The following is a 70,182-nucleotide window of genomic DNA, read 5'->3' as shown; positions in this document are numbered from 1 at the left end:
ATGCTGGTGTCACCCCCCACCCAAAAAAAAAAAGCTCAGACTTAATTCTCTTTGCATGTCTTCCTTTATATCCATTTATTGGATAAAATTCATATACCACAAAATGCATCACTGGGGGAGACAGGGGACAGAGCGGTAACTGGCCGTGCTCAGGGGCTACTCCTGCCTCTGTGTTCAGGTGCCAGAGATTCAAACCACGATTGTGGTTGCTGCAGCCACTTGCAAGACAAGTGCCTTCCCTCCTGTGTCATCTCTCTGGTCCCCAAATCGATCATTTTATCTAGCTTAATTAATTATTATTATTTTGGTTTGGGGCCACACCCAGAGATGCTCAGGGCTCGCTCCTGGCTCTGCACTCAGGAGTAATTCCTGGTGGCACTCAGGGATGCTCAGGGGACCCTATAGGATGCTGGGGATTGAACCCGGGTCAGCCTTGTGCAAGACAAACATCCTACATGCTGTGCTCTCTCTTCGGCCCCTCTTTTGTGTGCCACAGCTGGTGATGCTCAGGGCCACACCCAGGTCCATGCTGATGGGACACTTAGGAACAGATCTGGGGTGTCCTGCAGGCAGAGCCCACACTCTCTCCAGCCTCCGATCAGCAGGTGGTGCATTTACCTAACATCCAAACTTCCTGTCACATCAGTCACTCCTGTCTCTTCCTCAGCCCCCCCACCCCACCCGGGGAAGCAGCAAATTAATTTTATGCTTCTCTGTATTTTGCCTGATACAGACATTTTCCGTAAAAGGAATCATAGACTAGGGCTGCATCTCTCTGGCTGCTTGCTTTGCTTGATTGGGAGGTGGAGGGGGGGCACACCTGGGGATGCTCAGGGGTTACTCCTGGGTTTACACTCAATAATTACTCCTGGCTGTCCGGAGAGCTAGTACAGGAGTAATTCCTGAGTACCGAGCCAGGAGTAATCCCTGAACATCACTGGGGTTAGTCCTCCAAAAATGAATTACTCCTGGCAGTGCTCAGGGAACCATAGGATGTACCAGGGGTTGAAACCTGGGTCGGCCCCGCGCAACCCAAGCTCCCTACCCACGGTACCACTCTCTGACCCTGCTTGGCTTCCTTCGTTTGCATAACATTTCTCTTTTTTATATTAGACACTATGCCCCTTTCTTTTGTGAACAGGCATCCTGCCGTATGCATGGACCTCACTTATTTAACCGTTTGCTAATGGATGCGTGATTCATGTGGGCTTGTTTTCAGGTTTCTTGCCAGGCCTTATGGTGACTCTCTTTAACTTTCTTGAGGACCCCAGACAAGTTTTCTAAAGCGGTATATTATTTTACATTCTTGCGATCTTCCAAGTTCTCCTCACCCTTGCCAACACCTTTTTTTTTTTTCTTTTTGGGTCATACCCGGCGATGCTCAGGGCTGACTCCTGGCTCTGCACTCAGGAATTACTCCTGGTAATGCTCAGGGGACCATATGGGATGCTGGGAATCGAACCCAGGTTGGCCATGTGCAAGGCAAATTCCCTACCCGCTGGGCTATCGCTCCAGCCCCTTGCCAACACGTTTTGGGGATGAGAGTCCACACCAAGTGAGGCTCAGGTGGACTACTCTGTGCTTGGGGTTACTCTCTGCAGTGCTCAGGGGACCATGTGGTGCCAGAGAACAAATCTGGAGCTTCTTTGCATACTCCAAGTCTCCAGAACTCTCTCTCTGGCCCAATATTTATTATCTTTGCTTGATTTTTTCATTTGATTTTTATTTGGGGGGGGTGTCACACCTGAGTGCTCAGGGGTTAGTCCTGGCTCTGCACTCAGAAATCACCCCTGGCCAGCTCTGGGGACTATATGAGATGCCGGGGCTTGAACCCAGGTCGGCTGCATGCAAAGCAAGTTCCTTCCCCGCTGTGCTACCCCTCTGGATCCTGCTTGCTTGTTTTATATTATCATTAAGAGTGTAATGTAGGGGTTGGACCCCAGAACAGTGGGGAGGACTCTTGCCTTTCATGTAATCAACCCAGGTTCGATCCCTGGCCCCTGAGCCCAGCCAGGAGTGATCCCTTAATAATGTAGATTCAGGAGTGAGCCCTGAGCATCTCTGGATGTCACCAACAACAAAAAATAAACAAAAAAAGGTGTGTAAAATAATATCACACCAGGATTTGTCTGCATTTTCCGCGGATGGTGTCCCTGGCATGTTCGTGTGCTGATTAGCCGTCACGTATCTTCTTTGGAGAAGTGTCTGTTTGTGTGCTTTGTCTTTTGATTGCTGGCTTGTAAGAGTTCTTTATATGTCCAAGGTACTCTGCCACATTTTTTAAGTAAAATTTTTAAAAAGGCTCATTTCATAAGCCCACAATGTAGCTCAGTGATAGGGAATGTGCTTCATATGTGCAAAGCATCAAACATCAAAATGCACCAAAGCACCAGACACCAAAACTTAAAAATGAAATGAAAGGCGGGACCGGAGAGATGGTTAGAGTAGGTGTGGAGCTCATCTTGCACGCGTCTGAGACAGGTTTGATCCTCAGAACCCCATCTGGTCCCCCAAGCACCACCATGAGTGATCCCTGAGCACAGAGCCAGAAGTAAGCCCTGAGCACTGTCCAGCGCGGAAAAAAATGAAATGAAAGGATGAGGGGCTCAGTGGCTCAAAGTCTCTGCCCGGGAGGTGTGAGGCTGTGAGTTTAGTTCCTGGTGAGTATGGGCGCCTGGCATTAAGGGAGAGTGGGCAGCTCTGCTGGTCACCAGCACTGAGCAGGGGAGCACACGGAGTGTCCACAGCCCTGGCCATTGCGATACTATCAAATAACCACAGGGAGAAAGGAGAGAGAAGGGACAGCAAAGCTAGGGGATGGAGAGAAGGGAGAGGGAAAGGAGGGAGGGAGGGAAGGAGAGGAGGAGGAGAAAGGAGGGATACACACACATCCAGATGTCAAACCAGGCCGAGACCCCACCGAAGGAGTCACACGAAGACAGACTGCGACGCACTAAGCCAAAGGTCTCTATCGGCTAGCTTAAGCTACGGCCCTCATCTGGCTCACCAACACAGCAGCAGCCTGCTCAGAAGAAGTGGCCCTGAGTCTCAAAAGTGATGGGCTTTCACACCATAGCATTGTATAACAGGGACTAAATGCGGGCCACCCTTTTGGCTGCAGTCTGAAAGAAGGCTTTTCACTACTTGTGCTTAGTGATTGGTTATAAGTCAGTTACACAGACACAAACATACACACACAGTAACCATACACAGACATAAACAGACACACAGACACACCTACATACACTCACATACAAGCACACAGATACAGATACACACAGGCATATACACACAGACACATTGAGTCACAATCACACATAGCTACACATACATAGACACAGACACTCAAAGACACACACACAGATAGGCACAGACAGATACACACACACACACACCTAGCCAGGGTCAGAGCTGGTGTCCACTCCCGGCCCCACCCCGGCCAGGAAGATGGCACATCAATGATGGACAGGAACAACCAAAGAACGACCAAGCGAGAAAAGCAAGTGTCTATTCAGAGCTGCTTGTAGTTTAGACGTAGCGGCTGTGGGCTGGCAAGCTGACAGGCACTGACTAGTGGCACTTCCTGTATGACCACAGGGGGCATGTTTGTGCTCTCTGATTGATTCAGAAGCAGAATGAGCAAAGCTATTGGTACTGACCGGTCCCAGCTGGGACTCACGGAGACACGTATGATTGGTTTGGTGGATTGTCACTAGAGAGTCGATTGACTTCCTGCAAGTTGGCCTCATGGTCACTGACCTCCTGGGCTGGCTGTGGACAAAAGGTCATTTTGTAGGCACCTCTTGTGGGCCAGGAGGAGACCCCTGGGCACCCCTTCTGGTGGCACCCATTGGGGTGGGCTGCAGGGAGAGCTTCTTGGGACCAGCATGTGTCCCTCCTCGGCACCTCTCCTGGCAGCCAAGAGGAGGAGACTGCGGGGAGAGCTCACTCCTGAGGTCCTGGAGGGGTCCTCACTGGGCTCCCCTCCTGGCGGCCACTGGGGGCTCAGGGAGAGTGCCCTCTTGTCGGCCAGGTGGACTACCCCCTGGGCAACTTCACTGGTGGCCACGGGGGGTGGTGCAGGGAGAGGCCCCTCTTGTTGGCCAGGAGGGGGAACGATTGGGTGCAGCTCCTGATGGCCACAGTGGGGGGTGCGGGAGAGCCCCCTCTTGTTGACCCAGAGGGGTGCCCCTTCTGCGGCCACGAGGGGTGGGTATAGGGAGAACCACTCATGTTGTCCAATAGGCATCCCCCCTGGGTACCCCTCCTAGAGGCCAGGAAGTGGGGGGTGCTAGGAGAGCCTCATCTTGTTGACCAGGAGGGGTCCTCCCTGGGTCCCCCATAAGGTCAGGCCTTAGAAGGATCCCCTGGCAGCCACAAGAGAGGGGTGCGAGAATCACCTCTTGTTGACTAGCAGGGTTCTCCCCTCTTGTCAGCCAGGAGGAGTCCCCCTCAGTGTCCCCTACTGGCAGCCGCAAGAGAGCCCCTCTTGGCGACCCTGGAAATCCCTCCTGGCGGCTGATGGGGGTTGTGGGAAGGGCTCCCTCTTTTCGGCCAGGAGGGGTCCCCCAGGCCACCTTCCTGGTGGCCATGAGGGGGTTGTGCAGGAAGAGCCCCCTCTTATCAACCAGTAGGGGTCCCCTTGGCAGCCACAAGGGGGTTGTGGGGAAAGCCCTCTCCTGTCGGCCTGGAGGGTTCTCTCCGGGTACCCTTCATGGCGGCAACAAGGGGTGTGTGTGGAGGGTGTGTGGAGACCCCACTCGTGTTGACCTGGAGAGTCCCCCCTGGGGGTCCCTCCTGGCAGCCACGGGGATGCTTTCTCTTATTGTCCGGAGGATTGTGCCCCTCTGGAGGCCATGAATGGGGTGTGGGGGGTGCCTTCTTGTTAGCCAGGACAGGTCATCTCTGGATGCCCCTCTTATCAGTCACGAGGAGGGTTTGGGGAGAGCCCTCTAGTGTTGGTGATGAGGGGTCCCCCGTCAGTGCTCCTCCTGGTGACCACGAGGGGGCTGGAGTGTTGGGAGAGCCTCCTTTTGTTGGCCAGGATGGCGCTCCTTGTGTCCATACCAGCAGACATGAGATGGGGGCGCCAGCACAGTCGGCCAGCAGGGGTCCCCCCTAGGTTCCCCTCCTGGCAGCCAAGTGGGGGGAGGGGTGTGGGGAGTACTGGCAGCCAAGATGGAGGGTGTGTAGAGAGCCCCCTCTTGACAGCCAGGGGCTCCCCGTGTGCCCCTCCTGGTGGCCATGAGGCAGGAGTGCCAAGATGGTCAGCCATGGGGCTGGAGCAATAGGACAGCGGGTAAGGCATTTGCCTTGCACGCGGCCAACCCGGGTTCCATTCCCAGCATCCCATATGGTCCCCTGAGCACTTCCAGGTGTGATTTCTGAGTGCAGAGCCAGGGTAACCTCTGTGCACCGCCTCTGGGTGTGACCCAAAAACCAAAAAAAAAAAAAAAGATTGTCAGCCAGGAGTGGTTCCCCTTAGTCCCTCTCCTGGTGGCCAAGTGGGGGTATTAGGGGAGAGCCCCATCTTGTCAATCAGGAGGAGTCCTCCCTGGGTCCCACTCCAGTGGCCCTTGTGAAGGATACCCCTTAGGTACCAGCGTGGCAGCCACAAGCCTGGAGGCCACAGGGAGGAGGTGCGGAGAAGCCCTCTCTTTTTGGCTAGGCGGGGTTCCCCCTGGGTGTCCCTCTCAGTAGCCATGAGGGGAGGGCACAGGAAGAGGTCCCTCTTGTTGGCCAGGAGAGGGTCCCCCCTGGGTGCAATCCAGGCAGACCAAGGGGGGGTGCCAAGACAATCAGCCAGGAGGGGTTTCCCCAATGTCTCACTCCTGGCGCAGTTTTGGGGGGATGAGGTGAAGGCTGGTAGCCACAAGAGGGAGGTTTGTAGAGAGCCCCCTCTTGTCGGCCAGGAGGTGTCCCCTCTGGGTGCCTATCTCAGGGCCACGAGGTGGGATGCAAAGACGTTCCACCAGGAGGGTTTCCCCCTACGTCCCCCTCCTGGTCGCTAAGTGGGGGTTTTTGGGAGAGCCCCATTTTGTGTACTGGCGCAGTCCTCTCTGGGTCCCCCTCCAGTCGGCCCTTCTGAGGGGTCCACGTTGGGTCCCCTTCTGGTGGCCAGGAGCCTGGCTCTTGGTTCTGGTGGCCAGGAGAAGTTCCCCCAGGGTGCCTCTCCTGACAGACATAAGGGGAGAAGGTATGTGGGGAGTCCCCTCTTGTTGGCCAGGAGGGGTCCACCCTGGATGCCTCTCCTGGTGGGCACAAGGGAGGGGGTACAGGGAGTCCCATCGTGTCAGGCAGGAGGGGTCCCCCAAGTGCCCCTCCTAGCAGACACAAGTGGAGAGTGCGGCAATAGGTCCCTTGTGTCGGCCAGGAGGGGTCCCCCCCTAGGTTCCCCTCCTGGTGGCCACGAAGTGGGGGATGCAGGGATAGCACCCATCAACCAAGATGGGTCCCCTCTGGGTGCTCCTCCTGAGGCCATGAGCGGGGTGTGTGAGGAGAGCTGGCAGACACAAGGGGGTGTGTGGGGAGAGTCCACTCATGTCTGCTAGCAGAGGTCCCCCTGGGTCCCCGTCCCGGCAGCCAAAAGAGGGGTTGTGGGGGAGAACCCTCTCGTGTTGATAAGGAGGGGTTCCCTCTGGATCCTCCTCCTAGCAGCCACAAGTATTTGGGGTACAGGGAGAAGCCAGGAGTAGTCCACCTCGCATCCCCCTCTCAGTGGCTAAGGGGGGTGGTGGCGTGGTGAGCTGCCTCTTGGCTGGCAAGAAGGGTCTCCCTCGGGATTCCTCTTGACAGCCAAGAGAGGGGGTGGCATTGAGACCCCCTTGTTGGACAAGAGGGATTCACCTCTGTCCCCCTCTCGGTGGCACTGATGTGGTAGCAGGTCAAGTCCCCTCTTGGTGGGTAAGGGTGTCTCCCTCGGACCTCCCTTGGTGGCCAAGCCTGGGGTGGCAGGGCGGGCCCCTCTTGACAGGCAAAATGTGTCTCCCTTAGGTCCCCCTCATGGTGGCCAAGGGTGGGGTGGCGGGGCGAGCCCCCTCAGGTCTCCATCTTGGCAGGCAAGACAGGAGGGTGTCATGGCAAGCCCCCTCTTGGTGGTCAAGAGGGGTCCCTCCTAGGGTTCCCCATTCATCGACCAAGAGGAGAGGTGGAATGGTGAGCCGACTCTTGGTGGGCAAGAGGGGTCTCCCTCAGGTCCCCCTTGGTGGCCAAGGGAGGAATAAGGTGAGCGTCTCCCTCTGGTTCCCCTCTTCGTGGCCAATAGTTGGGGGTGGCGCGGCGAGCCTATCCCTCTTGGTGAACAGGAGGAGTCCCCCTTGATCCCTCTCTTGTTGGGCGAAAGGGGTCCCTTAAGTCCCCTTCTTGGTGGCCAAAATGGGGCACCGGCGTGGCTATCCTCCTCCTGGCAGGCAAGAGGGGTTTCCTGGAGTCCCCCTCTCAACGGCCAAAAGGGTGGACGGAGTGGTGAGCCCCTCTTGGTGGGAAAGAGGGGTTCCTCTTGGGTCTGTTTCTCAGTGTCCTGGACGGGGCAGCGCGGCAAGCCTCCTCTTGTTGGCAAAGAGGGGGTGTGATATGACAAATCCCCCCTTAGCAGACAAGAGGGGTCCCACTTGGGTCCCCCCCTTGGCTACCAAGTGGGGAGTGGCATGGTGAACCACTTTGTCAGTCAAGAGGGGTCCCCCTCGGATCCTCCTTTGGCAGTCCAAGAGAGGGGGTGCATGGTGTGCCCCCTCAGTTCGACCAAGAGTGGTCCCACGTGGGTCTCTCTTTGGCGACCAATAGGTAGGTATGCTTGGTGAGCTTGCTCCCTCTAGCGGCCAAGAGGAGGATTGTGCGTGGTGAACCCCTATGGTCATTCATCTGGAGTCCTCCTTGGATCCCCCTCTTGGCGGCCAAGAAGGGGGGTGTGTTGTGAACCCCCTCCAGTCAGCCAGGTGGGGTCCCCTCAGGCCTCTTTCTTGTAGGCCAAGAAGGGTGGAGTGCGTGGTGAACCTGCTCTGGTCGGTCAGGAGGGGTCCCCCTTGGATCTACCTCTTGGCAGCAAAAATGGGGGTGGTACAAGGTGAGCCTTGTACCTGTTCGGCCAAGAAAGGTCCTTCTTCGTCCACATCTTGACAGTCATGGAGGGGGTGCGTGGTGAGCCCAATTTGGTCGACCAAGACGGAGGGATGTGTGGTGAGCCTCCCTCGGTCGGTCATGAGGGGACCCCTTGGGTGCCCCTCTTGGGGGACAAGAGAAGAGAGTGCGCAGTGAGGCCCCTATATTTGGCAAAGAGTGGAGGTGTGTTGTGAGCCCCCTCCAGTCGGTCAGGTGGGCTACCCCTTGAGGTCCCCCTCTTGGCAGCAAAAATGGGAGTGGTATGAGGTGATGCCCTCAGGTCGGCCAAGAAGGATCACCCTTGGTTCACGTCTTGGAGGTCAAAAGGGAGAGTGTGTGGTGAGTCCAGTTGGTCCTCCAAGAGGAGTCTCCAATCGGTCTCCCACATGCTGTCCAAGAAGGGTGGGCGCATGATAAGCCCCCTCCTGTCATCCAAGAGGGGTCCCCTTTGGGTCCCCCTCTGGCAGCCAAGATGAGGAGGGTGCTTAGTGAGTCACCTCCATAAGCCAAGAGGGGTTCCTCCTGGTTCCCCCTCTTGATGGCCAAGAGTGGGAGGGTCCATGGTGAGCACCCTCTAGTCAGCCAAGAATGGTCCCCTTAGGGCTCCCCTCTCATAGGGCAAGAGCGTTGGAGTGCATAGTGAACCCCGTCAGTCAGCCAAGAGGGATCCTTTTTGGGTCCTCTCGTGGAGGCCAAGATGAGGAGATGAGTGGTGAGCGCTCTCAGCCAAGAAGGGTCTTCAGTGATCCATCGCTTGGTGGCTGGGAGGGGGGGAAGATGCGTGGTGAGCCCCCTCCAGTCTGCTGGAAGAGGTACCCCTTAGGTCCCCCTCTTGGAGGCCAAGAAGGGTGGGCGCCTTTGCTGAGACCCCTCCGGTTAGCCAAGAGGGTGACCCTCTTGATCACTCTCATTGTGGCCAAGAATGGGGGTGTGGTGTGCCTCCTCTGGTCGGCCACTTGGGGATTCCTCCATGGGTCCCCTGCTTGGTGGCCAAGAGGGGAGGCTCATATTGAGCTCCCTCTGGTTGGTCATGGGTGGGGGTGTGTGTGTAATGAGCACCCTCCAGTCACTCAACAGGGTTCCCCCATGAGTCCCCTACTGGTAGCCAGAGGGGAGGGTGAGTGGTGAGCACCAACGAGTCAGCCAAGAGGGACCCCTTGGGTTTCCCGCTTAGCAGCCAAGAGATGGAGTGCATGGTGAGCTCCCTCTGATTGGCCATGAGGGATCCCCCTTGGGTCCCACTCTTTGTGACCAAGATGGGGGTGCATGGTGAGTCCCCTCTGATCAGCAAAGAGCAATCTGCCTTTGGTCTCCCTCTTGGCTGCCAAGATGAGGGAGGTGGTGGTTGGTGATCCTCACTCGTCAGCCAAGAGGGGTGCCCCTTGGTTCCCCTCTTGGCGGCCAAGAAGGGGGTGTGAGTGGTGAGACCCCTCTGGTCGGCCAAGAGAGTTTCCTCTTGGTCCCTCCTGGAGGCCAAGAGGAGGTTGCATGGTGAACCCACTCTGGTCAGCCAAGAAGGGAGGGTGAGTGGTGAGCCCCATCCCATCAGCCAAGAGAGGCCCTTTTTGTGTCCCCCCTCTTGGAGGGAGGATCCAAGAGAAACATGTGTGGTGAGCCCCCTCTGGTCGGTCAAGATGGGGGGTGCAAAGTGAGCCCCTCTAGTAAGCTCAGAAGGGTCCCCTTCATCCTTCTCTTGGAGACCAAGAGCGGGAGGGTGTGTGGTGAGCTCCAACCAGTGGGCCATGTGAGGTCCCTCTTCGATCCCGCTCTTGGTGGCTGAGGTGGGGTGAGAGCCCCATCCAATTGGCCAAGAAGGGTCCTATTGGGTCCCCCTCTTGACAGCCAAAAGGGGGGTGCATGGTGAGCCCCTCCTGTCAGCCAAGAGGGGTCCCCCTTGGGTCAGGGATCCCATCTGACATTACTATCAGTGTTGGGGATCAAACACAGTCAACTAGGAGCAAGGTAAGGACCTGAGTTGTGGACAGCCTTTCCAACCCAAGTCCACTGTTAACTCAGTTGCTCAGAGAACACACCGGTCTGAATACTAGAGCCTATACTCACCAGATATCTGTGATCAACACAGTGTCCAAGTATTTAAGGACTTTTGTGTTAATGTTCATCTGCTTAATACACATGATATTAAATAAATTGCATGATTTATCTCAAAATATAAACATGAACGAATATCATTTAAATCATCTCCAAAGAATTACCTGGTGGAAGTTCAAACTAGAACTTTTTATACAGAAGGAGAATTTGCAAATAAGCTTCTCCCTGCTGTGATGAAAACAGCCCAGCCCAGCCTCAGCTCCAGGAGAGGAGTCAGCTCAGGGGCTCCCAGGGGCTCCATCCCGACTGAGACGGAACCAGCGTGGCATGTGGGCTGAGCTGGCTTCTCCTGGTGGCTGTATTAGGAGGTAACTCATGGGCGAGAGAGACACGGAGCATGGGAGTGAGGGGAGTGGCAAATCCTCGGTGTGAGGAGATTTGATGTCTTTGTGTTTGCAGGGGTCCAGCGTGAGGAGCAGCTGATGGAGTCTGGAGGAACTGGCATGTCCTTCCCACCCCACCAAAGACCACGAGTTGCCCCCCATGAGCGGCTCTCCGGCATGGCCATGGCCCCAGAGGCACATGGACCAAATTCGGAATGCAGTGGCTAGGACCAGAACTTCGGCCAAGTAGATTGTGTGCTAAAGACACTTTCCTGGGTCTTTTTTTTGTTTTTTTTTTTTTTGTTTTTTGTTTTTGGGTTTTTTTTTTTTTACTCCTGGCTCTTCACTCAGGAATTACTCCTGGTGGTGCTCGGGGGACAATATGGGATTGTGGGAATCAAACCTGGGTCATCCGCATGCAAGGCAAATGCCCTACCCGCTGTGCTATCAGTCCAGTATCTACTGGGTTTTTCTAAGCACCTGACAGTGTTGGGATTCTTCAGTGATGACACCAAGAACAACCCTAACCCAAACCTAATCATATCCCTAACCCTTAACCTAAACCTAACACTAATCTAACCCTAACCATAACGCCAATCTTAAAATAACCTAACCCTAACCCTAATCCTAACACTAACCCCTGAACCCTAACCATAAACCTCGTCTGCTCTGTGTACAACTCAGTGTTCAAAAGATGACTCATGAACCTTGCCCCCCATACCATGAGGCCACAGTTCCCTGTCATTGCCAGCTCATGCCTGGCTGTCCAGTAAGCTCTGAGGTAGCAGCAACATGCTTGGAGGGGGCGGGGCGGGGAGGATGGCAGAAGAGACAGACACCCTTTCCCTCCCGGGGTGGGGGGCATGGCGCCATAGCTTAATGCATAGTCCATTCACATTTCTGCCCAAAGCTGCCCCCCATCCCATGAGGCCACAGTTTGGCTTCACACTCTTGTGCAACTGTGTATGAACATTGGGTTTCTTTCGACAAAAGATGCACCATTATTATTTGAATTTTACCCCAACAATCAGACCTGCTGAAAAAGCATCATGAAATGATTTGTTTTCTATTTCTGGTTATGAAGACCATATGATGTTGTGCGGCCAAGATACCGGATTATTTTGATTTCTGATATTTTACTAATTAAGTCTGGAGGAATTTCTGCAAAAGCCGCATAGTTCTGGGCTGAAGCAATAGCACAGCGGGTAGGGCGTTTGCCTTGCACGCGGCTGACCTGGGTTCGACTCCCAGAATCCCATATGTCCCCTGAGTGCAGCCAGGGGTGATTCCTGAGTGCAGAGCCAGGAGTAGCCCCTGTGCATCACTGGGTGTGACCCAAAAAAAGCAAAAAAAAAGCCGCATAGTTCTGATATTGGTTTGTGTGCCTCTGTGGCCATGGCCGTGCCGGAGAGTTGCTCATGGGGGGCAACTCGTGGTCTCGGAGGGGAGGGAAGGATGTGCCGGTTCCACCCCCCATCCCGTGAGGCCACAGTTGCCCCGTCACCACCAGTTCATACCTGGCTGTCCAATAAGCTCTGAGGCAGCAGCCACCATGACGCCGGGGAGGGGGCTGGCGGAAGAGACAGACACCCCTTCCCTCGGGGGTGGGGGGTAACATGGCGCCATAGCATAGTCCATTCACACTTCTGCCAAAAACTGCTGGGTTCTGAATTAGGTCCGTGTGCCTCGGGGCCACGGCCGTGTTGGAGAGTCGCTTGTGGGGGCAACTTGTGGTCTCGCTGGGGTGGGAAGAATGTCTGAAAGAGTTTAAAAGTTCAATGTCAACAAAAGACAAATACTGAATATGTGTTTCTTGTTAGAATCACACTTTCGGCCAAGAGGGCAAATGAATAAATTATAATAAAACTGATGACTAACTAATCATTATGTTAAAATGATTTTATGCAAATATGGACAATGTATGTTTTTCTTTGATTTGGAGAACACACCTAGAAATACTCGTTTACTTCCTGTCTCTGTTCTGGTTCCACGTGTAGTGCTCGGGTATCAATTACTGGTAATGGAAAATAAACTTGGGACATTCATGTACAAAGCATCCCATTGAGCCTGACCAAATTGCTATAAAGGACAAAATTAAAAAGTGTTCTGTCATGCTAGGAGTGTCTAACAATGAAAAAACACAAAATGAATGATCATTATTTCATTGTTTCCATGAAATTACTAGTGATAAACCAGGATATTTTTAATCTACATCAGTATGAGTGAAACAGCTAAAAAATGCATCAAGAAGCACTGAAAAGAGAACTGCATCTTATTTAATATGCTGAAAGCAAGTTTTTTAAATGTTTATAAAATCGTCAGTTAAAGTGGATGATTGGACACAAGTTTTCGTAGATCTAAGAAGGTGCCCTGTTGGCCTGGTGAAGTAACTTTAGGAAACGGTGCCATCTCCCCATCCGCTCCAGACTATATCTGAGATCTGGAGGTCCAGCTCCCCTGGAAACTGCTGTCAGTGCTGGAGAGAGTGCAGGTGGGGTCAGATCTGTGTGCTCCATGAAATGAAGGGGTACACGCACATGACACAGCCTGTGCCGAGGTTCCACGCGTTTGGGGCAGAGTCAGGCCTTACCTGACACTGCTCAGGGTTTGCACACTGTACGTTTGTAGAATGTGTGTGTCTCTGCACTAGGACCAGGACATTGGCCCAGTAGATTATGTGCTGAAGACACTTCCTGTGTCTTTTCTTTCTTTTCCTTTTATTTTTTCTTTTTGGGTCACACCCAGCAATGCACAGGGGTTACTCATGCACTCAGGAATTACTCCTGGCAGTGCTCAGGGGACCATATGGGATTGTGAGAATCAAACCCGGGTCGTCAGTGTGCAAGGCAAATGCCCTACCCGCTGTGCTATCACTCCAGCCTCTACTGGGTCTTTCTAAGCACCTGACAGGGCTGGGATTCTTCAGTGATGACACCAAGAACAAAGTCCTGAGGTTCGTGGGTCATCTTTTGAACACTGAGTTGTACACAGGGCAGACAAGGTTGGCACAAGCGTCTTCTTTGTCCCTATACAAAGTCATCATCAGTGAGAACGAACGTTCTAATAATTACCTGTATACTTATGAAAAAGCTGAAGGAATGTTCATCCTTGGACAGTGTATGACAAAATTCTTTGAAATTTGATTCACTTTGGATTGACCAAATCAAGTGAGAATTAACTGTGACAATGACACTGTCTGTTTGGCCCTAGGTAAACAGTGGAAGAATGGAAACGCAGGTGCTGTCTACAGCATAGAGGCCTGTGGGAGTAGACTGGTCGTCAGGGACCTGAGACACAAGGTTTCTCTTGCCCAGCTGCCATTTCCCCCCAATTCCTGTTTTCTGAAAGCTCCTGTGCTGGAGGAAGAGGCCCGGTTCTTCTTGGAGTACAAGGAGCTTAGGTTTATCAGGTTGCACCCATCACAGTGCTCCCGAGTCACTCCCATTACTTTGTTCGTAATCACTTCTGTGCTCTTTCCCCCAACCACTTAGTAAGGTCTCATCCTTCTAGGATATTGACCTTGTACTGTAAGTTGATATTGCCTTTCTCCTCTCCTTATGTCTTTTAAAAAGTTTCCTTTAATACAATGTCCTTTTTGTACAGATACAGGAAGACCGTTAATATTATGCTTTGAAACGTAGGAGTTGATTGGCCTTGAATATGATTCAATCCTGGGCACCTGCCTTCTCCACTTAAGCCTCAGTTGCCCTCACTTCCTAGCACCCCAAAAGCAGGGTCGCGACGTGGGACTGGATGGAACCAGGGCAAGCCGGTAAGTTATGTGCTACACTGGCATCGCGATGGGCCAGGCCAAGGTGCCACGCTTCTTAACTATAGCTTAAGAGTTTGATCATAGGCTGTCATGATCCAAAGGTAACGACGAGACTAGGACCCTGCTGCTGGGAATAGGAAAGATATCTGGCCTGAGCACTGAAGTCTGAGATCGAGATGGCCCTGGGAGAGCAATTCTATAAGCTCAATGTATTTCTTACTGTGTCCATACAAAATGGTTTATATTATGTATGCTTATATGTTGGTCGGACAAGGAGAGGAGAAACACATCCAGGGAAATCTGTTCTAGGGTGGGTTGATCTGCTAAATGAGACTCTGTCCTAGAAGCAGTTTCCCTGTGTGTCCTGACTAGCTTGGATGAGACTGAACTTTCTCCCCTTCACACTGCCTTCAGTAAATGATTTCAGTATATGGAGGCAGTTTCCCTTTTCTCACAGAAACCTAGCTGGTCTTGGATATGCAGATCTCAGGTGCTAGCCAGGCCTGATCTTTGGGATGTAGATTCCCAGTTCTAGCCAGGCTATTCTTTGGGATGCAAATCCAAGTGCTTGTAAAAGGTGAGGCCAGGATTCCTGGCCTGTGGATGTCAAGAAACAATGTGGATGTCAAGAAACATGTCTGGTTTGCTGCCTCAATGTTCTTTCTATAACTCCTTTTGATGACATCACTATATTGTGCCCTTTAGAGGTACCATGATCTATATAAGGGAGATTCCAGGCTCTTGGGGGATTGTGTGTCAGAGAACCTGGGAAGATGGGGCTGAGGACAGAAGCTGAGAGAACAAAGGTGCACGTGCTTGAGAGATCCTGCGGCCTCCATGACATACATCTCTTCCCTGTAATAAACGGCTGCTAAGACCAACCAGCCTGGCCCTCATTTCCTTCCTTCGCCTGACCATTGCCATCGACCTCCCTGGAGTTGGGAAACGGCCTGAGACTACCGAACGTGGACGGCGAGAGAGATAGGCCACCACCATCCCCCTTGCCAGTCCTTTTTTGTGTGTTTACACACATGGGGTTCCTTGAAAACTGCCAGGAGAAATCCCCGAATGCAAAGCCAGGCGTAACCCCTGACATTGCCGAGTGTGACCCGCCCTCCCCCCCCCAAAAAATAGCCAAAACCTATCATCTAAACCCAAGGAGAACAAAAGATATACAATTACTTTTAAAGTTTTAAAGCTTGCCTGTGAAGACTAATGATTTTCACCCAGTAGCAGAAACATTGAAACAACTTCAATTCTCTGGTGTAAATTAATGCGTAGGAAACAGGGCAATCTATAATAGAAACTGTGATGGCAGAGATCCTACCAAGTTTTGGTGAAATTTCCAGTGGACTTAACGTCCCTTTAAAATGTAAAGAACCTTCTTATTTACCATTAAAAAAAATTGTGATCAAATTTTTCTGGGCAAAGTGTAATCATGCAAAGTATCATTTCAAAAGAATTGTGTCTGTGTCTTTTGGGCAGACGGGGGCTCCATGGTGCTGAGAATCCAACTTGTATCAAGCCAAGTGATGTAACCTCATGTACTATCTTTTCTGCCCCTTGTGGTTGTTTTTATGTTTTGTGTGTTTGGTAGCCACACCAGAAGAGCTGAGGGTTTACTCCTGGCTTTGCATCAGGGATCCCCCTGGCAGTGCTTGGGGGACCATATACAGTGCCTATGTGTGTAGAACTTGGTTCGGCCACATGCAAGGCAAATCCCCTGCCCTCTGTACTGTCACTCCAGACCCTTTTTGCTTTAGAAATCAGTTTTCCACCTGTGAGCAAAAAAAAAGGCCAGCAACAACACTCCTAACCCAAACAAAATGGTAAAAGAAAAGAAAGAGAGAGAGAGAGAGAGAGAGAGAAAGAAAGAAAGAAAGAAAGAAAGAAAGAAAAAAGGAAGGAAAGAAGCCAGGTTGAAAACCCATAGACAGAATACACATCCAGGCTTGCTATTGACTAGCTCAAGGAGTGATCTTTGCTCATACACCCTGCCTACGGGTCCCAACTTTGTGGCTGGGGTTGGGGTGAGAGGGTGGGGGGTCACCCTGGCATTGCCAGAGATCAAACCTGGAGCTGCGTCACACTACGCAAGTGCTTCAGCTCTTTGACCTATTTCCCCCCACCAAGAGCACCATCTCACTAGTCAGCCAGGCCATGGGAAAGAAGATCCGGCCCACGGAAGACGTAACACCATAAGCACCCCACACCCAACTTGCAGTTCCCAAACGGTGGGGAAACTCAGATCCCACAGGCGACTGCACCTCGGGGCCAGGCAGCATCACTGGTCTGTTGGAAGTTCCCTGAATCCACGGTCCTTGGGGGTCTAGGCTCTCCTCCCACCTCAGAATCAACAACCACCTGGGACCAAAGGACGGAGAACTCGGGACCTAGCACCAACACTGGCTGCCGGGAGTGACTTTGGCTGACTTTGGCTCTCCTCCAGAACCTCGCCCTCGTTCTGGAAGGCACAGACCTGGGAGGAGGCAGCAGCACCACTTCCTGTGCCACGTGGCCAGGACACAGACCACCCTCCTCCCAGGACAACTCAGATGGATGGGTTAGGGGCCGGCAGGGAAGGCCGGCAGGCTGAGCAGAGCAACTGCACATGCGGGCCCCAACCCCTCCTGTCCCAGCCCATTGTGCCCTGTACATGACATAACAGTGCGGGCCACGCCCCGACGTGGTGCCTAGGAGAGGCAGGGGCTGCCTAGGCTTCATTTGGCCTGTAGCTGCGCTTCAGGCCAGAAGCTTCAATACGCCTAGTGTCAGTTTATCCTATGCCATGGAGTCCCAGGGCAGCCCATGGTTGCCCTGGAAGTGGCAGTTGTCTGCCCAGCAGCGGTGGGTGGTACTGCGGCGCATCCAGCTCCTGTGCGCCTTGACACTGGCCTTTATCATGGCCAGCGTCTCCCTGCTGCTAGCTGGAGTGTGGACCGGCCAGGGGTCCTGGTCTGCGATGATTTATGTCGCTGCTAGTTTTTATTTCGTCAGCCTTATCTGGTGGCTGTGGTCCTTCCAACGCAAGATGCAGGAGGCGAAGGACGACGTAGAATCGGCCTCGGCTATGGCTGCCCCGGCCGCTGCCACCGCCACCACCGCCGCCACCGCCGCCACCGCCGCCACCGCCACCACTGCGGCCGAGGCCTCCGGCTCCCCTGACGCGACCATCCACCCCTCCTGCGAATTGGCGGACAGCTCCAACCACTCGCTGGCCTCCCAGCAGGGTAGCGGCAGCATCACCACGCCGGCCAGTGGTTCCAACCTCTTTATGGACATCTCCGCCACCTCTCTTCCCAGCGCGGGAACAGGCTGGATGTCTCGGGTCCTCCTGCTCTGCCGGGGCGTGGATTCCTAGATTGCGGAGCACCCACCAGAGAAGAGTGGCCGTCCAGCGACGGGATTGGGCCCCGCAGGCCTCTTCCCTGCAAGTTCCCAGTCCTGGACGACCGCCGCCCCACTCCCCACCCCTCCTTGGGCCCAGGCCTCGTGTCCAGGCACGCTTTGCCTCGCCAGCAGTGGTTCACTGTGAAGTCGATCAGCAGGCCCACACTGTCCACGCCCACCTGCCACCTTGCATCCTGCCCGTGGACAGCCACTGCTCCTGCCCTGGCTCCCCCAGCTGCGCGGAGGCCCATCCCTGCAGTCTGCCCCGAGATACCCACCACGATCGCCCCTCCAGGGACACCCTCCTGCTGTCCAGAGTCCAGACCAGGCCTGGTCTGCCGGCTCCCGTCCAGTGGGGCCCCGATCAATGCAGCCTCACCCCGAGACCACCGTGTCTCAGCCACCTACATAATTGTCTTGTGCCAGACCGCTGGGGACCGCTGGACGCCCCTGTCATCCACCACAGATCCAGCAAGGGCGCCACGGTAGGCAAGGTCCTTCTCCAGCCCAACACCCAGGTCCAGCAGCCCCAGGGCCCGGACGACGCCACCAAGATGACCCCAGGGAGACCTTGCTGTCATATCTTTAAATGCTGAATTAATATTCTCTTTATCATTTCGTTTTTTCTGTTGATTGCAATAGAACTGAACTTTCACGGTCATGGTCCTCCTGTTGTTCATCGATTTGCTCGAGCGGGCCCAGTAACATCTCCATCGTGAGACTTGTTGTTACTGTGTTTGGCATATCGAATACGTCACGGGTAGCTTACCAGGCTCTGCCGTGCAGGCGAGATTAGGTGATGATCATAATGTAACACAGGAGGATGCTGCTAGGTTTGTGTCCCAAATCCTATCATCGGGGCTGGAGGTAGGTAGTATAGCAGGTAGGAAAATTGTCTTGCACGCGCTGACCTGAGTTCGATTCCCAACATTCCATGGGTGTTGGAGTACAAGGAGCTTAGGTTTATCAGGTCGCACCCATCACAGTGCTCCCAAGCCACTCCCATTACTTTGTTTGTCTGTAACTATTTCTTTGTGCTCTTTTCCCCAACCAATTTGTAAGGGCTCATCCTTCAAGGACGCTGAACTTGTACTGTAAGTCAATATTGCCTTTCTCCTCTCCTTATGTCTTTTGAATAGTTTGCTTTAATACAATGTCCTTTTTGTATAGATACAGGAAGACCGTTAATATTATGCTTTGTAACTTAGGAGCTGATTGGCCTTGAATATTATTCAATCCTGGGCACCTGCCTTCTCCACTTAAGCCTCAGTTGCCCTCACTTCCTAACACCCCAAAAGCAGGGTCGCGACGTGGGACTGAATGGAACCAGGGCGAGCTGGTAAGTTATGTGCTACACTGGCATCGCGATGGGCCAGGCCAAGGTGCCACGCTTCTTAACTATAGCTTAAGAGTTTGATCATAGGCTGTCATGATCCAAAGGTAACGACAAGACTAGGACCCTGCTGCTGGGAATAGGAAAGATATCTGGCCTGAGCACTGAAGTCTGAGATCGAGATGGCTCTGGGGGAGAGCAATTCTATAAGCTCAAAGTATTTCTTTTTTTTTTTATTTTTGAGTCACACCCGGCAATGCACGGGGGTCACTCCTGGCTCTGCGCTCAGGAATTACCCCTGGTGGTGCTCAGGGGACCATATGGGATGCTGGGAATCGAACCCGGGTCGGCAGCATGCAAGGCAAACGCCCTACCTGCTGTGCTATCGCTCCAGCCCCAGCTCAAAGTATTTCTTACTGTGTCCATACAAAATGGTTTATATTATGTATGCTTATAGGTTGGTCAGACAAGGAGAGGAGAAACACATCCAGGGAAATCTGTTCTAGGGTGGGTTGATCTGCTAAATGAGACTCTGTCCTAGAAGCAGTTTCCCTGTGTGTCCTGACTAGCTTGGATGAGACTGAACTTTCTCCCCTTCACACTGCCTTCAGTAAATGATTTCAGTATATGGAGGCAGTTTCCCTTTTCTCACAGAAACCTAGCTGGTCTTGGATATGCAGATCTCAGGTGCTAGCCAGGCCTGATCTTTGGGATGTAGATTCCCAGCTCTAGCCAGGCTGGTCTTTGGGATGCAAATCCAAGTGCTTGTAAAAGGTGAGGTCAGGATTCCTGGCCTGTGGATGTCAACAAACAATGTGGATGTCAAGAAACATGTCTGGTTTGCTGCCTCAATGTTCTTTCTGTAACTCCTTTTGATGACATCACTATATTGTGCCCTTTAGAGGTACCATGATCTATATAAGGGAGATTCCAGGCTCTGGGGGGACACGTGTGTCAGAGAACCTGGGAAGATGGGGCTGAGGACAGAAGCTGAGAGAACAAAGGTGCACGTGCTTGAGAGATCCTGCGGCCTCCATGACATACATCTCTTCCCTGTAATAAACTGCTGCTAAGACCAACCAGCCTGGCCCTCGTTTCCTTCCTTCGCCTGACCATTGCCATCGACCTCCCTGGAGTGGGGAAACGGCCTGACCGCCGGCCTTTTATTTTTTGCGTGTGTACACAGGTTCTGACAGGGCCACAGGCACAGGCCTGAGTGTTCTGAGCCACAGCCAGTACCTCCTCTCAGGTGCGCCCAGACACCAGTGTTGGGATCGGGAGTTCCCTAGCCCTGGGAGGTGCGGAGAGACCAGATAGACACAATTCCTGCAGGAGTAAAAACGGGGTTTATTTAGACCAGCATGCTGGGGCTCTGCAGCATACCCCAAAAATGGGCAGTGGCTGAGAGCCCCGAACTTCTTCAAAGGGGATCTTATATAGGCCTTCACTGGCCGTTACAGCAAAGCCCGCGCATTTCATAGCCAATAGATTTGTAAGAACATATACTTTCTTAACCAATCCATTTAAAATTACCTCACTCCTTAGCCTATAGATTCAAAAATCAGCATTTATGTACATCGATTGTCAGCACAAGCAAGGTTATAGCTGAAATCATTAAGCCTTAGGTAATCTCCCTTGACCATCCTCCTTTTGAGTTACCCAAGTCTGCAGGGTGCTTTAGTGAGACAATACATTCCAGGAAAGGGCAATTTCCCCCAACCACCAGCATCCTGAGTTATCCTTTACCCAAATCTGCAGGGTGCTTTACTGAGACAAAACATTTAGGGACAGTAAATCACTTTCCAAGTCCCCTCTCCCCCAGGTGCAAAGCAGCCAAGCAGTTTTACAGAAAGCAATGTTGCAAGTTAGCTAAAGTACACAAAAATTTGATGCCCTAATATGGATTCTTTCATTCCCCACCTCTTTTCATGAGCATCTCTAATCCTAGAGATCGTGGGGGGGTCGGGGCCTAATTCGAGGACCCGTGGTTAAGAGTAGCTTCCCTCAGTGGGTGGAGTCCGGTATTGTTGCCCAGAATTAGGAGGATCTTCAAGACTCAAACCAATTCTCCCAGGCTTCTCCGACGTCGTTCAAGGCCTTCCCGTAGCTTGGCTATAGAGTCTCTGACAACCTCAGTGTGGTCTGCGTAGAAACAGCATCCCTCCACCAGATCAGAGCAAAGCCCTCTGTTCTTGAGGAACAACAGGTCGAAGGTCGAGTCCTCTCAGGTTTTGGGAGACTATCTCGAACAGGGATGTGAGAGATTTCTCGATGAGGTCTTAAAAAGAGTTAAAGCAACAGAAACCAAAGCAACATAATGCCATACCCATCTCTATCATTAAAACAATGAAAAGGATTAACTCTACAAACAGGTTTGGTTGATAATCTAACTTCCTGTGTTCAGATTTTTCTAATGGTCACAGAAACACCAAGCCATTCTCTGGCTTTCTCAGTGCAGATTGGAAAAGCTTCTACCCATATACTGAAGCTATCAATGAGAACCAACAGATATTTATACATTGAACATATGAACATTTGATCATTTGTATAAGGTCAAGCTGCCAATTCACCTCTAAGTTCCTTGATGCTGAACAGGTGTTAGGAAAGGAGGCTCAGGATTTCCACTAGGTTCATTAATGGCACAGAAAGCACAGTTCTGAATTACTTCTACCTTACTTGCTGCTCAGTTCCTCCCCATGGAAGATGGTTCTCACTAGAGTTAAAATATAACCCTTTAATAAAATTCCATTGCATTGGTCCAGGAGTTGTTAATCCCATGATGCAACAGAAATTAAGAGCTGATAATATTCTTGTTCTCTCCAAATGACTGTTCACAGAAAATGAGATGCAATAAAGTATAGAAAGAAAATTCACAGTATTTTAGAACTAGATATTAATCTACTCTAATTTAACCAGTTTAGATGCCTTTCTCGACACTTTGGCCAATTCAGACCGGGGGAAAGCAATTCTGCACTTTGAGATGAGCTTCACCCTAGTAAAGCTCTGGCTTTCAATGCTCGTATCAGACTAGTGACAGCATGTATAATATTGAGTTCCCTTTACAGATCAGGCTGTTTTACCTACAGACAGTAAATTAAGTTTTATCTAAATTTCCCCAAAGGGGGTACCTTTAAGATCAAGATTAGAATACATTTATTCAATCACCTCTGTAGAATTAGAATCTGATTCTTACAAAAAGCAAGTTACAGAAACATGGTTTTCTCTCCACCTTCATTTTAAAACGTTGCAAGATAGTTTAACAAACCTGGCTTGTTCTTTTGCATAAGCACAGTAAGATTAGAGAACTCTCCATTTGGGATACCCAATTATTTACTGAGAAGTCCTGGGGATCAGCTAAAGACAGGAGACACAACAATAGTGGCATTAATCTTCATTAATCTTATCTGGCACGTCAGAGCTACCCAGGCCTGGCCAGAAGATGTCCCGCGATGTCTCGAGCCTTCGGGTTGTGGCTTTGGTCCTCGTTTTCCACAGAGATGTCCTGGCAGAAAGGAATCCATCCCATCCCTTCTTCAGGGGTGGGAGAAATCCTGGTTTCTAGGTTTCTCCTTGACGCTGAGAGTAGGCCCAGACTGAGTTAGTCATTGCAGAGTCCTAGATTCCTCATTCTCCATAGCAGTGATGGTTTCCAGTCTTTTCTCGAGCCAGCCTGCCTCTAGGGTCGCCCTGAGGTTTGTAGGGTTCTTGAAACAGTACCTGTTAAATCCCTGCTCCTGTCATTTAGACAGATCCCCTGACTGTTTCCCTGGAAGAGGGCTTTGGGGTCCCATGGCTGGTTTTTCCTGTCTGCATGAGGGGTAGACCCTATTACAGAGAGGAAAGACTTATCTGGATTTATGCAAACCAACATAGTGCCATGAAACATCAAAAAACATACTGAAGGTACAAAAGAAGAGAAAAGCAAGGATTTCACTTTACTCACAGAGATGTAATACACCTGTTTGCTGTGGGTCCTAGTCAGAGAAGCTAAAATCTGTAGAGATAAAGCATACCGTTTAACATGTTTTTAATCCCATGTCAAAACCCTGGATTTCCTGCAACTTTTGAAAAATTCAATGATCTTAAGAGCACTGTAACAGGAGTCCAGATAATCCATCAATCATCTTTTCCATAGATCTTACCACAAAGGTGCTAGAAGAATTCTGCATGTGATTTAAAGCGTTTCTTATAACAGTTTGACCAGTTCCTTTTCTTTAGAACAACCTCAAACCTTCTACACATTCCTTTACATACATTCTGTAACTTTCATTCATTTAAAAATCAACCTCACTTTAACAGAATTCCTTTCCTTTTTTTTCCCTCTGATATTTCCATCCATTATCTTTCTGACTTATGACATACATCCATATTAATGCAACATGATCTCCCAAGTTTAGACACAGCTTCCAATAATCTCACTTAACATGACAAAACTGTACTCTGCAGTACCATTCCAAAAGCATCAGTTCTATACTTAAAAGGCTTTAGAGATGCTCACAACTAAAGTTCTTACAACATAGATTTAATGGGCAAAAGTTTACTTTACATTAGAAATTAACCAAGAGACATCTTAGAATTCTGATTTCTAGGAAAACACAGATATAAAGATTGAAACACTCATAGACTACCATGAAACAAAGGATTTCACACTTGAGGACAAAGCTCTCTGAAGGTCAGGACTAGGTTCATACCTGGAGACAAAGCTTGGCATAAAATAAAATTATCAAAATAATAGCATGTACTTTCAAGCACTAGACAAGCAATGCTATGGCTTCTAATTGTCAGGCTGACATCTGAGACTAATTCAATACAACTTATTGCTTAGTAGCCCTAGAAATTTTAGTTACCAAGAGTCTCAGAGATCAAATAAAACCACTGGTAGGATAAGTTTTGCAACCAACTTTATAACTCTAGAAACTCATATTTTAAAATAAACATGAACCTGTTTTTATGTACCACATTATTTCAACTCACAAGATATTCTAGGTCAAATATTCTAATCCAATGCAGATACAAATATGTACATTAACATAACAGCATAAGACCTATAAACAATCAATTTTTATGAAACATGATAAAACCTTCTTTGGCTTAATTTCAATAGTTCTTGTACCTTAATTATTTAAAATCATGAGCTTTCTACACCAGATACTTTTTAACAATTCCACAAAAATACAAACATGCTTTCAGACACAGAAAAAGCCCTTTGGATTTTTTTTTTTAACCAAACTTTGATATCAGCATAAGAAAATATTTGAATTGTTGTGTGAGCACAAAAAGGATGGCAACAATCTATCTTTCCCACCGCCAGCGTTCTGTAGTTTCCCCCACTCCAGGGAGGTAGATGGAGATGGGCAGGAAAAGGAAGGAAATCTTATGGCCAGGCTGCTTGATCTTAGTTGCAGTTTATTCCAATCCTCTCTCCACTCTCGTACCAAAGACTAGCCTGCCTAGAGCTGGGAATCTGCAACCCAAAGATCAGGCCTGGCTAGCACCTGAGATCTCCGTATCTAAGACCTGCTAGGTTCTGTGAGAAAAGGGAAACTGCCTCTTACAAATTTTTCATAAAAGTTAGCTGAGGCTTGTAAGACAAGTTCTTGCTTTCTCTGAACTCTTATTTCACTTTAGTTTCAGGCTCTAGTTCCATAGCTCTTCTAGACAGTACAAGATTCTTAAGTTCAAAAAGGATTTCAACTGTTAATAATATAATCATCAATGTTCTTCCAACAAGAAATTTAGATTGAGAATTCTGCTTTCTCTGTAGGCTCAACCTTCTGATAAGGATTAACCCTTGTCTAACAGGTTCCTAAAACAACTGCATTTCTTAAATCACTGGGTTGCATGTCACTAACTTCTCTAAAATTTCTACTTCTGATTTCAGCCTGGTTCCAACACTCAAGTGTTCCACACAGACACACAGACGGATAGACAGTCAGACACAGACAGACGAACACAGACAGACAGTGAACTGACGAAAACACCACACGTACATGTGCACATATCTGTAGTTGATCGACCAATCTGACCCTTCAAAAAAATGGCAGGGAGAAACTGATGGACTGAGAAAGGAAGGGACAGTTCCCAGGGCGGCTGATTGGGAACTCTGCTCCTCATTTCCCAGCCTAACTAGTCAGTCTCCCACTTGTTAAAAATGGGTCAAGAAAGCGCTTTTGTTGATATAAGCCAGCAAAATAAACTATGACAAAGATGTTACCATATTTTCACCAAGGCTAATTCTGAGGCAGGGAACTAGTACCTTCCTATCAGACATGGGGATAGGCTTCTTTGTTTCTGATGTCAAACAGTTAATCATAAGATCTCGCATTTTCCTGCCTCCTCTGCTTTGATACTCTCCTATTTCTTTTGTTACCTGCAAAGATCTGACTGCAAAATGATCTGGTAATGCAAACTGCCATTCACTGGCTATCTTTCCCCAATATACTCAGGCCACATGGTGTTACAGAGGTCAATAAGATCTCCTTATCTAAAACTACCTAGTTGGAAGCTCCTCAGATGATTTCCTAATTGCAAGCAATAATCTATGAAAAGGGATGGTTCCTTGGCAAAACTTTTCTCCAGGTCTATCACTTTTGTCTCTCCTAAGGGGACCGGAAGAGCTTCCAAGTAGATGGTTTAGATAAGGAGTATCTTGTTGACCTCTGTAACACCACGTGGCCTGAGTATAAGTTAGAATATTGGGAAGAATATACAGTGAATGGCAGTTTGCGTTACCAGATCATTCTGCAGTCAGATCTTTGCAGGTAACAAAAGAAATAGGATTATCAAAGCAGAAGAGGCAGGAAAATGCAAGAACATGATACTAGCTCCCTGCCTCAGAACTAGCCTTGGCCAATATATGGTAACATCTTTGTCATAGTTTATTTTGCCGGCTTATATCAACAAAAGCGCTTTCTTGACCCATTTTTAACAAGCGGGAGACTGGCTGGTCAGGCTGGGAAATGGGGAGCAGAGTTCCCAATCAGCAATAAGGTTTCTTCGCCCTGGGGACAGTCCCTTCCTTTCTCAGTCCATCAGTTTCTCCCTGCCATTTTTTTGAAGGGTCAGATTGATCGATCAACTACAGATGTGTGCACATGTATGTGTGGTGTTTAAGTCAGTTCATTGTCTTGTTTGTCTGTCTGTCTGTGTCTGTCTATCTGTCTCTCTATGTGGAACACTAGAGTGTTGGGACCAGGGTGAAATCAGAAGTAGAAATTCTAGAGATGTCAGTGATATGCAACTCAGTGATTTAAGGAATGCAGTTGTTTTTGGAACTTGCTCGACAAGGTTTAAACGAAGATTTCTTATCAGAAGGTTGAGCCTACAGAGAAAGCAGAATTCTCAATCTAAATTTCCTATTAGAAGAACATTAATGGTTAACAGTTGTAATTCTTTTAAGAATCTGTACTATCTAGAAGAGCTGTGGAACTAGAACCTGAAACCAAAGTGAAATAAAGTCCAGAGAATGCAAGGCTTTAATCTTACAAGCCTCAGCCAATTGTAATGAGGAATTTAGCTGTTTTACAAACAACAGAGGTACATAAGCCACTAAAATAAAGTTTTCTCATATTCATAAATAGTTTTCTTATGTTTCCATAAACATTGACAGTCCAAGTGCTTTTTCTTATGCTAATATCAAAGTTTGGAAAAAACTAAAGGGCTTTTTCTGTGTCTGAGAACATGTTTGTATTCTTGTGGAATTGGTAAAAGTAACTGGTGTAGAAAGCTTATGATTTAAATAACTAAGGGACAAGAACTATTGAAATTAAGTCAAAGAGGGTTTTATCATGTTTTATATTAATTGGTGGTTCAAAGGTTTTATGCTGTTATATCAATGTACATATTTGTATCTGCATTGGATTAGAATATTTGACCTAGAAAATCTTGTGAGTTGAAATAATGTGGTACATAAAAACAGATTCATGTTTATTTTAAAACATGAGTTTCTAGAGTTATAAAGTTAGCTGCAAAACTTGTCCTACCAGTGTTTTTATTTGATCTCTGAGACTTTTGGAAACTAAAATTTCTAGAGGTACTTAGCAAAGAATTATAAGTGATCTCAGATGTCATCTTGATAGAGTTAAGCCATAGCATTGTGCCTTGGTATAGAGTTTGAGATAAAAATGGAGAATCTCATGGAAATGTGGGAACTTTTACTGACTATTAATCAGCCTGTCCTGTATGTGAAAATGCATGCTATTATTATGATAACTTTATTTCATGCCAAATTTTGTCTCCAGGTATCAACCTAGTCCTGACCTTCAGAGAACTTTGTACACAAGTGTGAAATGCTTTCTGTTCTATGGTAATCTGAGTGTTTAATCTTTTTGTATTTGTATTTTCCTAGAAATCAGAATTCTAAGATGTCTCTTGGTTAATTTCTAATGTAAAGTGAACTTTTGCCCAGTGAATATATGTTGTAAGAACTTTAGTTGTGAGCATCTCTAAAGCCTTTTAAAATATCAATAGAACTGATATAATGCTTTTGAAATGGTACTTCAGAGTATTTTTGTCAATGTTAAATGAGATGATTTAGTGTCTAAACTTGGGAGATCATGTTGTACTAAGTTCAGTAAAATAAGAGGTTAAACTTGTGGGATGACTATTAGGAATATAGATGTGTGTCTTAAGTCAGAAAGATAATTGATGGAGATGTCAGTGGGAAAAAGAAAAGGAATCCAGTTACAGAATGTTTGTAAAAGGAATGTGTATATGAGGTTTGAGGTTGGTTTAAGAAAAGGAACTGATCAAATTGTTTTGTTATAAGAAACTCTTTAAATCACATGCAGAATTGTTCTAGTACCTTTTCAGTAAGATCTATGGAAAAGACGATAGGTGGATTATCCGGACTCCTGTTACAGTGCTCTTAGATAATTGAGTTTTTCAAAAGTTGCAGGGAATCAAGGGTTTTGACATGGGATTGAAAACATGTTAAACGGTATGCTTTATCTCTACAGATTTTAGCTTCTTTTGACTAGGACTCACAGCAAACAGGTGTATTACATCTCTGTGAGTAAAGTGAAATGCTTGCTTTTCTCTTCTTTTGCACCTTCAGTATGTTTTTGATGTTTCATGGCTCTATGTTGGTTTGCATAAATCCAGACAAGTCTTTCCTCTCTGTAGTAGGGTCTACCCCTCATGCAGACAGGAAAAAAACAACTGTGGGACCCCAAAGCCCTCTTCCAGGGAAACAGTCAGGGGATCTGTCTAAATGACAGGAGTAGGGACTTAACTGGTACTGTTTCAAGTACCCTACAAATCTCAGGGCGACCCTAGAGGCAGGCCGGCTCAAGAAAAGACTGGAAACTATCACTGCTATAGAGAATGAGGAATCTAGGACTCTGCAATGACTAACTCAGTCTGGGCCTACTCTCAGTGTCAAGGAAAACCTGGAAACCTGGATTTCTCCCACCCCTGAAGAAGGGATGGGATGGACTCCTTTCTGCCGGGGCATCTCTGTGGAAAATGAGGCCCAAAGCCATATCCAGCTCAACCTGAAGGCTCAAGGACATCCATCCAGCTCATCGCGGGACATCTTCTGGCCAGGCCTGGGTAGCTCTGATGTGCCAGATAAGAGTAATGTCACTTTTGGTGTGTCTCCTGTCTTTAGCTGATCCCCAGGACTTCTCAGTAAATAATGGGGTATCCCAAATGGAGAGTTCTCTAATCTTACTGTGTTTATGCAAAAGAACAAGCCAGGTTTGTTAAACTATCTTGCAAAATTTTAAAATGAAGGTGAAGAGAAAACCATGTTTCCGCAACTCGTTTTTTTGTAAGAACCAGCTTCTAATTCTACAGAGGTGATTGAATAAATATATCCTAATCTTGATCTGAAAGATACCCCCTCTTTTGGGAAATTTAGATAAAACTTGGTTTACTGACTGTAGGAAAACAGACTAATCTATAAAGGAATTCAATGTTATACATGCTGTCACTTGTCTGATCAGAGCATTGGAAGCCAGAGTCTTACTAGGGTGAAGCTCATCTCAAAGTGCAGAATTGCTTCCCCCCAGTTTGTGAATTGGCCAAAGTGTCAAGAAAGGGCATCTAAACTGGTTAAAATAGATTGTATTAATATCTAGTTCTAAAATACTGTGAATTTTCTTTCTATACTTTCTGTATTGCATCTCATTTTCTGTGAACAGTCATTTGAAGAGAACAAGGATGTTAACAGCTCTTAATTTTGGTTGCATCATGGGATTAACACCAGAGAATATTTCCTCTAAGCCAGAATGCTCTGCAGAAGAGGAACGATGGACATTGGAGGTTTCCAAAGGAAGATGATGGATGATTTACCAACAAGGAAAGTTGCTAACTCCTGGACCAATGCAGTGGAATATTATTAAAGGGACTCAGTAGCAAGTAAGGTAGAAGTAACTCAGAACTGTGCTTTCTGTGCCATTAATGAACCTAGTGGAAATCTTGATCCTTCTCTCCTAACACCTATTCAGCATCAAGGAACTTAGAGGAGGATCGCAGCTTGGGTTTATGCAAATGATCAAATGCTCATATGTTCAAGGTATAAATATATGTTGGTTCTTATTGATAGCTTCAGTGTATGGGCAGAAGCTTTTCCAATCTGCACTGAGAAAGCCAGAGAATTGCTTGGTGTTTCTGTGTCCAGTAGAAAAATCTGGTCACAGGAAGTCATTTTTCTATCAGCGAAACCTGTGGGTAGAGAACTCTGTCCTTACTGGGTCAGAAAGGAACTTCTACTCCTCCAGGGTCTAACCATTTCAAAGCGATATCCCTCAGTCTAATCGAACTGATCTTTTCTTTCAGATAGCTTCAGGAACCCAACCAATTCATTGCGGAGGGCCACTAAAAAGCTGAGGTAGCATGAGATTTCACCCCTTGTGTAGGCAGGGCCAGCGCCCCATTGTCAGCGTGAAGCAGCTCCAGAAGACGGACCTTCTGCCATTCTCCCTTAAAGATTCAAGGTGGTGGAATCTCTGGGGGGGGGGCAATAGGATGTAGGCAGGTAGACAGGAAAGGCCCCCTCCCAAGGCAATGAAGAATGGGGATTTATGTGTGGTGTTGGGAGAAAAATGCTGCTTCTCTATACTGATCACACAGGGATGGTCTGAGACTCCACGGCCAAGCTTGGGGAGTGCCTTGAGCAGCGCTGAAGAGAAAGGGAGGCCCAGGAAAGCTGGCACAAGTCCTGGTTTAACCAGTCTCCTTGGCTAGCTACCCTCCTGTCAGTGTCAGCTTCCACCTTGGAGAAGATGACCATCAGCTCCCGCTGCTCCAGCACGGCTCGGTGTCCTCCTCAAATTCGTTCGTATCCATCCCCAGGAACACCTCCTGATGGAAGTCCTGGTTGAGGTGCCCGTCCAGCTCGAGCTTCACCCCGGGCAGGTGGTTGGGGGGCAGGGTCTCTGCTAGCTCAGTCCTGAGCAGAAGAGTGGTTGGCAGGCTGTGCAAAGGTGCACATCAACAGCCCGAGCTCCAGGAGCCAGAGGCAGCAAGCAAGAGGGCTGCTGAGTGGGGCTAGTCTGCAGGCCATGGTCGGCTGGGCCTGGCAGGAGCTGTGCACCTGCAGTCCCCCAGCAGAGTGGCCCAAAGCTGCTGTCTGACAACGCTGCCGACAGTTCCGAAGAGTTGGCTTTGCGGTGACCCAGACGCCCAGCCAGCCCACTCAGGCCGCCTCCATCCTGCTTCCAGGCAGACTGGTTGTCATCCCCTTGCTCGTGGTGACTGTTGGTCCCTGGGTCCTCAACCGCTTTGTGAACTTTGTTAGGCACCAAAATAACACTGTCCAGCTACTGGTACTAAAACAACCGTATCAGATTTTACAGCCTGCTGAGGAAGATTCCTCAGTATGAAGTGGAGAAAGGGAGGAATGTAAGGGACAGGCCCGAAATGGACTACCACCAGAATTAATTTAGCTTCGCTTAATAGGAACCTGCATTGCAAAATCACTTGTTTTTCAAGGAACAGGTCTAGATAACCTTTTTCAGATCCGCTTTATAGGAGCCTGCACTGCAAAATAACTGGTTTTTCTGCCCCTGAGCAAGGAATTCAGATACAGGTACTCGAAGGGTGGGGGTCAGACCAGATAACCGGATGTCTCTCACAAGACCCATGTTGCAAGACCCAGGACTGCCTTAAAAACCTGTCAGTTCCTCGGACTATGCATTGATCCAGGCCATCAAGTCTGCCGGAGGGGAAAGGGTGTTGCCCCATTCGCCCTCTCCTCTCTGGAAAGAAAGATGGCGGCCACATGGGAGCCTTGTGGACAGCAGGTATGAGCCGCGAGTGTGGGGGCGACTAGAACCTCATGGGAAGGGGGGCGTTTCGCTCCGCCCTTCACGCCCTACCGAGGCCACCGGTTGCCCCCCGCGAGCGGCTCTCCAGCACGGCCACGACTCCAGAACACAGAAACCAATTTCTTAACTATCTGACTTTCAGTAGAAATACTTCCAGGGTCAATAGGTAAAAGAGCAGAAACCCAAAACCAACATTTAATTCTTGAACCCAGCCGTAGAAAGCAAATCACGTCACAATGCTTTTTCAGCATGTCTGATTTGGGGGGGGGGGGGTAAACTCTAAATAATAGTGGTGAATCTTTTATTGAAACAATGAATCTAATCAAAGCAGATAGAGTGTTAACTAGAATTCATCTGCCTCACAGGGACGGGGAGGAGTGGGGGGTGGGGTTTTATTGGGGTTCTTCATGGTAAAAAATAAGTATTGGTAAAGGGAAATGTGTTTGATATTTGCATGACTGAGACATAAACCTGAAAGCTTTGTAACCTTTCCCACAGTGATTCAATAAATAAATAAAAAAAAAATTAAAAAAAAAAAAAACCTGTCAGTTCCTAAGCACCGACGCAAAATGCTGATCTTTAAACTATAGGCTAGGAAGTGATGTACCCTTAATTGGATTGGTTAAGAAAGCATCACATGTTGTTACAAATCTATTGGCTATGAAATGCACGGGCTTTGCTGTAACGGCCAGTGAAGGCCTATATAAGACCCCCTTTGAAGAAGTTCGGGGTCTTGCCTCACCTAACTGACCTGCGTGTCTGTGTAGGCGGCTTGACCCTGGCTAGCCAGTCTTCCAATAAACCTTGCTTGCTGTTTGCAGTCTCTGGAGTCTCTTTGTCGTTAAAGGGAGATCACGATCCGCGCCTTAACAGGTGAGGTGCTGGTGTCCGTGAACCCCTATGAGGAGCTGCCCCTGTACGGAGCCGAGGCCATCGCCCGGTACCAGGGCCGCGAGCTGTACGAGCGGCCGCCCCACCTCTACGCGGTGGCCAACGCTGCTTACCGCGCCATGAAGCAGCGGGCCAGGGACACCTGCATCGTCATCTCAGGTACGCCCAGCCGCCTCACCTGGTGCCAGGGAGGGGACCGAGCCGGTGTGGGCTAGACGGGGGCACTGATCTCACCCTTCCTCCCCAGGGGAGAGCGGGGCAGGGAAGACGGAGGCCAGCAAGCACATCATGCAGTACATCGCCGCAGTCACCAACCCCAGCCAGAGGGACGAGGTGGAGAGGTGAGGCTCAGGGCGTCAGAGGGACGAGGTGGAGAGGTGAGGCTCAGGGCGTCAGAGGGACGAGGTGGAGAGGTGCGGCTCAGGGCACCGGCTGCCCACAGGCTCCAGGGTGCGCCACATGCTCGGAACAGGCAGCTCGGCCAGCCGGGGACAGCGTCCGGCAGCCCAGCGCCTGCGTGCCACGGCGTGCGACCCCACACGACACGGTCGCCTGGTCACTGCCTTGAGCTCTGAGCCCAGAGCAGCCCCTGAGGACCCTGCAAACCTCCCTGCCAAGGTGCCGCGCTGCCGCAGTCCCTCCCAAGGGTCCCGACAGAAGGGACGTTGGCCAGTGGTTACAAAGGCCCCGGACAGTAGGCAGGAGGTTTGGGTAGAGAGTATGAATCTGGAAATCAGAGTCCTTCTGTCCTACACATGGGGACTCGTGGGGACATAGTGGTTCGTGTGGAGATGGGATGAGATGGGGCTCCGGAGAAAAGGAATACAAGTTGGTGGCAGTCTCCTTCAGGAAAGAACGAGGGCGCCGATGTACTGGGAAGCAGAGGCTTTCCTGGGGTCGGCACCTCCCACCAGCTCACACCATCTCAACCTCCTACCAGCTCACACCAGCTCACACCCACCAGCCTCACACCTCCCACCAGCTCACACCTCTTACCAGCTCACAACTCTCACCAACTCACACCAGCTCACACCTCCCACCAGCTCCCACCAGCACACACCTCACACCAGCTTACACCATCTCAACTTCCTACAAGTTCACACCTGCTCACACCTCACACCAGCTCACACCTCACCAGCTCACACCTCCCACCAGCTCACACCTCCCACCAGTTCACACCAGCCCACACCTCACACCTCACACTATCTTGCACCACCTCACACCAGCTCATGCCTCACAGCTGTGTGGCAGCAACATTTCCAAGCACCTGTGAGGAAGGCTCCCTGTCCCTGGTGTACATGGGGCAGCCGAGTGAAGGCCACCGCAGACTGCAGGTCCTCACACGGAGAGGGCTGGAGTGGGCTGCATCCCCACAGCAAGGGGCCTGCCTCATGACAGTCCCCCGCCCCCACCGTCCAGGGTCAAGGAGGTGCTGCTCAAGTCTACCTGCGTGCTGGAGGCCTTCGGCAATGCACGCACCAACCGCAACCACAACTCCAGCCGCTTCGGCAAGTACATGGACATCAACTTCGACTTCAAAGGGGACCCCATCGGCGGGCACATCCACAGCTACCTGCTGGAGAAGGTGGGCATGACGCACAGCCCCTGCCATGCCCAGGTCCCTGGCAAGTGTCCTGGCTGGGCACCCGCACTTAGTTCCTCCTCAGGGCCCCAGGACTCCCCAGCAAGCCCCCGCCTCCTGCTGTGCTTGGGGCAGTGGAAGCCTCACTCAGTCACCCCCTCTCCTCACAGTCCCGGGTCCTCAAGCAGCACGTGGGGGAGAGGAACTTCCACTCCTTCTACCAGGTAGGCTACATGGGGGGCAGGGCCACCCCACCACCCTCCCTACCCAGCTTCACTGAGGCTGTGTCTACGCCATGACTGACCTGCGTCTAAATCAGGTCTGGCTCACTTAGTGGGTGCTCTGAGGATGCTGGAAGTCTACACTGGCAGATCCACTGAGTGAGACCGATCCCCTGTTTGAAGCTGTGTCAGTCGCTAAAGTTGCTTCTACCTGGTCTTGGACAGTGTCTACACTGCATGACCCCTGATGTGGGTTCTTATAGACTGGGTTCAGTACCAGTGTTCCCCAGTGTGGGCACCCCCACCCCCTTGGGGGTGCTAAGACCATGTGGGGGGAGGGGGAGGATGGTAGCTCTGGGTACAACTGGGGGCTCTTTCTGCTTGTTCCAGAGGGGCATTTAGCCTGTTTCTCCTGGAGAGGGGTCAGAACCAGCCAAATATGGGTCGGAACCACTGGGTGCTGTGTCAGACAGCTTTTCACTCCAGTGGACTCTGATCTCCAAAGTGAGAGCTACCAGCTCGTTGGCAATGTCCACACCATCTCCGGATGCCCGGGAGGGGCGAGTTGTGGAGGTAGAGGAACAGCCGGCACTCAGGGACCCTAACTGAGGGTGCCATGGTCCCACAGATGCTGAGAGGGTGTGAGGACGAGGAGCTGCGAGCGCTGCACCTGCAGAGAAATCCTGCGCTGTACAACTTCACCCGCCAGGGAGCGGGGCTCAGTGTGAGCGGGGCTCAGCGTGAGGGGGACAGGGCTCGGTGTAGGTGGGCAGGGCCGAGAGTGAGCAGGGCTGGGCTCGGTGTGAGTGGGGCAAGGCTCAGTGTAGGTGGGGGTGTGGCTCAGTGTGGGCGGGACAGGGCTCAGTGTAGGGGGGCAGGGCTCAGTGTGAGTGGGGCGGGGCTCAGTGAGTGGGGCGGGGCTCAGTGTAGGTGGGGGCGGGGCTCAGTGTGAGCGGGACGGGGCTCAGTGTGAGTGGGGCGGGGCTCAGTGTAGGTGGGGGCGGGGCTCAGTGTGGGCGGGACGGGGCTCAGTGTGAGTGGGGCGGGGCTCAGTGTGAGTGGGGCTGGGCTCAGTGAGTGGGGCGGGGCTCAGTGTAGGTGGGGGCGGGGCTCAGTGTTGGCGGGATGGGGCTCAGTGTGAGTGGGGCGGGGCTCAGTGTGAGTGGGGCAGGGCTCAGTGTGAGTGGGGCGGGGCTCAGTGTAGGTGAGGGTGGGTCTCAGAGTGAATGGGGCGGGGCTCAGTGTGAGCGGGCGGGGCTCAGTGTTGGTGGGGGCGTGGCTCAGTGTGAGTGGGGCGGGGCTCAGAGTAGGTGGGGGCGTGGCTCAGTGTGAATGGGGCGGGGCTCAGTGTGAGCGGGGCGGGGCTCAGTGTAGTTGGGGCGGGGCTGAGCTCTTTGTGAGCCTGGCTGATCCATCCCTGTCCCGCAGTCTTGGTGCAGGCACGAGGCAGCTGTTCACGGGGCGTCGTCTGGGGCCCTGACTGATGGTCTTGGGGGGAGGTCAGTGCGGGGACAGAGGGATTGGGGTTCCGTCTGGCCCTGGTGTGCTGAGTCCCTTCGCCCCCAGGCCTTGGACACGGATGAGAGGAGCCACCACCAGGCGGTGGAAGAGGCCATGCGGGTGATTGGGTTCAGTGCAGAGGAGGTGTGCTCCGTGCGCCGGGTCCTGGCTGCCATACTGCACCTGGTGAGCCGCCAAGGGGGCTGGGGCGTCCCCACTGCACAGACAGCGGCCTCGGGAGGCCTCTGGTCAGCTCCCCTCTGCTGAAAATGCAATGGCTTTGGCTGAGGCTCCTCCTGAGCTTCGTTCCTGCTCAGAACGAGGCATGTCGTGCCCAGCGATGAGGCTGTGCTTGGTGTGCCAGCGTCTTCTGTCATTCCGGAGCTGGGTGGCTTTGGCGGGTCACTCGCTGCCTCTGAGCCTCTCGTCCGCGGGATCTGGAGGAGCAGGAGGGGCAGAACGCGGCTGCAGTCATGCAGTGGGATCCGTCAGGAGTCCGGGGGTCTTGGGGAAGGCGCGGGCCCGTCTCGGCTGTCTAAGGCAGCTCTGCCCGCCTGCACTGCCCTCCCTTCCTCCACCCCTCCAGCAGGGAGCAGGGAGCCCAGTCCACTCACGCTTCCCTTCACCAGGGAAACATCGAGTTTGTGGAGACGGCAGAGGACGGGCCAGAGCAAGGACATGTGGCAGTGGCGGCAGAGGAGCTGGTGGACCATGTGGCTGAGCTGACCGCCACGCCCCGGGACATGCTGTTGCGCTGTCTGCTGTCCCGCACCGTGGCCTCGGGAGGCCGGGAGCTCATTGAGAAGGGCCACACGTCGGCGGAGGCCAGCTATGCCCGCGATGCCTGTGCTAAGGTTTTCCGGGAGAAGGAGGCAGGGTTGGTGGGACCCAAGCAGCCTTCCCGAAGGGGTCAGGGCCAGATGCAGCCCTGGTAACAGGCTCCTGGCGTCCTCGCAGGCTATCTACCAGCGACTCTTCGAGTGGGTCGTGGCTCGCATCAACGGTGTCATGGAGCCTCGGGACCGGGACCCCAGGCGCCACGGGAAGGACACGGTGATCGGTGTGCTGGACATTTACGGCTTCGAGGTGCTCCCAGTCAACAGGTGGGTGACCAAGGACACCCCCACTCGCTCCCCACTAGGGCCCCCTTCTTCTCAGGAGTGCCCCTGGGAAGGGAACAGGCTCCTGGGGACTGTCCCCACTGGTCCCTGCCTCATGCCTCATCCTGTGCTGTCCACCTGGCGGTGACCAGGAAGACAAAATCTTGGGCTCACTTCCCTTTAAGTGAGGGATGCCTGACATTTTCCAGGGTCCCCCGAGCCCCACCAGGCGTGATCCCTGAGTGCAGAGGCAGGAGTAAGCCATGAGCACGGTCGATGTGGCCCTAACACCTGATCCAAACCAAAAACTGCTTCGGGGAGAGAAAGAGAGCCTTTCCTTTTATTTATTTTCTTCTCTTTGGGTCACACCCAGCGATGCTCAGGACTCTGCACTCAGGAATCACTCCTGGCGGTGCTCTGGGGACCCTATGGGATGCTGGGAACTGAACCCGGGTTGGCGGCGTGCAAGGCAAACGCCCTCCCCGCAGTGCTATGGCTCCAGCCCCCCAAAACTGCTTTGAAGAGTGTGAGCGGAGGCGGGGGCAGAGGGAGGTGGTGGTGGTGGGGGTGGGGGGAATCCCCAGAGCCAGAGCCAGTGCAGTGAAGCACGTTGCTGGGCGCGGCCCGCCGACAGCTTTGAGCAGCTCTGCATCAACTACTGCAACGAGAAGCTGCAGCAGCTCTTCATCCAGCTCATCCTGAAGCAGGAGCAGGAGGAGTACGAGCGGGAGGGCATCGCCTGGCAGGCGGTGAGTGCGGCGCGGGCGGCCGCGGGCGGGGCGTCCCTGGGACGGGGCGCACGGGGCGCGCGAGGAGGTGCTGGCGGCTCGGTTCACTGTGTGCAGGTGGAGTACTTCAACAACGCGGCCATCGTGGAGCTGGTGGAGCGGCCGCACCGCGGCATCCTGGCCGTGCTGGAGGAGGCCTGCTGCACGGCGGGCACCGTCACCGACCGCCTCTTCCTGCAGACGCTGGACACGCACCACCGCCACCACCCGCACTACTGCAGCCGCCAGGTGCGCCCGCGCCGCGCGCCCTCGGTGCGGGCGGGGCCCGGGCCGCGCCCACCCTGCTCACCTGTGCTGCCCCACAGCTGTGCCCCACCGACAAGACCATGGAGTTCGGCCGGGACTTCCGCATCAAGCACTACGCGGGGGACGTCACGTAAGGCGGGTGCGGGCAGGGGGTGGAAGAGGGGTAGCACCCCTGCGCCCCCCCTCCCACGCTCTCCTGAGGGGGCACACCCGGCTGTGCTCAGCGCTTGCTTCTGCCCTGGCTCTGTCTACCCCAGGAATTTTTACGCCCGGCTGCTCCATCTGGGGGTCCGGGCTCCAACCCCAGTCGGCCTCGAGCAAGGCAAGAGCCCTCCCTGCCCACTCGGTCCGCAGCCGCCCCCACCCCCTTCCGAAAACACAGAAATCAAACCCCTCACCGGACTCGCAAGGGAAAAATCAGGGAGTGACCCTTGAAACAGTAGTTTCAAGTACAGGTGTATCTTTGGGGGAACTTTACGCAACACCTGTCCAGGTCATAGAGATAACGGAGTGGGTGCTGTTTGGATGCAGCCAACCCCGGTTTCATCCCTGGCACCACATGTAGTCATGAACATTCCCAGCAGTGATTCCTCATCACAGAGGTAGGAGGAACCCCTGAGCCCTGCTCGGCATGACCCCAAAATAAAAGATAGATTAATAAAAGTGTTCCCCTGGAAAACAGACTGCTAGTGCAGATAAGGTGTGTGTAACCATGCCGCCGGCCTGCGTTGATCCCCGGGCAGCTTTAGAAATGGTCAAAAAATAATAGATCAGGGGGCTGGAGAGATAGCACAGTGGGTAGGGCGTTTGCCTTGCACGCGGCCGACCCGGGTTTGATTCCCAGCATCCCATAGGGTCCCCTGAGCACTGCCAGGAGTAACTTCTGAGTACAGAGCCAGGAGTAACCCCTGTGCATCGCCAGGTGTGACCCAAAACGCAAAAAAAAAACCGATCATAGTAAACAAATAAAGATCTTTATCTGGGCTAGAGAGCTAGTATGTGGATAAGATGTTTGCCTTGCACGCGGTCAACCCGCTTCAATTCCTGGCACTGCATATGGTTCCACAAATATTGCCAGTAGTGTTCCTTGAGCACACAGCCAGGAGTGAGCTCTAAGCACAGAGCCTGAGCATAGAGGCCCGAGCACCACCAGGTGTGGTCCAGTAACAGAACAAAGGAACAGAAGAATAGGATGGGATGAACGGAACACAGGATGTCGGTCAGATCTGCTGACCAGACCCACATGCAAGCCCTGAAGTTAGTCGCCTGCTGCTGTCCTGGTGGCCAGTGGCACTGCTCACCCCTGGATGTCTGTGTGTGCGCTTTCGAGCTGTGGTGCTCCCATGCTTCAGGGATCACGGTGCTCTCACTGCAGTGCTCTTGCAGGCTCATGTCACATTCCCATTGTGGTCGTGCTCAGACGCTTGCTCACCAGTCCATAGTCTGAGCACCCTCCCACGCAGAAGTCACTGGATGCACTGGGGCCCAAGATCCTATGGGGTGGAGGTGGGAGCTCCTTGGAGCCAGGTCCGGGCAGCTGCCTGAGCCCGCCAGAAGTAGAACCTAGACTGTGGCACTGAGCTTTCTAGCGAGGAACAAGGCAGTGGAGTCTGAGTCCTCAGTGCTCATGAGGTGCAGCCGGTGGCCGTCACCGAGACTCATGGAAACGGTGCTGAGCCTGGTCTGGCACAGCAAGCACAGAGAGCTCGAGTAACTTGTTGTGAGTGCGTCTTTGGAAGAAGTGTTCTCCCTGGGAGCGCGGGTGACTCAGGGGAGCATGGGAGAGAGAGCCGGGCAGGTGGGGCAAGGGGCTCGCAGACACCCTCACAGACCTGTGCCCGCAGGTACTCGGTGGAGGGCTTCATCGACAAGAACAGAGATTCCCTCTTTCAGGACTTCAAGCGGCTCCTGTACAACAGGTAACGGGGCACCCGCTGCATTCAACAGGGGTGGCTGCAGGCCAGAGGCTCAGGCCGCTCAGTTCTGAGCCCACCCCCCAGCCCCGCCCAAAGGCCATGGGGCTTCAAGGGCTGAGGCAGGGCAGCTGGGCATTCAGCCTGTGTCCACAGCAAGGACCCCATCGTGCGGGCCATGTGGCCGGACGGGCAGCAGGACATCACTGAGGTGACTAGGAGGCCCCTGACAGCAGGCACGCTCTTCAAGAACTCCATGGTGGCCCTGGTGGAGAACTTGGCCTCCAAGGTATGGCCTCCCAGAGCCACTGTCTCTGCCTGACCCGCAACCGCGTGTCCTGGGGGAGGTTGTGGCCACCCAGTGTGCTGCACTCACACCTCTCACGGCGTGAACAGCAGAATCTGGTTGTGGGATTTATGGTGAGGTCTGGGGATTCCTGCTCTGAGTTTGAGGGTCATGGCCCTGGGGTCACAGGGACAACAGGGGAAGCCAAAAGCTGGTTCCGTGGTGCAGGAGCATGTGGACAGGAACACTGGGCTGGAGCACTGAGCAAGGAGCCCTGGATGGGAGCACCAGATAGGAGCACTGTCTTAGGAAGCTAAGAGGCAGGTGCCACAGGGGGCCAGGGTGACTGGACAATACCCAGGACAGCCTGAGAGCCTATGAAGTGAGAGATGGGATGGGTGGGCACAGCTTCCCAGATCGACTGGTCTCGGGGGCCTGTTCTGCGCTACCCAGCCTCAGGCCCTGCTCCACCACCACCCTGAGCTCCCCTCCTCCCCACTGCGCACAGCTCTCCTGTCCCAGTGCTCCAGGCCTGCGGCAGTGGCCAGCCCACACTGTCCTGTCCCTGGCAGGAGCCCTTCTATGTTCGCTGTATCAAGCCCAACGAGGACAAGGTGGCCAGGAGGCTGGATGAGAGTCACTGCTGCCACCAGGTCACGTACCTGGGGCTGCTGGAGAATGTGAGGGTCCGCAGGGCCGGCTTTGCCTCCCGCCAGCCCTACTCCCGCTTTCTGCTCAGGTACAGACCCCCTCTCCTGTCCCTGCGTGCTGCAGAGGCCAGTGAGCCAAGGGCGTGGAGGCGGAGCACAGCGGCAGGGCTGGGCCAGGTGGGGCGGCAGGGGCCGGTAGGGCAGGTGCGGCCAGGGATGGGCCGGAGGGTGCGCCAAGGGGGAGCTCACCCCGGGGGGCTCACATCCTCTGCGGGTCCTGCGGTGACAGGTACAAGATGACTTGTGAGTACACGTGGCCCAACCACCTGCTGGGTTCCGACCGGGCAGCCGTGGCCGCCCTCCTGGAGCAGCACGGGCTACAGGACGACGTGGCCTTCGGCCACAGCAAGCTGTTCATCCGCTCGCCCCGAACTCTGGTCACGCTGGAGCAGAGCAGAGCCCGCCTCATCCCCATCATCGTGCTGCTGCTGCAGAAGGTGAGGGGGGGTCGGGGTGGGGCCGGGGCCGGGGCGGAGCAAGCCGTGGGCGAGACTCGTATGGGCGTGGCATAGGGGGCGGGGCAAGCACCGGCGTGTGGGCGTGGCGCAAGGGGCGTGGCGTGTGGGCGGGGCCCAGAGGGATCAAGCAAAGGTACGTGACCTTGTGGGCGGGGCTTTATGGGCGGGCCCAGAGGCTCAAGCATTGGTATGTGGTCTTGTGGGCGGGGCCAGAAGGGGCGTGGCGTGTGGGCGGGGCCCAGAGGGCTCAAGCAAAGGTAGGAGACCTTGTGGGCGGGGCTTTATGGGCGGGCCCAGAGGCTCAAGCGTTGGTATGCGGTCTTGTGGGCGGGGCCAGGAGGGGCGTGGCCTGTGGGCGGGGCCCATAGGGATCAAGCAATGGTACACGATCTTGTGAGCTGACCCAGAGGCGCAAGCGCTGGTATGCTATCTTGTGGGCGGGGCCAGAAGGGGCGTGGCGTGTGGGCGGGGCCCAGAGGGATCAAGCAAAAGTACACAACCTTGTGGGCGGGGCTTTATGGGCGGGCCCAGAGGCTCAAGCGTTGATATGCGGTATTGTGGGCGGGGCCAGAAGGGGCGTGGCGTGTGGGCGGGGCCCAGAGGGATCAAGCAAATGTACGCGACCTTGTGGGCGGGGCTTTGTGGGCGGGCCCGGAGGCTCAAGCATTTGTATGCGGTCTTGTGGGCGGGGCCAGGAGGGGCGTGGCGTGTGGGCGGGGCCCAGAGGGATCAAGCAAAGGTTCGCGACCTTGTGGGCGGGGCTTTATGGGCGGGCCAAGAGGCTCAAGCATTGGTATGCGGTCTTGTGGGCGGGGCCAGAAGGGGCGTGGCGTGCGGGGTGGTTCGGGGCGGGGCGCGGCGGGGCGGGGCGGCTCCGCTAACGGGTGGGAGGGGTGTGAGCTCTGCGCACCGAGCGTCCAGGGTGGACAGGAACCCTGGGGACAGTAGGGGCCGCCCCAGCGCTACTCAGGCAACAAGTGTGGGTGCCTCCCAGGTCACCTTGGTTCCGTGGTCCCCAGCTTCAGGCTGCGGCCAATCGAGGGGCTCCAAACAAGATCTGGAGGCGTGAGAATTTGGGAGCCTCTGGCTTCCTTCCTTTGTCCTCCACTGGGCAGGTAGCAGGGCTAGTGGAGAACCCGCCGCTGCCCGCGCCCACAGCGCCGCCTGGTGCCTGGAATACAAACGCTTGGTATGATTTGGTTTGGGGGTCACACCGGGCGGTGCTCAGAGACTCGGAGCTTAGTAGCAGGGAAGCACGTGGGCTGCCGAGGATGGAACCCGGGCCGGCCGCTGTACCATCGCTCCAGCCTGGGAACCGGTTATTTAGGAGCTGAAATCCCTTAACGTCTGCTCAAAAATCATCTTGTTGTTATCCACCTCTCCCCATAACTTTTTATCGCTTTAGCAGCAACGCTGAAAGATTTAAATGGTGACGATTGTGTACTCACTTTTTCTCCACATTCACATAAAGGAGTGTGTGTGTGTGTGTGTGTGTGTGTGTGTGTGTGGGTGTGTGGAATCACATCATAGGACCCTATTTCAGGAAGCATATTCTAAGAACTAGTATTTTAATTTTTAGATCCAAATTCACATCAGCAGTTTAAGAACTCTAACACTGACAAAATAAAAAATACATCTCAGTATCTAATATGTAGGTCAGTGCCCTATTGTTACCATGGCATCTTTTTTACTTTATTATTTTTTGTTTCGTTTTTGCTCACAACCAGCAGTGCTTGGGGGATATTCCTAGTTCAGTGCTCAGGGCTCACTCCTGACAGTGCTTGGGGACCCAGGCCTCCTGCTTTGCACAAAGCATATGCCCAGTCCTTTAAACGCTCTCCAGCCCCAAATATGACATCTTCTTACCATTTTTCTTTTTTTTTCAGGACCGGGAATTAGATCGGGTCTCCTGAGCGCTATCACTAAGCTCGCCCCATGCCCCTCCCTCTCCAGATACAGTGCAGGGCTTAAGGCATTTGCCTTGCATGTGTCCTACCACCACCACAGCAAGAGGTCCCCTGGACCCTCGGGAGTGATGTCTGAGCACAGAGCCAGGAGTAAGCCCTGAGCACTGCCAGGGTATCCCAAAAACAGCAATTAAAAAAACCTGGAACCCAGAGGGCTGGAGTGAGGCTCTTGGCTTGACCCTGGTTCCATCTTGAGTTGTGACAGGTTCTCCCAGAACTGAAAGGAATATCCCAAACACCCCTCAAAGTACCGAACCCATCAGTGACAATACGTTTCATTTATCTCCCTTAACATATGGGGTGACTTGGGTGCAGCAGAGATGTTCCAAGGGCTGTAGCATGGGGATGCCTGGGTTTTATCCCTGGCACCATATGGTCCCCAAGCACTGCAGGGAGCACTCCCAACCTCCAAGCCAGGAGTGGCCCCTGAACACCAGTGGGTATGGCCCCCAAACCAAACCAACAGCCAGATACCCATTTTGGTATTTTTTTTCTTGAGTCACACCCAGCTTTGCACAGGGGTTACTCCTGGCTCATGCACTCAGGAATGACTCCTGGCGGTGCTGGGGGGACCATATGGGATGCTGGGGATCGAACCTGGGTCAGCCGGGTGCAAGGCAAATGCCCTACCCGCTGTGCTATCACTCCAACCCCCCATTTTGAGTCTGTCACAATATCATGATCTCAAGCACAGGGTTTCTCGAAAGTTTGTGCTTCATTGCTGGGCCATCCTGCAGTGTCCACGCCCTGTCAACTTCCAGTCGAGGCTGCTGTCCCTGGGAGGGGCTTATTTCTGGGTCGCCCTGGGGTAGCCTTCTGTCTCACTTTTCCTATAAGCCCAAAGTCAGCCGAAAGCAGGTCAGATGCATTTGTAGGAGAGAGCGTGCCCCCAACCTCACAGAGGACGTGGGGGTGCCCAGCTGTAGGAATCACAGCTTCTTCTTTTGGGGGCTACACCCGGCAGTGCTCAGGGCTCACTCCTGGCTCTGGATTCAGGGAGGGCTCAGAAGATGGTATGGGGTGCTGGGGATTGAACCCAGGCCGGTCCTGTGCAAGGCAAAGGCCATCCACACTGCACTCTCTCCAGCCCTGGAATGGCAACTTCAGGGCAGTGGCGAGAACCGCTCCTTCTAGGACCTGCTCCTGGCAGAGCCCCAGACGTAGCCAGAGTCTCAGGCTGGGGTGAGGGAGAGCTTCAGAGAGAAGCAGTGCTTGTAGGGGAAGGGGCGTCGTGGGGCCCAGCGAGGCCTGACCCAGGGCTCCCTCCGTCCTCTCCCCAGGCGTGGCGGGGCACCCTGGCCCGGTGGCGCTGCCGGCGGCTCCGGGCCGTCTACACCATCATGCGCTGCTTCCGGAGACACAAGGTGCGCGCCCACCTGGCCAGGCTGCAGCAGCAGTTCCAGGCCGTGCGGCAGCCCCCGCTGTATGGGCGGGACATGGTCTGGCCCCCGCCCCCCGCCGTGCTGCAGCCTTTCCAGGACACCTGCCAGGTGCTCTTCTGCAGGTACCACTCAGACCGCCAGCGTCTGCTGGGTGAAGGGGAGCAGGATCGGAGCCCCTCGGGGACACAGGGACCCTCGTGGGAGAAGCCGCTGTGCCTGCCCCGAGCTGCCTGGAGCCCGTGATGCCCCTGCTGTGCCAGGGGGTGGGGGGGGTCAGGCCCGGGCTTCGGGAAAGGGGACACTGCCTCTGAGTGGGCCTGGGGGGCTGGGCGGGAGTTCTCTGGCAGAGGCCCTGAGACCCCCTGCAGGGGGCAGCAGGCCCCAGAGAGGCAAAGCCTGCATGGGATGCACGGGACCTGGACGGGAATGCACGACGCCCTCTGACCCCTGCAGGTGGCGGGCGTGGCAGCTGATCAAGAACATCCCCCCTTCAGATGTGGCCCAGATCAAAGCCAAGGTTGCGGCCATGGGTGCCCTGCAGGGGCTGCGGCCGGACTGGGGCTGCCAGCGGGCCTGGAGCCAGGACTACTTGTCTTCGGTGAGTGTTGGCAGCTGGCGAGAGACGGGGGACCCGCGGCCCTGCCCAGCCCAGCTGCGTTCTCCCTCCTGTCTGTCTGTCTGTCTGTCTGTCCATGGGTCCTGCCCCTCTCTGCTCTTTGCAGTCGCAGGGTCTCTTTACTCAGCCTTGCTGTGCTCACAGCTGCCCTCCAGATGTTCCCCCTGCTAGCCTGCACCCTGCTCTCAGCGCAGCCCCCGCTCCCAGCACGCCCCCCGGGTTCCCAGGCAGAGCCCGTGGTGGCGGGAGTGAGTCCCAGGCCCTGCCTGGAAACGTGTCTGACCCTGCTGGGCCTGGGCCTCCCAGCAACAAAGACCCCCCGGAGACCCAGGGGTTGAGAGGGGGATGGGCATGCATCTGAGGCCTGGGGAGCAGCCGGCTGGCCGGGGTCAGCCCTAGGGGAAGGGCGATTGCTGGTCCACAAGGGGTACTGAGGACCCCGTGCCAGCTGGTCCCTCTGTCCGCAGGCCACAGACAACCCTGCAGCCTCAGATCTGTTTGCTCAGCAGCTGAGGAGCTTGAGGGAGAAGGACGGCTTCAGCACGGTTCTCTTCTCCTGCCACGTCCGGAAGGTGAGGAGGGCTCCCCAGGGTGGGGGGGCACGGCCAGGGTGGGGTGCAAGGGACAAGCAGAACCAAGGAGGCAAGGGCCAGGGGACAGTGGGCAGGACCAGGCGGGGGCAACAGGGCAGCCCCAGCTCAGGGCTGTCCACTGCTCCTAAAACTCCTGCCATCAGAGGTAAGGAAGGGGGCAGCCGGCCACCCCCACAGAGTGCCCCAAGTGTGGACAAGTGACCCCCATGGCCACCCTGCAGGTGAACCGCTTCAGCAAGCGCCGGGACCGGGCGCTCCTACTCACTGACCGGCACCTGTACAAGCTGGAGCCCGGCCGGCGGTACCGCGTGATGCGGGCACTGCCCATCCATGAGGTGAGTGTCCCTCCCACCCCCTGCGCACCCCTACCCTCTGCTCCTTCTGCAGATCCCCCACGCAGGGTGGGGCAAGAGTGTGTCCTGGGGGCTCGGAAGGAAGAAGAACGTCCGTCCTGGCTGTGTACGCGGGGTGGTGCGTACCCTGACCCTTCCCTCACTCAGGTGACCGGGCTGAGCGTGACCAGTGGGCGGGACCAGCTGGTGGTGCTGCACGCACAGGGCCACGACGACCTGGTGGTGTGTCTGCACTGTGCGCAGCCCCCACAGGACAACCGCGTGGGAGAGCTGGTGGGCGTGCTGGCCGCACATTGCCAGGGGTGAGCTGTCCTGCCTGCCCTCCCCGCGCCCCCGCGTCCCCAGGGGTGAGCTGTCCCGGCCCCCAGCCCCCGTGTCCCCAAGGGCGAGCTGCCTTGGCCCCCGTGTCCCCAGGGGCGAGGTATCCTGGCCCCCGCGTCCCCAGGAGCGAGCTCTCTGCAGCCCTGTGCTCCCAGGGGTGAGCTGTCCCACCCCCGTGTCCCCAGGGGCGAGCTGCCCCCGGCCCACTAGGCGCCCTGACCCGCCGCCCTGTCCCCAGGCAGGGCCGCCCGCTGGCCGTGCGCGTGTCCGACTGCATCCCCCTGAGCCAGCGCGGGACGAGGCGCCTGGTATCGGTGGAGCGTGGCCCGGAGCAGGCCCAGCCCGACTTCCGCTGCGCCCGCGGGGCCTTCACCCTGCTCTGGCCGGGCCCCTGAGTGGCCCCAGCTCAATAAAGAACGTTGGTTTTCTGCCCGGCTGGGTGTGTGCCCCCTGCGGCCCTGTGCCCCAGAGTCCCCCAGCACGCCTGCCGCAGGAGTCGGTGCGCCTGCAGGGGCCGGGCCGGCCTCCCTGGGGCCTGCACGTCCTCACAGCCTGTGGCCGGTCCGCCCCAGCTGCACAGCGCCCCTCACTTGGTCCCATCCTGGCAGAGGCCCATGGAGGCGCTGGGCGGACACAAGCCAGGTGGGCTCTGACCAGCTGCCCTGGAACAGCATCTGTGATGGGCTGCCTGGACGCAGACAGTGGTGGGCCCAGATCCCTTGTACTGGGCAGCAGAGCCCACCTGGCCAGCATCCCCCCCCCAGCACCCATTGGTGTGAAGGAGGTGAGCGTCTGCCTGCTCAGCTGCCTGGGTTTTGGGGCTTGGTCCTGGGGCTTTCCCTGGTTCCTGTTTGTTTACTGCCCCTCTGTCTTTGGGGCCACACCCAGCTCCGTGCACCCGCAGTGCTCAGGCACCCACCGAGACCCACCAGCCCTCATGACTCATCGTTTCTTCCCTGTGACAATGGGCAGGGCCACCTCTGTCCTTGCAGGGCCTCCTCAGCTGGTGGGGGAGAGGCTGCCTCCAAGACCAGCCCAGAGTCCTCCTCCCGCCCACCCCCTGCCTTGTGCACCTGCTTGTGGATCTGTGTTGTTGGCACCTGCGGGAGCCGGGCCCAAGGTGGTGCCAGCTTCCTGGCCCAGCTCCTCCAGATCTCTCACCCGGGGCTGAGCCGAAGCGTCTAGGAGCAGGGCACAGCCTGGGAAATGGTCCGAGAGATTTTGGCTGTTTGGGCTCATCACCCACAGCCAGAGGCTTTGGGGAAGAAAGATTGTGACAGTCAGGTGGAGTTCAGGGCATGGGGTTCGCAGACAGCAGGACCAGGACCAGGGCTCAGGGGGCAGAGCTGGGCCTCTCCGGTCCTCCCCAGTCCATCCCAGTCCTGCATGGTGGTCCACGCACTGCAGGGTGGCCCCAGAGCCTTTGGCGCCTAGCCCCGGGGCAGCAGGCCTGCACCCGCAGACTCAACAGCACCAGGGGCAGCCGAGGACCCTGCTTCCACCCGTCACAGAACCTGCACCTCTAATCAGGCGTATCCTCAGAGCGGTGCCTGCCACCATTTGCAGAGGTCACTTCCCAAGGCGTGGGGGCAAGCGCTGTGGTGGTGAGGGAGTCTGACAGGGACCGTGCCACGTGCCTTCTCCTGAAGGGACTCGGGAACCCACAGATCTCCTCAGCACCCCTGGACGACTCTGCCTTCCCTCACGATCGCCAAGGTCCCTGTGGAGAACATGTCCCCAGGAGCCGTCCCCACTCACTGCCCTCAGGAGTTCTGGGCAGCTGTTCCAAGACGGGGCCCCACCCAACAGCTGAAGGTTTTCCTTCTGCCCTTGTTCTCAGCGTTCCTTGTCAGCTGGGATTCTAACCTGCCCGGTCCCTGGGAACCTGCCGGGCCTTTAGTCCCCTTGGCAGGGGCTGGTGGAGCACAGAGCCCCTCCGAGGCTGCCCTCCCGGCTCGGTCCTGTGGTTTCGGGTCTTCGCATGTGCCCCTCTTACTGACACCGGCTGGAGGGGAGGTTTGCTGAGGGATGGGGAAAATCCCTGACTCGCGAAAAAATTGAAAATGCACATGGGGTATTGCTCAGGGGGAGGCAATTTGCAGGTTTGGCATGCTGAGGTCCCGCTGAGAGGGAAGAGGTCACAGAAAATGAGCGTTGATGCCTCAAGCCCCCAGAAATAGCATCTCCAGAAGTCACAGAGCAAACTTGCTGGGTCCCGTGGCACAGGGCTGGCTGCCGCCAAGGGTCCGGTGTGGGCCCAGACACAGCCCGAAACCACTGAGCAGCTTCCTGTCCCAGGTCCCCCCCAGGAGAGCCAAGGGACCCCAACATGGAGACACCCCTCATCTTCCACCAGTTAACTAGAACCTTCCTCAAATTTGTTACAGGACTCAGGGGATGGGGGAAGGTGGTGGAACCCAGAGGAGTGGCAAGGAGGCAGAAGAGGAAATACTCCATTGCTGGTACCCGCCCCCCACCCCCAGAAAGGCTGGGTGAGCACAGAGAACTAGAAAGGGCCTTTTTGTTTCCAAATTCTGTAATGGACTGCAGAGATAGCACCGCACGGAGGGCGCTTGCAGTGCACACGTACGGGTTGATCCCTGGCACCTCATATGGGCCCCTGAGTGCCACCAGGAGTGGTTCCTGAGCATCACCGGCTGTGGCTTCCCACAGACACCCTTATTTTAAAGTTATGCTGGTGTCACCCCCCCCAAAAAAGCTCAGACTTAATTCTCTTTGCATGTCTTCCTTTTTATCCATTTATTGGATAAAATTCATATACCACAAAATGCATCACTGGGGGAGACAGGGGACAGAGCGGTAACTGGCCGTGCTCAGGGGCTACTCCTGCCTCTGTGTTCAGGTGCCAGAGATTCAAACCACGATTGTGGTTGCTGCAGCCACTTGCAAGACAAGTGCCTTCCCTCCTGTGTCATCTCTCTGGCCCCCAAATCGATCATTTTATCTAGCTTAATTAATTATTATTATTTTGGTTTGGGGCCACACCCAGAGATGCTCAGGGCTCGCTCCTGGCTCTGCACTCAGGAGTTACTCCTGGTGGCACTCAGGGATGCTCAGGGGACCCTATGGAATGCTGGGGATTGAACCCGGGTCAGCCTTGTGCAAGACAAACATCCTACATGCTGTGCTCTCTCTTCGGCCCCTCTTTTGTGTGCCACAGCTGGTGATGCTCAGGGCCACGCCCAGGTCCATGCTGATGGGACACTTAGGAACAGATCTGGGGTGTCCTGCAGGCAGAGCCCACGCTCTCTCCAGCCTCCGATCAGCAGGTGGTGCATTTACCTAACATCCAAACTTCCTGTCACATCAGTCACTCCTGTCTCTTCCTCAGCCCCCCCACCCCACCCGGGGAAGCAGCAAATTAATTTTATGCTTCTCTGTATTTTGCCTGATACAGACATTTTCCGTAAAAGGAATCATAGACTAGGGCTGCATCTCTCTGGCTGCTTGCTTTGCTTGATTGGGAGGTGGGGGGGGGGCACACCTGGGGATGCTCAGGGGTTACTCCTGGGTTTACACTCAATAATTACTCCTGGCTGGCCGGAGAGCTAGTACAGGAGTAATTCCTGAGTGCCGAGCCAGGAGTAATCCCTGAACATCACTGGGTTTAGTCCTCCAAAATGAATTACTCCTGGCAGTGCTCAGGGAACCATAGGATGTACCAGGGGTTGAAACCTGGGTCGGCCCCATGCAAGACAAGCTCCCTACCCACGGTACCACTCTCTGACCCTGCTTGGCTTCCTTCGTTTGCATAACATTTCTCTTTTTTATATTAGACACTATGTCCCTTTCTTTTGTGAACAGGCATCCTGCCATATGCATGGACCTCACTTATTTAACCGTTTGCTAATGGACGCGTGATTCATGTGGGCTTGTTTTCAGGTTTCTTGCCAGGCCTTATGGTGACTCTCTTTAACTTTCTTGAGGACCCCAGACAAGTTTTCTAAAGCGGGTATATTATTTTACATTCTTGCGATCTTCCAAGTTCTCCTCACCCTGCCAACACTTTTTTTTTTTTTTTTTTTTTGCTTTTTGGGTATACCTGGCGATGCTCAGGGCTGACTCCTGGCTCTGCACTCAGGAATTACTCCTGGTAATGCTCAGGGGACCATATGGGATGCTGGGAATCGAACCCAGGTTGGCCATGTGCAAGGCAAATTCCCTACCCGCTGGGCTATCGCTCCAGCCCCTTGCCAACACGTTTTGGGGATGAGAGTCCACACCAAGTGAGGCTCAGGTGGACTACTCTGTGCTTGGGGTTACTCTCTGCAGTGCTCAGGGGACCATGTGGTGCCAGAGAACAAATCTGGAGCTTCTTTGCATACTCCAAGTCTCCAGAACTCTCTCTCTGGCCCAATATTTATTATCTTTGCTTGAATTTTTCATTTGATTTTTATTTGGGGGTGTGTCATACCTGAGTGCTCAGGGGTTAGTCCTGGCTCTGCACTCAGAAATCACCCCTGGCCAGCTCTGGGGACTATATGAGATGCCGGGGCTTGAACCCAGGTCGGCTGCATGCAAAGCAAGTTCCTTCCCCGCTGTGCTACCCCTCTGGATCCTGCTTGCTTGTTTTATATTATCATTAAGAGTGTAATGTAGGGGTTGGACCCCAGTACAGTGGGGAGGACTCTTGCCTTTCATGTAATCAACCCAGGTTCGATCCCTGGCCCCTGAGCCCAGCCAGGAGTGATCCCTTAATAATGTAGATTCAGGAGTGAGCCCTGAACATCTCTGGATGTCACCAACAACAAAAAATAAACAAAAAAAAGGTGTGTAAAATAATATCACACCAGGATTTGTCTGCATTTTCCGCGGATGGTGTCCCTGGCATGTTCGTGTGTTCGTGTGCTGATTAGCCGTCACGTATCTTCTTTGGAGAAGTGTCTGTTTGTGTGCTTTGTCTTTTGATTGCTGGCTTGTAAGAGTTCTTTATATGTCCAAGGTACTCTGCCACATTTTTTAAGTAAAATTTTTAAAAAGGCTCATTTCAAAAGCCCACAATGTAGCTCAGTGATAGGGAATGTGCTTCATATGTGCAAAGCATCAAACATCAAAATGCACCAAAGCACCAGACACCAAAACTTAAAAATGAAATGAAAGATGGGACCGGAGAGATGGTAGAGTAGGTGTGGAGCTCATCTTGCACGCGGCTGAGACAGGTTTGATCCTCAGAACCCCATCTGGTCCCCCAAGCACCACCACGAGTGATCCCTGAGCACAGAGCCAGAAGTAAGCCCTGAGCACTGTCCAGCGCGGAAAAAAATGAAATGAAAGGATGAGGGGCTCAGTGGCTCAAAGTCTCTGCCCGGGAGGTGTGAGGCTGTGAGTTTAGTTCCTGGTGAGTGTGGGCGCCTGGCATTAAGGGAGAGTGGGCAGCTCTGCTGGTCACCAGCACTGAGCAGGGGAGCACACGGAGTGTCCACAGCCCTGGCCATTGCGATACTATCAAATAACCACAGGGAGAAAGGAGAGAGAAGGGACAGCAAAGCTAGGGGATGGAGAGAAGGGAGAGGGAAAGGAGGGAGGGAGGGAAGGAGAGAAGGAGGAGAAAGGAGGGATACACACACATCCAGATGTCAAACCAGGCCGAGACCCCACCGAAGGAGTCACACGAAGACAGACTGTGACGCACTAAGCCAAAGGTCTCTATCGGCTAGCTTAAGCTACAGCCCTCATCTGGCTCACCAACACAGCAGCAGCCTGCTCAGAAGAAGTGGCCCCGAGTCTCAAAAGTGATGGGCTTTCACACCAGAGCATTATATAACAGGGACTAAATGCGGGCCACCCTTTTGGCTGCAGTCTGAAAGAAGGCTTTTCACTACTTGTACTTAGTGATTGGTTATAAGTCAGTTACACAGACACAAACATACACACACAGTAACCATACACAGACATAAACAGACACACAGACACACCTACATACACACACATACAAGCACACAGATACAGATACACACAGACATATACACACAGACACATTGAGTCACAATCACACATAGCTACACACACATAGACACAGACACTCAAAGACGCACACACAGATAGGCACAGACAGATACACACACACACACACCTAGCCAGGGTCAGAGCTGGTGTCCACTCCCGCCCCCTCCCCGGCCAGGAAGATGGCACATCAATGATGGACAGGAACAACCAAAGAACGACCAAGCGAGAAAGGCAAGTGTCTATTCAGAGCTCCTTGTAGTTTAGATGTAGCGGCTGTGGGCTGGCAAGCTGACAGGCACTGACTAGTGGCACTTCCTGTATGACCACAGGGGGCATGTTTGTGCTCTCTGATTGATTCAGAAGCGGAATGAGCAAAGCTATTGGTACTGACCGGTCCCAGCTGGGACTCACGGAGACACGTATGATTGGTTTGGTGGATTGTCACTAGAGAGTCGATTGACTTCCTGCAAGTTGGCCTCATGGTCACTGACCTCCTGGGCTGGCTGTGGACAAAAGGTCATTTTGTAGGCACCTCTTGTGGGCCAGGAGGAGACCCCTGGGCACCCCTTCTGGTGGCACCCATTGGGGTGGGCTGGAGGGAGAGCTTCTTGGGGCCAGCATGTGTCCCTCCTCGGCACCTCTCCTGGCAGCCAAGAGGAGGAGACTGCGGGGAGAGCTCACTCCTGAGGTCCTGGAGGGGTCCTCACTGGGCACCCCTCCTGGCCGCCATTGGGGGCTCAGGGAGAGTGCCCTCTTGTCGGCCAGGTGGACTACCCCCTGGGCAACTTCACTGGTGGCCACGGGGGGTGGTGCAGGGAGAGGCCCCTCTTGTTGGCCAGGAGGGGGAATGATTGGGTGCAGCTCCTGATGGCCACAGTGGGGGGTGCGGGAGAGCCCCCTCTTGTTGACCCAGAGGGGTGCCCCTTCTGCGGCCACGAGGGGTGGGTATAGGGAGAACCACTCATGTTGTCCAATAGGCATCCCCCCTGGGTACCCCTCCTAGAGGCCAGGAAGTGGGGGGTGCTAGGAGAGCCTCATCTTGTTGACCAGGAGGGGTCCTCCCTGGGTCCCCCATAAGGTCAGGCCTTAGAAGGATCCCCTGGCAGCCACAAGAGAGGGGTGCGAGAATCACCTCTTGTTGACTAGCAGGGTTCTCCCCTCTTGTCAGCCAGGAGGAGTCCCCCTCAGTGTCCCCTACTGGCAGCCGCAAGAGAGCCCCTCTTGGCGACCCTGGAAATCCCTCCTGGCGGCTGATGGGGGTTGTGGGAAGGGCTCCCTCTTTTCGGCCAGGAGGGGTCCCCCAGGCCACCTTCCTGGCGGCCATGAGGGGGTTGTGCAGGAAGAGCCCCCTCTTATCAACCAGTAGGGGTCCCCTTGGGTGCCCCTCCTGGCAGCCACAAAGGGGTTGTGGGGAAAGCCCTCTCCTGTCGGCCTCGAGGGTTCTCTCCGGGTACCCTTCATGGCGGCAACAAGGGGTGTGTGTGGAGGGTGTGTGGAGACCCCACTCGTGTTGACCTGGAGAGTCCCCCCTGGGGGTCCCTCCTGGCAGCCAGGGGGATGCTTTCTCTTATTGTCCGGAGGATTGTGCCCCTCTGGAGGCCATGAGTGGGGTGTGGGGGGTGCCTTCTTGTTAGCCAGGACAGGTCATCTCTGGATGCCCCTCTTATCAGTCACAAGGAGGGTTTGGGGAGAGCCCTCTAGTGTTGGTGATGAGGGGTCCCCCGTCAGTGCTCCTCCTGGTGACCACGAGGGGGCTGGAGTGTTGGCAGAGCCTCCTTTTGTCGGCCAGGATGGGGCTCCTTGTGTCCATACCGGCAAACATGAGATGGGGGTGCCAGCACAGTCGGTCAGCAGGGGTCCTCCCTAGGTTCCCCTCCTGGCAGCCAAGTAGGGGAGGGGTGTGGGGAGTACTGGCAGCCAAGATGGAGGGTGTGTAGAGAGCCCCCTCTTGACAGCCAGGGGCTCCCCCGTGTGCCCCTCCTGGTGGCCATGAGGCAGGAGTGCCAAGATGATCAGCCATGGGGCTGGAGCAATAGCACAGCGGGTAGGGCATTTGCCTTGCACGCGGCCAACCCGGGTTCCATTCCCAGCATCCCATATGGTCCCCTGAGCACTGCCAGGGGTGATTTCTGAGTGCAGAGCCAGGGTAACCTCTGTGCACCGCCTCTGGGTGTGACCCAAAAAGCAAAAAAGATGGTCAGCCAGGAGCGGTTCCCCTTAGTCCCTCTCCTGGTGGCCAAGTGGGGGTATTAGGGGAGAGCCCCATCTTGTCAATCAGGAGGAGTCCTCCCTGGGTCCCACTCCAGTGGCCCTTGTGAAGGATTCCCCTTAGGTCACCAGCGTGGCAGCCACAAGCCTGGAGGCCACAGGGAGGAGGTGCGGAGAAGCCCTCTCTTTTTGGCTAGGTGGGGTTCCCCCTGGGTGTCCCTCTCAGTAGCCATGAGGGGAGGGCACAGGAAGAGGTCCCTCTTGTTGGCCAGGAGAGGGTCGCCCTGGGTGCAATCCTGGCAGACCAAGGGGGGGTGCCAAGAGAATCAGCCAGGAGGGGTTTCCCCAATGTCTCACTCCTGGCGCAGTTTTGGGGGGATGAGGTGAAGGCTGGTAGCCACAAGAGGGAGGTTTGTAGAGAGCCCCCTCTTGTCGGCCAGGAGGTGTCCCCTCTGGGTGCCTATCTCAGGGCCACGAGGTGGGATGCAAAGACGTTCCACCAGGAGGGTTTCCCCCTATGTCCCCCTCCTGGTCGCTAAGTGGGGGTTTTTGGGAGAGCCCCATCTTGTGGACTGGCGCAGTCCTCTCTGGGTCTCCCTCCAGTCGGCCCTTCCGATGGGTCCACATTGGGTCCCCTTCTGGTGGCCAGGAGCCTGGCTCTTGGTTCTGGTTGCCAGGAGAAGTCCCCCCAGGGTGCCTCTCCTGACAGACACAAGGGGAGAAGGTATGTGGGGAGTCCCCTCTTGTTGGCCAGGAGGGGTCCACCCTGGATGCCTCTCCTGGTGGGCACAAGGGAGGGGGTACAGGGCGTCCCATCGTGTCAGGCAGGAGGGGTCCCCCAAGTGCCCCTCCTAGCAGCCACAAGTGGAGAGTGCGGCAATAGGTCCCTTGTGTCGGCCAGGAGGGGTCCCCCCCTAGGTTCCCCTCCTGGTGGCCACGAAGTGGGGGATGCAGGGATAGCACCCATCAACCAAGATGGGTCCCCCCTGGGTGCTCCTCCTGAGGCCATGAGCGGGGTGTGTGAGGAGAGCTGGCAGACACAAGGGGGTGTGAGGGGAGAGTCCACTCATGTCTGCTAGCAGAGGTCCCCCTGGGTGCCCCTCCCGGCAGCCAGAAGAGGGGTTGTGGGGGAGAACTCTCTCGTGTTGATAAGGAGGGGGTTCCCTCTGGATCCTCCTCCTAGCAGACACAAGTATTTGGGGTGCAGGGAGAAGCCAGGAGTAGTCCACCTCGCATCCCCCTCTCAGTGGCTAAGGGGGGTGGTGGCGTGGTGAACTGCCTCTTGGCTGGCAAGAAGGGTCTCCCTTGGGATTCCTCTTGACAGCCAAGAGAGGGGGTGGCATTGAGACCCCCTTGTTGGACAAGAGGGCTTCACCTCTGTCCCCCTCTCGGTGGCACTGATGTGGTGGCAGGTCAAGTCCCCTCTTGGTGGGTAAGGGTGTCTCCCTCGGGCCCCCCTTGGTGGCCAAGCCTGGGGTGGCAGGGCGGGCCCCTCTTGACAGGCAAAATGTGTCTCCCTTAGGTCCCCCTCATGGTGGCCAAGGGTGGGGTGGCGGGGCGAGCCCCCTCAGGTCTCCATCTTGGCAGGCAAGACAGGAGGGTGTCATGGCAAGCCCCCTCTTGGCGGTCAAGAGGGGTCCCTCCTAGGGTTCCCCATTCATCGACCAAGAGGAGAGGTGGAATGGTGAGCCGACTCTTGCTGGGCAAGAGGGGTCTCCCTCAGGTCCCCCTTGGTGGCCAAGGGAGGAATAAGGTGAGCGTCTCCCTCTGGTTCCCCTCTTCGTGGCCAATAGTTGGGGGTGGCGCGGCGAGCCCATCCCTCTTGGTGAACAGGAGGAGTCCCCCTTGATCCCTCTCTTGTTGGGCGAAAGGGGTCCCTTAAGTCCCCTTCTTGGTGGCCAAAATGGGGCACCGACGTGGCTATCCTCCTCCTGGCAGGCAAGAGGAGTTTCCTGGAGTCCCCCTCTCAATGGCCAAAAGGGTGGACGGAGTGGTGAGCCCCTCTTGGTGGGAAAGAGGGGTTCCTCTTGGTCTGTTTCTCAGTGTCCTGGAGGGGGCAGCGCGGCATGCCTCCTCTTGTTGGCAAAGAGGGGGTGTGATATGACAAATCCCCCCTTAGCAGACAAGAGGGGTCCCACTTGGGTCCCCCCCTTGGCTAACAAGTGGGGAGTGGCATGGTGAACCACTTTGTCAGTCAAGAGGGGTTCCCCTCGGATCCTCCTTTGGCAGTCCAAGAGAGGGGGTGCATGGTGTGCCCCCTCAGTTCGACCAAGAGTGGTCCCACGTGGGTCTCTCTTTGGCGGCCAATAGGTAGGTATGCTTGGTGAGCTTCCTCCCTCTAGCGGCCAAGAGGAGGATTGTGCGTGGTGAACCCCTATGGTCATTCATCTGGAGTCCTCCTTGGATCCCCCTCTTGGCGGCCAAGAAGGGGGGTGTGTTGTGAGCCCCCTCCAGTCAGCCAAGAGGGGTCCCCTCAGGCCTCTTTCTTGTAGGCCAAGAAGGGTGGAGTGCGTGGTGAACCTGCTCTGGTCGGTCAGGAGGGGTCCCCCTTGGAACTACCTCTTGGCAGCAAAAATGGGGGTGGTACAAGGTGAGCCTTGTACCTGTTCGGCCAAGAAAGGTCCTTCTTCGTCCACATCTTGACAGTCAAGGAGGGGGTGCATGGTGAGCCCAATTTGGTCGACCAAGACGGAGGGATGTGTGGTGAGCCTCCCTTGGTCGGTCATCAGGGGACCCCTTGGATGCCCCTCTTGGTGGACAAGAGAAGAGAGTGCGCAGTGAGGCCCCTATATTTGGCAAAGAGTGGAGGTGTGTTGTGAGCCCCCTCCAGTCGGTCAGGTGGGCTACCCCTTGAGGTCCCCCTCTTGTCAGCAAAAATGGGAGTGGTATGAGGTGATGCCCTCAGGTCGGCCAAGAAAGATCACCCTTGGTTCACGTCTTGGAGGTCAAAAGGGAGAGTGTGTGGTGAGTCCAGTTGGTCGTCCAAGAGGAGTCTCCAATAGGTCTCCCACATGCTGTCCAAGAAGGGTGGGTGCATGATATGCCCCCTCCTGTCATCCAAGAGGGGTCCCCTTTGGGTCCCCCTCTGGTAGCCAAGATGAGGAGGGTGCTTAGTGAGTCACCTCCATAAGCCAAGAGGGGTTCCTCCTGGTTCCCCCTCTTGATGGCCAAGAGTGGGAGGGTCCATGTTGAGCACCCTCTGGTCAGCCAAGAATGGTCCCCTTAGGGCTCCCCACTCATAGGGCAAGAGCGTTGGAGTGCATAGTGAACCCCTTCAGTCAGCCAAGAGGGATCCTTTTTGGGTCCTCTCTCTTTAGGCCAAGATGAGGAGATGAGTGGTGAGCGCTCTCAGCCAAGAAGGGTCTTCAGTGATCCATCGCTTGGTGGCTGGGAGGGGGGGAAGATGCGTGGTGAGCCCCCTCCAGTCTGCTAGAAGAGGCACCCCTTAGGTCCCCCTCTTGGAGGCCAAGAAGGGTGGACGCCTTTGCTGAGACCCCTCCGGTTAGCCAAGAGGGTGACCCTCTTGATCACTCTCATTTTGGCCAAGAATGGGGTTGTGGTGTGCCTCCTCTGGTCGGCCACTTGGGCATTCCCCCATGGGTCCCCTGCTTGGTGGCCAAGAGGGGAGGCTCATATTGAGCTCCCTCTGGTTGGTCATGGGTGGGGGTGTGTGTGTAATGAGCACCCTCCAGTCGGTCAACAGGGTTCCCCCATGAGTCCCCTACTGGTAGCCAGAGGGGAGGGTGAGTGGTGAGCACCAACCAGTCAGCCAAGAGGGACCCCTTGGGTTTCCCGCTTAGCAGCCAAGAGATGGAGTGCATGGTGAGCTCCCTCTGATTGGCCATGAGGGATCCCCCTTGGGTCCCACTCTTTGTGACCAAGATGGGGGTGCATGGTGAGTCCCCTCTGATCAGCAAAGAGCGATCTGCCTTGGGTCTCCCGCTTGGCTGCCAAGATGAGGGAGGTGGTGGTTGGTGATCCTCACCCGTCAGCCAACAGGGGTGCCCCTTGGTTCCCCTCTTGGCGGCCAAGAAGGGGGTGTGAGTGGTGAGACCCCTCTGGTCGGCCAAGAGAGTTTCCTCTTGGTCCCTCCTGGAGGCCAAGAGGAGGTTGCATGGTGAACCCACTCTGGTCAGCCAAGAAGGGAGGGTGAGTGGTGAGCCCCATCCCATCAGCCAAGAGAGGCCCTTTTTGTGTCCCCCCTCTTAGAGAGAGGATCCAAGAGAAACATGTGTGGTGAGCCCCCTCTGGTCGGCCAAGATGGGGGGTGCAAAGTGAGCCCCTCTAGTCAGCTCAGAAGGGTCCCCTTCATCCTTCTCTTGGAGACCAAGAGCGGGAGGGTGTGTGGTGAGCTCCAAGCAGTGGGCCATGTGAGGTCCCTCTTCGATCCCGCTCTTGGTGGCTGAGGTGGGGTGAGAGCCCCATCCAATTGGCCAAGAAGGGTCCTATTGGGTCCCCCTCTTGACAGCCAAAAGGGGGGTGCATGGTGAGCCCCTCCTGTCAGCCAAGAGGGGTCCCCCTTGGGTCAGGGATCCCATCTGACATTACTATCAGTGTTGGGGATCAAACACAGTGAACTAGGAGCAAGGTAAGGACCTGAGTTGTGGACAGCCTTTCCAACCCAAGTCCACTGTTAACTCAGTTGCTCAGAGAACACACCAGTCTGAATACTAGAGCCTATACTCACCAGATATCTGTGATCAACACAGTGTCCAAGTATTTAAGGACTTTTGTGTTAATGTTCATCTGCTTAATACACATGATATTAAATAAATTGCATGATTTGTCTCAAAATATAAACATGAACGAATATCATTTAAATCATCTCCAAATAATTACCTGGTGGAATTCAAACTAGAACTTTTTATACAGAAGGAGAATTTGCAAATAAGCTTCTCCCTGCTGTGATGAAAACAGCCCAGCCCAGCCTCAGCTCCAGGAGAGGAGTCAGCTCAGGGGCTCCCAGGGGCTCCATCCCGACTGAGACGGAACCAGCGTGGCATGTGGGCTGAGCTGGCTTCTCCTGGTGGCTGTATTAGGCGGTAACTCATGGGCGACAGAGACACGGAGCATGGGAGTGAGGGGAGTGGCAAATCCTCGGTGTGAGGAGAGTTGATGTCTTTGTGTTTGCAGGGGTCCAGCGTGAGGAGCAGCTGATGGAGTCTGGCGGAACTGGCATGTCCTTCCCACCCCACCAAAGACCACGAGTTGCCCCCCATGAGCGGCTCTCCGGCATGGCCATGGCCCCAGAGGCACATGGACCCAATTCGGAATGCAGTGGCTAGGACCAGAACTTCGGCCAAGTAGATTGTGTGCTAAAGACACTTTCCTGGGTCTTTTTTTGTTTTTTTGTTTGTTTTTTGTTTTGGGGTTTTTTTTTTTTTTACTCCTGGCTCTTCACTCAGGAATTACTCCTGGTGGTGCTCGGGGGACAATATGGGATTGTGGGAATCAAACCTGGGTCATCCGCATGCAAGGCAAATGCCCTACCCGCTGTGCTATCAGTCCAGTATCTACTGGGTCTTTCTAAGCACCTGACAGTGTTGGGATTCTTCAGTGATGACACCAAGAACAACCCTAACCCAAACCTAATCATATCCCTAACCCTTAACCTAAACCTAACACTAATCCCACCCTAACCATAACGCCAATCTTAAAATAACCTAACCCTAACCCTAATCCTAACACTAACCCCTGAACCCTAACCATAAACCTCGTCTGCTCTGTGTACAACTCAGTGTTCAAAAGATGACTCATGAACCTTGCCCCCCATACCATGAGGCCACAGTTCCCTGTCACTGCCAGCTCATGCCTGGCTGTCCAGTAAGCTCTGAGGTAGCAGCAACATGCTTGGAGGTGGCGGGGCGGGGAGGATGGCAGAAGAGACAGACACCCTTTCCCTCCCGGGGTGGGGGGCATGGCGCCATAGCTTAATGCATAGTCCATTCACATTTCTGCCCAAAGCTGCCCCCCATCCCATGAGGCCACAGTTTGGCTTCACACTCTTGTGCAACTGTGTATGAACATTGGGTTTCTTTCGACAAAAGATGCACCATTATTATTTGAATTTTACCCCAACAATCAGACCTGCTGAAAAAGCATCATGAAATGATTTGTTTTCTATTTCTGGTTATGAAGACCATATGATGTTGTGCGCCAAGATACCGGATTATTTTGATTTCTGATATTTTACTAATTAAGTCTGGAGGAATTTCTGCAAAAGCCGCATAGTTCTGGGCTGAAGCAATAGCACAGCGGGTAGGGCGTTTGCCTTGCATGCGGCTGACCTGGGTTCGACTCCCAGAATCCCATATGGTCCCCTGAGTGCAGCCAGGGGTGATTCTTGAGTGCAGAGCCAGGAGTAGCCCCTGTGCATCGCTGGGTATGACCCAAAAAAAGCAAAAAAAAAGCCGCATAGTTCTGATATTGGTTTGTGTGCCTCTGTGGCCATGGCCGTGCCGGAGAGTTGCTCATGGGGGGCAACTCGTGGTCTCCGAGGGGAGGGAAGGACGTGCCGGTTCCACCCCCCATCCCGTGAGGCCACAGTTGCCCTGTCACCACCAGTTCATACCTGGCTGTCCAATAAGCTCTGAGGCAGCAGCCACCGTGACGCCGGGGAGGGGGCGGGCGGAAGAGACAGACACCCCTTCCCTTGGGGGTGGGGGGTAACATGGCGCCATAGCATAGTCCATTCACACTTCTGCCAAAAACTGCTGGGTTCTGAATTAGGTCCTTGTGCCTCTGGGGCCACGGCCGTGTTGGAGAGTCGCTTGTGGGGGCAACTTGTGGTCTCGCTGGGGTGGGAAGAATGTCTGAAAGAGTTTTAAAAGTTCAATGTCAACAAAAGACAAATACTGAATATGTGTTTCTTGTTAGAATCACACTTTCGGCCAAGAGGGCAAATGAATAAATTATAATAAAACTGATGACTAACTAATCATTATGTTAAAATGATTTTATGCAAATATGGACAATGTATGTTTTTCTTTGATTTGGAGAACACACCTAGAAATACTCGTTTACTTCCTGTCTCTGTTCTGGTTCCACGTGTAGTGCTCGGGTATCAATTACTGGTAATGGAAAATAAACTTGGGACATTCATGTACAAAGCATCCCATTGAGCCTGACCAAATTGCTATAAAGGACAAAATTAAAAAGTGTTCTGTCATGCTAGGAGTGTCTAACAATGAAAAAACACAAAATGAATGATCATTATTTCATTGTTTCCATTAAATTACTAGTGATAAACCAGGATATTTTTAATCTACATCAGTATGAGTGAAACAGCTAAAAAATGCATCAAGAAGCACTGAAAAGAGAACTGCATCTTATTTAATATGCTGAAAGCAAGTTTTTTAAATGTTTATAAAATCGCCAGTTAAAGTCGATGATTGGACACAAGTTTTCGTAGATCTAAGAAGGTGCCCTGTTGGCCTGGTGAAGTAACTTTAGGAAACGGTGCCATCTCCCCATCCGCTCCAGACTATATCTGAGATCTGGAGGTCCACTCCCCTGGAAACTGCTGTCAGTGCTGGAGAGAGTGCAGGTGGGGTCAGATCTGTGTGCTCCATGAAATGAAGGGGTACACGCACATGACACAGCCTGTGCCGAGGTTCCACGCATTTGGGGCAGAGTCAGGCCTTACCTGACACTGCTCAGGGTTTGCACACTGTACGTTTGTAGAATGTGTGTGTCTCTGCACTAGGACCAGGACATTGGCCCAGTAGATTATGTGCTGAAGACACTTCCTGTGTCTTTTCTTTCTTTTCCTTTTATTTTTTCTTTCTGGGTCACACCCAGCAATGCACAGGGGTTACTCATGCACTCAGGAATTACTCCTGGCAGTGCTCAGGGGACCATATGGGATTGTGAGAATCAAACCCGGGTCGTCAGTGTGCAAGGCAAATGCCCTACCCGCTGTGCTATCACTCCAGCCTCTACTGGGTCTTTCTAAGCACCTGACAGGGCTGGGATTCTTCAGTGATGATACCAAGAAGAAAGTCCTGAGGTTCGTGGGTCATCTTTTGAACACTGAGTTGTACACAGGGCAGACAAGGTTGGCACAAGCGTCTTCTTTGTCCCTATACAAAGTCATCATCAGTGAGAACGAACGTTCTAATAATTACCTGTATACTTATGAAAAAGCTGAAGGAATGTTCATCCTTGGACAGTGTATGAAAAAATTCTTTGAAATTTGATTGACTTTGGATTGACCAAATCAAGTGAGAATTAACTGTGACAATGACACTGTCTGTTTGGCCCTAGGTAAACAGTGGAAGAATGGAAACGCAGGTGCTGTCTACAGCATAGAGGCCTGTGGGAGTAGACTGGTCGTCAGGGACCTGAGACACAAGGTTTCTCTTGCCCAGCTGCCATTTCCCCCCAATTCCTGTTTTCTGAAAGCTCCTGTGCTGGAGGAAGAGGCCCGGTTCTTCTTGGAGTACAAGGAGCTTAGGTTTATCAGGTTGCACCCATCACAGTGCTCCCGAGTCACTCCCATTACTTTGTTCGTAATCAGTTCTGTGCTCTTTCCCCCAACCACTTTGTAAGGTCTCATCCTTCTAGGATATTGAACTTGTACTGTAAGTTGATATTGCCTTTCTCCTCTCCTTATGTCTTTTAAAAAGTTTCCTTTCATACAATGTCCTTTTTGTACAGATACAGGAAGACCGTTAATATTATGCTTTGAAACGTAGGAGTTGATTGGCCTTGAATATGATTCAATCCTGGGCACCTGCCTTCTCCACTTAAGCCTCAGTTGCCCTCACTTCCTAGCACCCCAAAAGCAGGGTCGTGACGTGGGACTGGATGGAACCAGGGCAAGCCGGTAAGTTATGTGCTACACTGGCATCGCGATGGGCCAGGCCAAGGTGCCACGCTTCTTAACTATAGCTTAAGAGTTTGATCATAGGCTGTCATGATCCAAAGGTAACGACGAGACTAGGACCCTGCTGCTGGGAATAGGAAAGATATCTGGCCTGAGCACTGAAGTCTGAGATCAAGATGGCCCTGGGAGAGCAATTCTATAAGCTCAATGTATTTCTTACTGTGTCCATACAAAATGGTTTATATTATGTATGCTTATATGTTGGTCGGACAAGGAGAGGAGAAACACATCCAGGGAAATCTGTTCTAGGGTGGGTTGATCTGCTAAATGAGACTCTGTCCTAGAAGCAGTTTCCCTGTGTGTCCTGACTAGCTTGGATGAGACTGAACTTTCTCCCCTTCACACTGCCTTCAGTAAATGATTTCAGTATATGGAGGCAGTTTCCCTTTTCTCACAGAAACCTAGCTGGTCTTGGATATGCAGATCTCAGGTGCTAGCCAGGCCTGATCTTTGGGATGTAGATTCCCAGCTCTAGCCAGGCTGGTCTTTGGGATGCAAATCCAAGTGCTTGTAAAAGGTGAGGCCAGGATTCCTGGCCTGTGGATGTCAACAAACAATGTGGATGTCAAGAAACATGTCTGGTTTGCTGCCTCAATGTTCTTTCTGTAACTCCTTTTGATGACATCACTATATTGTGCCCTTTAGAGGTACATGATCTATATAAGGGAGATTCCAGGCTCTTGGGGGACACGGGTGTCAGAGAACCTGGGAAGATGGGGCTGAGGACAGAAGCTGAGAGAACAAAGGTGCACGTGCTTGAGAGATCCTGCGGCCTCCATGACATACATCTCTTCCCTGTAATAAACTGCTGCTAAGACCAACCAGCCTGGCCCTCGTTTCCTTCCTTCGCCTGACCATCGCCATCGACCTCCCTGGAGTGGGGAAACGGCCTGAGACTACCGAACATGGACGGCGAGAGAGATAGGCCACCACCATCCCCCTTGCCCGTCCTTTTTTGTGTGTTTACACACATGGGGTTCCTTGAAAACTGCCAGGAGAAATCCCCGAATGCAAAGCCAGGCGTAACCCCTGACATTGCCGAGTGTGACCCGCCCTCCCCCCCCCAAAAAAATAGCCAAAACCTATCATCTAAACCCAAGGAGAACAAAAGATATACAATTACTTTTAAAGTTTTAAAGCTTGCCTGTGAAGACTAATGATTTTCACCCAGTAGCAGAAACATTGAAACAACTTCAATTCTCTGGTATAAATTAATGCGTAGGAAACAGGGCAATCTATAATAGAAACTGTGATGGCAGAGATCCTACCAAGTTTTGGTGAAATTTCCAGTGGACTTAACGTCCCTTTAAAATGTAAAGAACCTTCTTATTTACCATTAAAAAAAATTGTGATCAAATTTTTCTGGGCAAAGTGTAATCATGCAAAGTATCATTTCAAAAGAATTGTGTCTGTGTCTTTAGGGCAGATCAGGGGCTCCATGGTGCTGAGAATCCAACTTGTATCAAGCCAAGCGATTGAACCTCATGCGCTATCTTTTCTGCCCCTTGTGGTTGTTTTTATGTTTTGTGTGTTTGATAGCCACACCAGAAGAGCTGAGGGTTTACTCCTGGCTTTGCATCAGGGATCCCCCTGGCAGTGCTTGGGGGACCATATGCAGTGCCTATGTGTGTAGAACTTGGTTCGGCCACATGCAAGGCAAATCCCCTGCCCTCTCTACTGTCACTCCAGACCCTTTTTGCTTTAGAAATCCGTTTTCCACCTGTGAGCAAAAAAAAAGGCCAGCAACAACACTCCTAACCCAAACAAAATGGTAAAAGAAAAGAAAGAGAGAGAGAGAGAGAGAGAGAGAGAGAGAGAAAGAAAGAAAGAAAGAAAGAAAGAAAGAAAGAAAGAAAGAAAGAAGGAAAGAAGCCAGGTTGAAAACCCATAGAGAGAATACACATCCAGGCTTGCTATTGACTAGCTCAAGGAGTGATTTTTGCTCATACACCCTGCCTACGGGTCCCAACTTTGTGGCTGGGGTTGGGGTTGAAAGAATCCATATTAGGGCATCAAATTTTTGTGTACTTTAGCTAACTTGCAACATTGCTTTCTGTAAAACTGCTTGGCTGCTTTGCACCTGGGGGAGAGGGGACTTGCAAAGTGAACAGGGCATAACTTCTTTCTACAAGATTCAGGTGTATTTACTGTCCCTGAAATGTATTGTCTCAGTAAAGCACCCTGCAGATTTGGGTAAAGGCTAACTCAGGATGCTGGTGGTTGGGGGAAATTGCCCTTTCCTGGAATGTATTGTCTCACTAAAGCACCCTGCAGACTTGGGTAACACAAAATGAGGATGGTCAAGGGAGATTACCTAAGGCTTAATGATTCCAGCTATAACCTTGCTTGTGCTGACAATCGATATACGTAAATGCTGATCTTTGAATCTATAGGCTAAGGAGTGAGGTACTTTTAAATGGATTGGTTAAGAAAGTATATGTTGTTACAAATCTATTGGCTATGAAATGCGCGGGCTTTGCTGTAACGGCCAGTGAAGGCCTATATAAGATCCCCTTTGAAGAAGTTCGGGGCTCTCAGCCACTGCCCATTTCTGGGGTATGCTGCGGAGCCCCAGCATGCTGGTCTAAATAAACCCCGTTTTTACTCCTGCAGGAATTGTGTCTATCTGGTCTCTCCGCGCCTCCCAGGGCCAGGGAACTCCCGATCCCAACAGGGTGAGAGGGTGGGGGGTCACCCTGGCATTGCCAGAGATCAAACCTGGAGCTGCGTTACACTACGCAAGTGCTTCAGCTCTTTGACCTATTTCCCCCCACCAAGAGCACCATCTCACTAGTCAGCCAGGCCATGGGAAAGAAGATCCGGCCCACGGAAGACCTAACACCATAAGCACCCCACACCCAACTTGCAGGTCCCAAACGGTGGGGAAACTCAGATCCCACAGGCGACTGCACCTCGGGGCCAGGCAGCATCACTGGTCTGTTGGAAGTTCCTTGAATCCACGGTCCTTGGGGGTCTAGGCTCTCCTCCCCCTTCAGAATCAACAACCGCCTGGCACCCACTTGCAGGGACCAAAGGACGGAGAACTCGGGACCTAGCATCAACACTGGCTGCCGGGAGTGACTTTGGCTGACTTTGGCTCTCCTCCAGAACCTCGCCCTCGTTCTGGAAGGCACAGACCTGGGAGGAGGCAGCAGCACCACTTCCTGTGCCACGTGGCCAGGATACAGACCACCCTCCTCCCAGGACAACTCAGATGGATGGGTTAGGGGCCGGCAGGGAAGGCCGGCAGGCTGAGCAGAGCAACTGCACATGCGGGCCCCAACCCCTCCTGTCCCAGCCCATTGTGCCCTGCACATGACATAACAGTGCGGGCCACGCCCCGGCGTGGTGTCTAGGAGAGGCAGGGGCTGCCTAGGCTTCATTTGGCCTGTAGCTGCGCTTCAGGCCAGAAGCTTCAGTACGCGTAGTGACAGTTTGTCTTGCGCCATGGAGTCCCAGGGCAGCCCATGGTTGCCCTGGAATTGGCAGTTGTCTGCCCAGCAGCGGTGGGTGGTACTGCGGCGCATCCAGCTGTTGTGCGCCTTGACACTGGCCTTTATCATGGCCAGCGTCTCCCTGCTGCTAGCTGGAGTGTGGACCGGCCAGGGGTCCTGGTCTGCGATGATTTATGTCGCTGCCAGTTTTTACTTTGTCAGCCTTATCTGGTGGCTGTGGTCCTTCCAACGCAAGATGCAGGAGGCGAAGGACGACGTAGAATCGGCCTCGGCTATGGCTGCCCCGGCCGCTGCCACCGCCGCCACCGCCGCCACCGCCACCACTGCGGCCGAGGCCTCCGGCTCCCCTGATGCGACCATCCACCCCTCCTGCGAATTGGCGGACAGCTCCAACCACTCGCTGGCCTCCCAGCAGGGTAGCGGCAGCATCACCACGCCGGCCAGTGGTTCCAACCTCTTTATGGACATCTCCGCCACCTCTCTTCCCAGCGCGGGAACAGGCTGGATGTCTCGGGTCCGCCTGCTCTGCCGGGGCGTGGATTCCTAGATTGCGGAGCACCCACCAGAGAAGAGTGGCCGTCCAGCGACGGGATTGGGCCCCGCAGGCCTCTCCCCTGCAGGTTCCCAGTCCTGGACGACCGCCGCCCCACTCCCCACCCCTCCTTGGGCCCAGGCCTCGTGTCCAGGCACGCTTTGCCTCGCCAGCAGTGGTTCACTGTGAAGTCGATCAGCAGGCCCACGCTGTCCACCCCAGCTGCCACCTTGCATCCTGCCCGGTGATAGCCACTGCTTCTGCCCTGGCTCCCCCAGCTACGCGGAGGCCCATCCCTGCAGTCTGTCCCGAGATACCCACCACGACCGCCCCTCCAGGGACACCCTCCTGCTGTCCAGAGTCCAGACCAGGCCTGGTCTGCCGGCTCCCGTCCAGTGGGGCCCCGATCAATGCAGCCTCACCCCGAGACTACCGTGTCTCAGGCACCTACATAATTGTCTTGTGCCAGACCGCTGGGGACCGCTGGACGCCCCTGTCATCCACCACAGATCCAGCAAGGGCACCACGGTAGGCAAGGTCCTTCTCCAGCCCAACACCCAGGTCCAGCAGTCCCAGGGCCCGGACGACGCCACCAAGATGACCCCAGGGAGACCTTGCTGTCATATCTTTAAATGCTGAATTAATATTCTCTTTATCATTTCGTTTTTTCTGTTGATTGCAATAGAACTGAACTTTCACGGTCATGGTCCTCCTGTTGTTCATCGATTTGCTCGAGCGGGCCCAGTAACATCTCCATCGTGAGACTTGTTGTTACTGTGTTTGGCATATCGAATACGTCACGGGTAGCTTACCAGGCTCTGCCGTGCAGGCGAGATTAGGTGATGATCATAATGTAACACAGGAGGATGCTGCTAGGTTTGTGTCCCAAATCCTATCATCGGGGCTGGAGGTAGGTAGTATAGCAGGTAGGAAAATTGTCTTGCACGCGCTGACCTGAGTTCGATTCCCAACATCCCATGGGTGTTGGAGTACAAGGAGCTTAGGTTTATCAGGTCGCACCCATCACAGTGCTCCCAAGCCACTCCCATTACTTTGTTTGTCTGTAACTATTTCTTTGTGCTCTTTTCCCCAACCAATTTGTAAGGGCTCATCCTTCAAGGACGCTGAACTTGTACTGTAAGTCAATATTGCCTTTCTCCTCTCCTTATGGCTTTTGAATAGTTTGCTTTAATACAATGTCCTTTTTGTATAGATACAGGAAGACCGTTAATATTATGCTTTGTAACTTAGGAGCTGATTGGCCTTGAATATTATTCAATCCTGGGCACCTGCCTTCTCCACTTAAGCCTCAGTTGCCCTCACTTCCTAACACCCCAAAAGCAGGGTCGCGACGTGGGACTGGATGGAACCAGGGCAAGCTGGTAAGTTATGTGCTACACTGGCATCGCGATGGGCCAGGCCAAGGTGCCACGCTTCTTAACTATAGCTTAAGAGTTTGATCATAGGCTGTCATGATCCAAAGGTAACGACAAGACTAGGACCCTGCTGCTGGGAATAGGAAAGATATCTGGCCTGAGCACTGAAGTCTGAGATCGAGATGGCTCTGGGGGAGAGCAATTCTATAAGCTCAAAGTATTTCTTTTTTTTTTATTTTTGAGTCACACCCGGCAATGCACGGGGGTCACTCCTGGCTCTGCGCTCAGGAATTACCCCTGGTGGTGCTCAGGGGACCATATGGGATGCTGGGAATCGAACCCGGGTCGGCAGCATGCAAGGCAAACGCCCTACCTGCTGTGCTATCGCTCCAGCCCCAGCTCAAAGTATTTCTTACTGTGTCCATACAAAATGGTTTATATTATGTATGCTTATAGGTTGGTCAGACAAGGAGAGGAGAAACACATCCAGGGAAATCTGTTCTAGGGTGGGTTGATCTGCTAAATGAGACTCTGTCCTAGAAGCAGTTTCCCTGTGTGTCCTGACTAGCTTGGATGAGACTGAACTTTCTCCCCTTCAAACTGCCTTCAGTAAATGATTTCAGTATATGGAGGCAGTTTCCCTTTTCTCACAGAAACCTAGCTGGTCTTGGATATGCAGATCTCAGGTGCTAGCCAGGCCTGATCTTTGGGATGTAGATTCCCAGCTCTAGCCAGGCTGGTCTTTGGGATGCAAATCCAAGTGCTTGTAAAAGGTGAGGCCAGGATTCCTGGCCTGTGGATGTCAACAAACAATGTGGATGTCAAGAAACATGTCTGGTTTGCCTCAATGTTCTTTCTGTAACTCCTTTTGATGACATCACTATATTGTGCCCTTTAGAGGTACATGATCTATATAAGGGAGATTCCAGGCTCTGGGGGGACACGTGTGTCAGAGAACCTGGGAAGATGGGGCTGAGGACAGAAGCTGAGAGAACAAAGGTGCACGTGCTTGAGAGATCCTGCGGCCTCCATGACATACATCTCTTCCCTGTAATAAACGGCTGCTAAGACCAACCAGCCTGGCCCTCGTTTCCTTCCTTCGCCTGACCATTGCCATCGACCTCCCTGGAGTGGGGAAACGGCCTGACCGCCGGCCTTTTATTTTTTGCGTGTGTACACAGGTTCTGACAGGGCCACAGGCACAGGCCTGAGTGTTCTGAGCCACAGCCAGTACCTCCTCTCAGGTGCGCCCAGACACCAGTGTTGGGATCGGGAGTTCCCTAGCCCTGGGAGGTGCGGAGAGACCAGATAGACACAATTCCTGCAGGAGTAAAAACGGGGTTTATTTAGACCAGCATGCTGGGGCTCCGCAGCATACCCCAAAAATGGGCAGTGGCTGAGAGCCCCGAACTTCTTCAAAGGGGATCTTATATAGGCCTTCACTGGCCGTTACAGCAAAGCCCGCGCATTTCATAGCCAATAGATTTGTAACAACATATACTTTCTTAACCAATCCATTTAAAATTACCTCACT

General features: G+C 53.4%; 1 protein-coding gene across 1 annotated transcript; it reads left to right on the top strand.

Moving 5' to 3' along the window:
* Nucleotides 1-32,202: 32,202 nt before the first annotated feature.
* LOC130044690 (unconventional myosin-Ig-like) lies at nucleotides 32,203-46,618 on the top strand. The gene is made up of 21 exons (XM_056137321.1): nucleotides 32,203-32,346; nucleotides 32,435-32,528; nucleotides 33,607-33,772; nucleotides 33,940-33,993; nucleotides 34,619-34,714; nucleotides 35,557-35,676; nucleotides 36,120-36,344; nucleotides 36,448-36,593; nucleotides 37,225-37,339; nucleotides 37,436-37,606; nucleotides 37,684-37,754; nucleotides 39,469-39,543; nucleotides 39,694-39,826; nucleotides 40,396-40,562; nucleotides 40,763-40,970; nucleotides 44,239-44,462; nucleotides 44,794-44,938; nucleotides 45,424-45,528; nucleotides 45,771-45,884; nucleotides 46,050-46,204; nucleotides 46,462-46,618. Exons 1-21 carry the CDS (start codon nucleotides 32,307-32,309, stop codon nucleotides 46,616-46,618), a joined length of 2,781 nt encoding a protein of 926 aa, XP_055993296.1. The 5' UTR covers nucleotides 32,203-32,306.
* The last annotated feature ends 23,564 nt before the right edge of the window (nucleotides 46,619-70,182 follow it).

The sequence above is a fragment of the Sorex fumeus genome, unplaced genomic scaffold (assembly GCF_029834395.1).
Source record: "Sorex fumeus unplaced genomic scaffold, SorFum_2.1 ptg000123l, whole genome shotgun sequence".
NCBI classification, from domain to species: domain Eukaryota; kingdom Metazoa; phylum Chordata; class Mammalia; order Eulipotyphla; family Soricidae; genus Sorex; species Sorex fumeus.
Note: the sequence above shows the minus strand (reverse complement) of the source record. Positions and strands in the feature narration are given on the sequence as shown.

Coding starts and splice junctions, on each gene's coding strand:
- LOC130044690 (XM_056137321.1), top strand. CDS start 32,307: ATGAAGCAGCGGGCCAGGGACACCTGCATCGTCATCTCAG. Junction 35,677..36,119: donor TGGCTGCCATACTGCACCTG/GTGAGCCGCCAA, acceptor TCCCTTCACCAG/GGAAACATCGAGTTTGTGGA. Junction 39,827..40,395: donor TGGAGAACTTGGCCTCCAAG/GTATGGCCTCCC, acceptor TGTCCCTGGCAG/GAGCCCTTCTATGTTCGCTG.